Here is a 72,089-nt window from a genome sequence, read left to right on the forward strand (position 1 = left end):
TTTTCGGTGTTGTAATTTGTAGACGGTCCCTAAGCACTCGTCTCACAGCAGCAACAACAACAGCAGAGAGCAGAAGCCAGCAGGCAAGTGTTATTTACATACACTTCTGGTGTACTTACAAACTATACAATCCATCGTTTTATGAGTACATAACCTATTTGTATTAGTGTAGAAGTTTGGTATAATTTCGGGCATTATTAGTGGGGTAATGTACAAGAGACACTCTCGGATCCGTTAGCCCCTGCGCTAAACTATTCAGCTGATAACGCTAACTCGTCCAATGTTCGACCCAGGTGAAAAAAGCTTCTGGGGGGGTGTTTAGCTCGAGGTCATGGTGCAAAGGACCCTAGGGTGGAATTACTCCGAACCATCACTTTAACTCCCCTTGTGCCTGTGCCCCTCGCAGCGCTCATCCCGGGCGTTGCGTTTTAACCCAAACCTAACCATAACCATCGCCTAATCCTAGTGCTGCCTGGAAGGAGACGTTGGGGGCTTAAAACACTGATAAACAGTTTTCAATGCAGTTTATCCTCTGCTTTTGATTAAAGGGTTCAAATGCTAAATGTATTTCTTATTTAAGAAACCTGTCCTTTAAGATTACACAGAAGTTGACATTTGAGTTTATATTTAGGGATGTGCACAAATTACGAGGTGAATACAGCATTTTTAAGGAGTTTTAAAGTGATTTTTACACTCTACTGCAAGGCCTCTATGACCTCCTACAAATGACATAGTTCACACAAAATTAAAATCATAGACATCCTCTGTACTGATATGCTGCCAGTTTCGTAATATGCATGCAAAATGATAAGATTTTAACACACACAAATCTAGCTGACTAACTATCAACTCTGAGAAATTAGCTATCTGACTCATGTTTTCAAATATCAAAAAGGTTGAACTGAAACCAATCATTCTGCCTGTGGTTTAGCCTGATGCTCACCAAATATGTAATGTGATCAACAGATAAAACTAGCGGTGTTTGGATTGCTGTGATAATATCTTTAACAAGAATGTGTGATGCAATCTCTCAGTCACTGACAGGAACTAACAGAATTAATTATCTCAGCCTTTTGCATTAGTCTCTGTAATATTCCCGTAGAGGCTGATGGTGTATTTGTGGTTTTCGACAGCTCAAAGTAACCAAATTAAAGTCTACATAAGGCACTGTAACATTTCTACAAGGATTGATAGTTATTTATACCTGCTGATTATATTTGATCAAAAAATCGCAACTTCATAATGTTTTAGTGATGATTACAAGAAGACTGTATGTTGTGTTTTTTTTTGCATCCAACCTTGTCTTATTAGTGAAACGGACTCAGCAACTGATTGTTTTATTACAATGATTCTTTGATTTTTTTCTGTTTTCTGCTTACATTCGTTAAACTAGAGAAACTCCTAAAAGTTAGAATGATCTCATCCTATTGGCGTAATTAAAAATCTTTTTAAAGCTTTAAAGAAAACACAAACTCCAGCACTTACAGATATATATAATCATATTATTTAATGTGGGCAAAATACAAATGTGTTTCAGTTAAAAGCCGTCAATTCATGATTAGTTTTTTGCAAGAAGATAACTTATCTGTAAGTTTTGTGTTTTCGTTGATCCTTGTCACTGCTGTGCACCTGATACACTGTACAAGATTTGGAGCAGTGCAGGCTACTTTCTATTATTATCTCTTTAAAACTTTAAAATCTGAATGTGATACTTCATGAAAATGCACAAAATCTAAATTTTAATTTTATCGTAATGGCACTACACCTAACACAGAGGAGGGGAATAAAAAGTTAAACCACATAAGGTGTCCTCAAAATAATGCAGCAGGGCAAATCTTTGGAGAATTTGAGATACTTGGTATACATTATATACATTACAATACATTCTTTTTTTTATACCATAGTGTTTTTGTTAGAGTGTATTAACTCTTGAGAAACAGAAGTATTCAAACGTGTTTTTGTGTGTTTTAGAAATTGAAGGAGCAGGATGTCGGCCGTAATCCTCTCTTCAGTTCGGTCATCAGGAGCCTGAACACCTCCTGCCAGGTACGCAAACTCTGTCTCTACTATCTCTACTGCACTTCTACTGTATTAACATTAATATCTTCTCTCAAAATACATCAGAAAACCATGTGTTGCCAAATTTGGTGGATTTCGGATTCGGTTATTTCTCTTACTGATTTATTGTCATAATCAACCTGCCAAAAGGACTAAAGCTGTAAGTTAGCCACCGGCTACAATCTTGTATATTTACATAAATGTTCATTAATATGCACTGTCCTTTTATTAAAAATAAATAAATCTCAATTCTCAAATTGTAATTCCAGTTAACTTTGAAGAATTGCATGACACATTATTTCAATAATTAATAACAATTCAGTACATTTAAATCTATGTATATGTTACATTATGTTATAAAAAGTCGGGGCAAGCAATGTTTAAATTAAGCCTGATGTTAAAAAAATTAAAGCAGTCAATTTCACACAGTGAGGCATACAGCTCATTAATTAAACACTGTTATCACATCGCTGCTCGCTATCGGCTGATACCCAAAGCCCAGGTATCGGTATTGGAACTGAAAATATTGAATATAGATATTAACCGAGTCTCACCTGACTTTGATGTCCGAGATATCACGTTACGTGCTCATTTTAGTAATTTTCAACTAGTATTTTCTAACCCTCATTTTAAACCAATCCCTGAACCTTAACAAAGTATTTGTGTTGCCTAAACTTAACTAGTTATATTTGTTGTTTTATTTATTGTTATGCAGCTGTTATGTTCAATGGAACGGACATATGCTTTGCGGCAGTTAATATAACGGTCGTATGTGTGTCACTCTGGGAGTAATTTCATTTAGGTAGGAGGATGTGTTGATTTCTTGTTGATATATTGGCCTATACATGACAAAATGTCTGACAGTTGAGAAGAGTATTAGTATAGCGTCATCATATTGGACAAAATGAAATCAAATTTGAGACTTTTTGGACATATTTACTTTCTAGATTTGTCCAAGAATCCAGGCTAAAGCCCGGAGATGTCTGAACATTTGCTGTTAGAATAATGCCTCATGAATACATATTTGATTCATTCTTTTAATCATTATTATAATAAAAGGTCAGGAGTTGGGTTGGGAACCAGAGGGTTGCTGGTTCAAGTCCCTATACGGACCAAAGTATGGTGGTGGACTGGTAGCTGGAGAGGTGCCAGTTCACCTCCTGGGCACTGCCAAGGTGCTCTTTAGCAAGGCACCGAACCCATAACTGCCTTTCCATGGGCAGCCCACTCACTCTGACATCTCTCCATTAGTGCATGTGTAGGTACTGAGCATGTGTGTGTAATTCAGGCCTGTGTGTAATGTGTATGATAATAACAACAGAGTGAAAACATTGTAATTTCCCCTTGCTGGATTAATAATGTATAAATTATTATTATTATTATTATATATATTATTATTACTGACTTACTGAAGCTTTCCCTCCTTTCCTCCACAGACTAAAGTACATCTGATGAACGTCACGCTGAACATCTACTCTCAGATCTTCTCCAGCATCCTGCAGCAGGACGAGCGCCACGGCTCGACCCAGACCTCGGCTCTGCTGACCCAGGTGGACGGCCGTGAAAGGTCCGATGTGAAGTTGGAGCTGAGGCAGCTCCAGCACCAAATGGAGACGCTGAAGGGACACCTGAACCAAGTGTACCACGACAGAGAGGCTGTGCTCGCCAAGCTGAACAGCATAAAGGTGAGTGTGTGTTTAACAGCATGCAGGCTCGGTCAGCTGTACATTCACAGTTTACAGCAGGGCTATTCAATCAAGATTCAAGATTAACTTTATTGTCCCACAAAGGGGGAAATACGTCTTGGGCATTTAATCCTCCTGTTGTCCTCGGGTCAAGTTTGACCCATTTTCAAAAGGCTTCTATATCAGAAATTTGGGTTTTCTTTCAACCAAATTGTCAAAAAATAAATAACTTGGATGGTTCCCTACAACGCTCTGCACAAGTAAAATAAATGATCTGTTCACTACTTTCATTGAATTTTTAGTTTTTTCAATTTTATAGCATTTAAAAAAAAAAATGATAAAAGAGTTGAAAAAAGTGAAAAAAATGTCCAAAAAAGATTCAAAAACGGGTAAAAAAAAAAAAAAACTGGAAATAGTGACAAAAAATTGGGGAAAAGTGACAAAAACACAAGGGTTAACCCATGCTGCAGCCATAAAGAAAACACAGACAACATGTACAACATGATATAATACCATACAACCAGCGGGTGGAATGTAACTAAGTACATTTACTCCACTGCTGTACTTAAGTACACATGTTGAGCTACTTGTACTTTACTTCGCTAGCCTCGTTTTGTTTGAAAATACTTTGAACGTCAACAAGAAGTGACGTCACCCAACATCGCTTAGAGCACCTTTAAGTAACATATTCACTGCAGGACTTTTACTTGTACCAGAGTATTTTTACAGTGTGGTATTAGTACTTTTACTAAAGTAAAGGATCTGAATACTTCTTACACCGCTGCATACAACAAACAATAATATGTGCATATAGTTAAACATTACTCACAAAATAAATGATAAATATCAGTGCAGTGATCACAGACAAATCCCAAATCATCCACCCTGGGCCTGTTCTGGCTTTGATCTGCAGCTATTTAGAAGCTGAACAGGAAAAGATTAGTTTTAGAATCTACAAAATCTACAAATTCAATCGGGCCAGATTTTAAAACCACGCAATTTACCAGAGATTTTCAGTGGCCAGTAAATCAGCACGTAATGTAATGAAATAAAACAATGTTTATTAATTTATTTCCCCTTTTAAATTTGGTAAATGTGACCCTTTTGCAGCCCTCTCGTGTGATCCAACGGGGGAACGTTTTTCCAGTTTTTGGTTAAGCTTTAAGTGTGCTTTAAATGAAAAAAACAAAACAAAAAGCTGTCATTTGAGAAACAAGCCAACATATTTAGACAATGTTTTTCGTCAGTTCATCAATATATTTCAAAACTCGTCAATATTTACCATCAGGAATTTGGTGGACGTCACTCTCTATCAACAGCTTTGACTGTTGATTTTCATACAGACATTCGTTAACGTTATTGTTCCATTGAAGCGAAAGACTATGAAGTTGGTCTTGCTTATATTTAACGCTTGTGGTGTCTTAAATTATAGGAAAATATTCCCAATTCTTGAGTTTAAAAAGCAGGAATTCTAAATTATTTAGACTTATATTAAAGGAAGGATAATCACAGACTGGTATGTGTCAACGTTCAGTCGGGATACTGCTTCGAAACATTTTCATTCTTTTTTCAAGTGCTAAATCAATTGAAGTAAACACCTAAAATTCAATAAAAGTAGAGATCCGATCTTTTGTTGTACTTGCGAAGCGCGTTGTATGAAATCATCCGTCAATCAAAATTAGGTATAGTTAAAAAGAAACCCATATTCCTGATATAGAAATTCAGAAAACAGGTCAAATTTAACCCGAAGACAAGACGAGGGCTAAGGATAAATTATCGCCATGACAGAACCTTTTCTTAAAACCCCAGATTAATTCAAATCAAACAGTGTCATAGTGTAATTTCTTCTGCAACACGAATCTGAAGATTAAAGTCAGACGAGCGTTGGTGATGGCTGTTGAGCTGCAGGCTCCACTTTCTCTCTCCGTCACGTCTGTGACCTTTTGACTGATGAGAGCAAATGAGTTTGGTTTCTGAAGAAATGGAAGTGAGTGGGTGTTAACGTCGGAGTTGTGTTTCTCGTACCGTACATCTGTTTATCTTGCAACAATTTCAGATTCGACAGCCAATAATGTCACGTAACACTCAATCAATTCATTCACATGCTAAGTCCCCACACTGCAGGCGAGAACATTGTTTCCTTATCCACATTTGGTGCTCAGTATTAGACAGTATTTGTGGCTTCAGCTCTTCTTCCTCTAGTGTTTGTGGAGAAGGCTTTGAACCATCATATAAACCTTCATAGTTGGAGATAAAATGTACTCTCAAACACATTTGGAGACCTTCCTTTTGCTTTAATGAAATAGCGTTGGCTCCTACCTGTTTTCTATTTTCTGCCATTTTGACAGAAAATGTATTCAACTGTCACAAATTCGCTTCGCTGCCGGTGTGAAGAGTTTTGATGTGACACTCAAACATTCACAGGCGATTATTTTGCATTTTTGCTTCGCTTAGACGAGACTAATCAGGCTATATGACGGCTGTGAACCAATCAGATTGCTTGATTTGAGCTACCCGTTTTATAAATTAGCATTAATGAACTCTCTTTCTCTCTCTGCAGGTGGATGACACCTTGGTTCAGAAAAAGGCTCTGGCTCAGTACAAGGAGGTCTACCAGGCGGCCTCTGTGATTGGCTCCCGGTGTGGACCCATCCACCCGTCCTCTGCTGAATGATGCTGATGACATCATCATTATCAACAACTCTGACTAGCTGGGAATGGAATCCTCACTCATTAGCATATTCTCATGTTTTTATGTTTGTGTCCTCATTTCGAAAATGTAGCTTTTTTTTTATTTATAAGTGAATTTTTCATGACGATCAACTTGCATTCATCACAGTCACATATTTATTTTATTTAAAGGGGTTACTTTAAGTCATTTCTCAATCCATTCACTGAGCTAATATTTGTGGTAATTTAATGTATTTTTTTTACTCATGATTAATTTAATTTAATTTATGTTTCTCGTTGTCGTTTGTTCATTTAAATAAAAACTTATCAGCATTAAAAAGCTTCACTTTTGCATGTTTTCCTTTTTTTCTTTTACCCGCTTGAAACTTTTTTACACACTTTGTTCCATTCACAGAACAGAAGACGAGTTTTAAAGTGAATAGGATTTTTCAAAAAAGCTGCTTACTGCACAGTTTCTTCTCTCGTTTCACACCAAATGATCCGCAGGTTTCACACAGGCTGATGTTTCCTGGTTTCTGTGATGAAGATGGTGTTGAACATAATAGTAATGAAACAAACTTCATTTTTATTGCATCTTTCAAACAGAGAGTGTAGCTCAAAGTGTTGAAACCACAAAACAAACACGCAAATTGAAACTATTGCAGAAACTTGTGCGATAAAACCAAGTCATCAAATAAAAAAATGTAAAACGGAGGTGGCAAATATCAAAAACAGGCAGGCCGAGAACAAACAGAATGTGAAAGGTACAAATACGACAAAGTAAAACATGTTAACAAGAAAACAGGAGTGACAGTATGTTGAAAGCTGTGACGAATAAACATCTTTTTCCATTGTCTTTAAAAATGTTTATGGAGTTTGCATCTCTTTGGAGTTCCACAGTTTTGGTGCATAAAGATGTACAAAAAGAGAGAGAGAGAGAGAGAGAGAGAGAGAGGCTCTGAACTATTATGTATCAAATGTTTGAATCAGAATAATACACAACATGGCCAAAAGTATGTGGACACCTGCACACTCATTATTAATACTGACTAGTGAAGGGACCATTTGAAGCGCATGCCTGTTCAGAACGGGTAACACATTCTCACTACCAATCAAATACGGACGCTTGGTCAGGTGCCTTTGGCGTTGTTATTGACGCTAAAAGTCTCCTTTAGCGTCATATCTAAACGCTAGGAAAAGAATGGGACAGTTGGGTTTAGGTAAAGAAGGACGGGACAGTTGGGTTTAGGTAAGGAGTAACAGGACAGTTGGGTTTAGGAGAAGAAGAACGGGACAGTTGGGTTTAGGTAAAGAAGAACGGGACAGTTGGGTTTAGGTAAAGAAGAACGGGACAGTTGGGTTTAGATAAAGAAGAACGGGACAGTTGGGTTTAGGTAAAGAAGAACGGGACAGTTGGGTTTAGGTAAAGAAGAACGGGACAGTTGGGTTTAGGTAAAGAAGAACGGGACAGTTGGGTTTAGATAAAGAAGAACGGGACAGTTTGGTTTAGATAAAGAAGAACGGGACAGTTGGGTTTAGGTAAAGAAGAACGGGACAGTTGGGTTTAGATAAAGAAGAACGGGACAGTTGGGTTTAGATAAAGAAGAACGGGACAGTTTGGTTTAGATAAAGAAGAACGGGACAGTTGGGTTTAGGTAAAGAAGAACGGGACAGTTGGGTTTAGATAAAGAAGAACAGGACAGTTGAGTTTAGATAAAGAAGAACGGGACAGTTGGGTTTAGATAAAGAAGAACGGGACAGTTGGGTTTAGGTAAAGAAGAACGGGACAGTTGGGTTTAGATAAAGAAGAACGGGACAGTTGGGTTTAGGTAAAGAGTAACAGGACAGTTGGGTTTAGGAGAAGAAGAACGGATAGATTGGTTTAGGAAGAACGGGACAGTTGGGTTTAGATAAGGAGTAACAGGACAGTTGGGTTTAGATAAAGAAGAACGGGACAGTTGGGTTTAGGTAAAGAACAACGGGACAGTTGGGTTTAGGTAAAGAAGAACGGGACAGTTGGGTTTAAGTAAAGAAGAACGGGACAGTTGGGTTTAGGTAAAGAAGAACGGGACAGTTGGGTTTAAGTAAAGAAGAACGGGACAGTTGGGTTTAGGTAAGGAGTAACAGGACAGTTGGGTTTAGGTAAAGAAGAACGGGACAGTTGGGTTTAGATAAAGAAGAACGGGACAGTTGGGTTTAGGTAAAGAAGAACGGGACAGTTGGGTTTAGGTAAGGAGTAACAGGACAGTTGGGTTTAGGTAAAGAAGAATGGGACAGTTGGGTTTAGGTAAAGAAGAACGGGACAGTTGGGTTTAAGTAAAGAAGAACGGGACAGTTGGGTTTAGGTAAAGAAGAATGGGACAGTTGGGTTTAGGTAAAGAAGAACGGGACAGTTGGGTTTAAGTATTCATTCAAAATGATCATCCAAGATGGCAGCTAGTCTAAGGTCTGCTCAGTGTCTCTCTCTGGATTGATTTCATTTAAATGGATTTCATAGTATTTTACTCCTTTTAAGTTGTAGTTTTAAGTTGTACATGTAATTTATATGGAAATTTCATCTTGAACTTTTAAGAAGATTGTGGACTACTATGAGTTTAAAAATGACACTATACCTCTGCTCTGAGCTAACTTTGCTAACCTGAGCCTGATCCAACTGATCCTATTAGCCCAGGCTAAACAGAGCTAGGCAAACGGGCTTGAGCCTGCAACATTCTCCTGGAGCTTGGGCTAGCCAGCCTGAGCCTGTTACATCTCCTGGAGCTTAGGCTAACCAACCTGAGCCTGCTACATCCTCTTGGAGCTTGGGCTAACCAGCCTGAGCGTGCTACATCCTCATTGGAGCTTGGGCAAACTAGCCTGAGCCTGCTACATCCACCTGGAGTTTGGGCTAACCAGCCTGAGCCTGTTACATCTTCTGGAGCTTAGGCTAACCAGCCTGAGCCTGCTACATCCTCTTGGAGCTTGGGCAAACTAGCCTGAGCCTGTTACATCCTCCTGGAGCTTGGGCTAACCAGCCTGAGCCTGCTACATACTCCTGGAGTTTGGGCTAACCAGCCTGAGCCTGCTACATCTTCTGGAGCTTAGGCTAACCAGCCTGAGCCTGCTACATCCTCTTGGAGCTTGGGCAAACTAGCCTGAGCCCGCTACATTCTCTTGGAGCCTGGGCTAACCAGCCTGAGCCTGCTACATACTCCTGGAGCTAGGCTAGCGGGCCTGGCCTGCTTCATTCTCCTGGAGCTTGGGTTAACCAGCCTAAACCTGCAACATCATTTTGGAAGCTGGGCCATACTCTACAAGATAAACTGGTACTTTTATTAGTCAACTTTACTATTAGAAAATTAATGACGATGGCATTTTTCTTAATTTTCTTATCCCTGTTGGCCACTTGGAACTTGAAACTGGGCATTGATCCTAGGGTGAGTTGTTTTAATAAAATGGTGGGCATACAGGAAACCTACTATAGTGGCACAGAAACCAGCATTGACATGCACCAGGAACCATTAAACTTTAGTTGGAACCGGGACTTCTGGATGGATCAGTATTGGGATTTGCCTAAACTGCAGAATTTTTTTGCTTTGTATAATTTGTCGTTCTCAATTAATGACAGGCATTGCCTGGTTTCAGCATATGATAGGCCGGCTTCAAAATATACTGTGAAATGCAGATTGATTATTACACTACTCCTACTTCTATCTGGAAATGTGCAGCCCAATCCTGGCCCCTGTTTGCAATGTGTCCAGACCCCTGCTGAATTTAAATCAATGCCTGGACTTAAATTTGTTCATCTTAATGTTCGCAGTTTACTACCCAAAATGGACATGGTTAGAATTTGGATTGAATCTACAGATGCAGACATAGTGATAATTTCGGAAACATGGTTGACGAAATCAATTACTAATGAAGATATAAATGTGCATGGGTATAATGTTTTTCGCAGTGACAGGCCGAAGAAAGGTGGTGGCGTAGCTATCTATGTTAAGTCAATATTTGGTGCATCAGTTGTTCTGTCTGAGTCTTTTTGTAAGCAAATGGAGTTTTTGGCCTTAAATGTTGAGTTATTTAAGTCCCTTTCAATAACTGTTGTGGGGTGTTATAGACCTCCATCGGCCTCCAGGGAGGCTTTATCACCTTTAAAGCTTCTTTTATCCAGATTAAACTACAGGGAACTTTTATTGGCCGGGGACTTGAATTGGGACTGGCTGAGTGATGGTTCTGATGAATTTAAATCTTTCTGTGATTCTATCAGTCTTAGCCAGTTGGTAAATGTACCTACAAGGCCTAATCTCAAAAATCCAGATAAATCTACTTTAATCGACTTGATTCTAACAAATGTCCCTCATAAATTTTTATCCATGGGTGTCTTTTGTAATGATCTGAGTGATCATTGTGTTATTGCTACTTCGCGAGGCAGTAAAATATCCAAATGTAAATCGCAAATTATTAGAAAGAGGAATTTGAAAAACTTTAATGAACAAGCCTATCATCATGATTTATCTTTGATTAACTGGGGACAGTTAGGCCTGTTGCCTGACGTTGAGCTTGCCTGGACACTTTTTAAGGAGAATTTTGAGAAAATTGTAAATAAACATGCTCCTTGGACAAAATACAGAGTGAAGGGACGGGAAAACCCTTGGTTTTCTCCAGAGTTGTCAGACATTATCCATCAACGAAATGTGCCATGGGCTAAAGCTAGAAATGGTGATTCTGCCACTGACTGGTCCATTTTCAGACAACTAAGAACTAAATGTACCTCTCTTATCAAAAAGGCTAAATCAGAATATTATTTATCAGTTACAAGTGAAAACCTCAATAATCCACAGAAATTCTGGAAAGTCATCAAGTCTCTATCGGTGAATAAAAGTAATGAAGCCCTCCCAAAATTTGTCTTAAAAAACTCTCTCCCAGTCTACGACAGAGTTGATGTCTTAAATTGCTTTAATGAGCATTTTGTATCAGTTGGTTCTCTGTCCGAGTCGACAGGAGCAGTCGCTGTTACTCCATGCATAGACCCCCCAGTGTTTTCTGGAGAGCCTTTTAATTTTGTTTCTTTTATTGTGCAGCAGGTGCACGGAGCTCTTAAAGCGTTAGATCACAGAAAACCTCCTGGACCAGATTTAATAGAGCCTTACTTTTTGAAAAAGGCGGCTGATTTTGTTGCAGAGCCCAATACCATCAGTTTGGAAGTCAGCTTTTGTTACTCCCTTGTTTAAAGGAGGTGATCCAGCAGTTTTAACTAACTATCGGCCTATATCTAATTTGTGTGTTTTGTCAAAAATTTTAGAATCCCTTGTTTCAGACCAAATAAAAGAGTTTTTATACTCAAATGAACTCCTTTCTAAACTGCAATCAGGCTTCAGGAAAAAGCACAGTACCATTACTGCTGTTACAAAAGTAATTAATGACATACTTGTCGCTCTTGATAGAAAGCAATTCTGTGCATCACTTTTTCTTGATCTGTCGAAAGCTTTTGACACAGTGGACCATGCTGTTCTAAAGCATAGGCTTCTTTGTCTGGGATTGTCTGATTGTGTAGTTTTCTGGTTCATGAATTATCTGAGTGACAGGACTCAGTGCATTAAATGTGATGGTTTATGTTCTGCATTAGTGAAGGTCCACAAGGGGGTGCCACAAGGCTCAATATTAGGTCCTCTCTTGTTTATTATGTATATAAATAAGTTAGGCCACAATGTGTCGGATGCTAATATGCATTTCTATGCTGATGACACGATTATTTATTGTTTTGGATCATCCCCAGCTAAAGCGGTTGAGTATTTGCAGAAAGCTTTTGATGCGGTTCAACGCACGCTTATGCAGCTTAAGCTGGTTCTCAATGCTGATAAGACCAAACTGATGCTGTTTAGTAATACTAAGAAGGTTTCTCAAGCTCCTCCTCCTGTGTTCACTTTGTGTGAAATGTATAGAGTTGGTTCATTCTTATAAGTACCTTGGTATCTGGCTTGATGATGCTCTCACTTTTAAGCCTCATATAGACAACCTTGTGAAGAAACTCAAACTTAAACTGTCCTTTTTCTTTCGAAATAAATTTTGTTTTTCTTTTAAAGCAAAAAAGCAGCTAGTCACTGCAACATTTTTATCTGTTTTAGATTATGGAGACCTGGTGTATAGGACCGCTTCAGTACAATGTCTGCATAAGATTGACACTGTTTATCATGCGTCTCTGAGATTTATTACGAATTGTAAAAACTTGACCCATCATTGTGAATTATATTCCAGAGTGGGATGGCCATCGTTGTCCAACAGGAGATCAGGGCACGGGGCATATTTTTATCTATAAGGCCATGCTTGGTCTGTTGCCAGCGTACATCTGTAGTTTAATCACACGGAGAAATGTTGGTTCTTATTCATTGCGATCAAATGATCACTTGCTGCTCTTTGTTCCATTTGCCCGTACAGAACTGGGAAAAAGGGCTTTTGTCTACTCCGCTCCTTCTGCATGGAACTATTTGCAAAAAGACTTGAAATTATCTGAACTTATTTCCTTAAATGCTTTTAAGTCCAGATTGAGAGAACCTGAAATGATCTGTTCAAATTGTAAATGTTTCTAATTATTTGTGTTGTATAACTTTTAAATATTTGTAATTGATTGTGTTTTTGCTGCCTCTTGGCCAGGACTCCCTTGAAAAAGAGGTTTTTAACCTCAATGGGACTTTCCTGGTTAAATAAAGGTTAAATAAAAAAAATAAAAAAAGTAAAGAAGAACGGGACAGTTGGGTTTAGGTAAAGAAGAACGGGACAGTTGGGTTTAGGTAAAGAAGAACGGGACAGTTGGGTTTAGGTAAAGAAGAAGAACGGGACAGTTGGGTTTAGGTGAAGAAGAACGGGTCAGTTGGGTTTAGGTAAAGAAGAAGAACGGGACAGTTGGGTTTAGATAAAGAAGAACGGGACAGTTGGGTTTAGGTAAAGAAGAACGGGACAGTTGGGTTTAGATAAAGAAGAACGGGACAGTTGGGTTTAGGTAAAGAGTAACAGGACAGTTGGGTTTAGGAGAAGAAGAACGGGACAGTTGGGTTTAGGAGAAGAAGAACGGGACAGTTGGGTTTAGGTAAGGAGTAACGGGACAGTTGGGTTTAGGTAAAGAAGAACGGGACAGTTGGGTTTAGGTAAGGAGTAACGGGACAGTTGGGTTTAGGTAAGGAGTAACAGGACAGTTGGGTTTAGGAGAAGAAGAACGGGACAGTTGGGTTTAGATAAAGAAGAACGGGACAGTTGGGTTTAGGTAAAGAAGAACGGGACAGTTGGGTTTAAGTAAAGAAGAACGGGACAGCTGGGGTTTTAAGTAAAGAAGAACGGACAGTTGGGTTTAGGTAAAGAAGAACGGGACAGTTGGGTTTAGATAAAGAAGAACGGGACAGGGTTTTAGATAAAGAAGAACGGGACAGTTGGGTTTAGATAAAGAAGAAGAACAGGACAGTTGGGTTTAGGAGAAGAAGAACGGGACAGTTGGGTTTAGGAGAAGAAGAACGGGACAGTTGGGTTTAGGAGAAGAAGAACGGGACAGTTGGGTGGTGTTATTAAATGAATGTTTCAGTGACACGTGGGACAGGATCCCAGGTCTCCTGGGTGAAAGTCCTGTGTTTTTTGACCCATCCAGCCCCCCAACCTGCCTTCTTAAGCAGATATTTCGGTCTTTCATTGGATTGGAAGGTGCCGATTGCTCGGTTTCCAGCATTATTTTTTTTCACAGCTTTATTGCGTAAATTCTCACAAACAGCGTGTGACACAAAATGTGGTTTCAAGTGCTTGGTTCCCAGTATTCACACAGTCACACACATTCACATCTGGACAGAGGTGTGAATGTGTGTGACTGTGTGAATACTGGGACTTCTGTAGAAGTTGAAGTATCAACTCAAGCTTTTTACTTAAGTAAAAGTGTAAAAGTACTGGTTTCAAAACTACTTAAAGTATAAAAGTAAAAGTAATGTAAGGGGGAAAAAATGCCATTAAGGACAAAAGCTTAGCAAACTCCACCTCCACAAAAAAAACTGTTTTCTAAAGGCCATTATGACTATAATAATGTTATATTAAAATCATACCTGAAAACTCAGAAGGGATGAAAAAGGTCAGAATGGTATATGTTTATACTTCTCATCCAACCACAATCTAATTCACTCTCTCCTGATGGAGCGATTTATCTGGATAGGTTTCTTTTTGTGTGTGTTTTTTAATGATGACGAGCCGGAATGAAAACAAGCCGAACTGAAATAGGAGCAATGAGGCTATTTTTAAAATGTAAGGAGTAGAAAGTACAGATAATTGCGTGAAAATGTAAGGAGTAGAAGTAAAAAGTCTGCTGTAAAATAATTACTCCAGTAAAGTATAAATACCTTACTTAAGTAGAAATTTTGGGTAACAAAGTATTTGTACAGAAAAGTTTCAAAGTCAAACACTAAATTTCCTGCACTATATGAAATAAACCCGTAAAATAACAGAAAAAGCTGCAGCTTCTGACCCGGACTTTGTCCCGTAATTAAAAAACGTAAATTATGTGTGTAGCTACAGTTAAAGTACAGAACACTTTCTGTTAGGCCTATTATATAAAATTCTCTCATACAAAGCTGCTCAGTTGGTAAACTTCTGAAAGTTATCCTTATCTGGAAAAATCTAATCAAATACAATGACACCTGCCTAATGTTAATGATCCTGAATGGCAAAGCTCAATACTTTTATTAAAGGTCCCATGGCATGAAAATTTCACTTTATGAGGTTTTTTAACATTAATATGAGTCCCCCCAGCCTGCCTATGGTCCCCAAGTGGCTAGAAATGGTGATAGGTGTAAACCGAGCCCTGGGTATCCTGCTCTGCCTTTGAGAAAATGAAAGCTCAGATGGACCAATCAGGAATCTTCTCCTTATGAGGTCATAAGGAGCAAGGTTACCTCCCCTTTCTCTGCTTTGCCCACCCAGAGAATTTGACCCACCAATGAGAGAGAGAGAGAGACATCATGGCTTTCAAACGAGCAAAGTGGCAGTTGGTCAAGACCACACCCCCACCCTCCACCCCCTCCTCCTCCTCAATAGCTACAGACACAGAAATGGCACATCCTAAGGAAAGCTCATTGTGGGACTGGCTCTAGTGGCTGTAATTCTGCACCAAGGCTGAATTTCAGGAAACAGACTTCAGATACAGTATTAGGGGACCACTAAGGTCTATATAAAAGAGACTTCAGATACAGTATTAGGGGACCACTAAGGTCTATATAAAAGAGACTTCAGATACAGTATTAGGGGACCACTAAGGTCTATATAAAAGAGACTTCAGATACAGTATTAGGGGACCACTAAGGTCTATATAAAAGAGACTTCAGATACAGTATTAATAATAATAAATTGAATTTATATAGCGCTTTTCATGGACTCAAAGTCGCTTTACAGGGCAGGGTAGATTATAAAAACATAACAAAACAAAACGAGCAAACAAAACAAGTAGAACAAAACAAGATACAGATGAAAAAGGGAGGGGGGCAGGTGGACTATGGGTAGGCTGAGGTGAAGAGATGGGTCTTGAGGCGGGACTGGAAGATGGTGAGGGACTCAGAGGTGCGGATCTCTTGGGGGAGGGAGTTCCAGAGCCTGGGAGCTGCTCTGGAGAAGGCTCTGTCCCCAAAACAGCGCAGGTTGGACCTTTGGATGGAGAGGAGACCGGCTGAGGTGGATCTGAGGGACCCGTGAGGGTGGTAAGGGGAGAGGAGGTCAGTGAGGTATGAGGGGGCCAGATGGTGGAGGGCTTTATAGGTGAGGACCAGGATTTTGTAGGTGATCCGGGGAAAATGGGAAGCCAGTGGAGTTGTTTTAGGACTGGAGTGATGTGGTGCCAGGATTTGGAGCAGGTAATAGGCTGAGGAGCTGAGTCGCAGGAGATGAAGGTGGAAGAGTATCCGAGGAGTGAGGTGTGGATAGAAGGGTGGAATGACTTGACGGATGTGAGGCTCAAGGGAGAGGGTGGAATCAAAGATAACGTTTTTTTGGCAGGCCCGGGGAGATGGGGAGACAATGGTGCCGTCGATGGTGAGAGTGGTTTTTTTTTTGGTTGGAGCCGATCAGAAGGAAAAGGAATGCCAACAGACAGAGGATGTAGTGATGCAGGCAAGTGAGTATCTGGACTGGTGGATGTAGGGAGTGGGGGTTGTAAGAGATGAAATGGGATCTGTTGATAGTAGGAGTGGAGCCAGCTGAGTGAAGTACCGTCGATACCGGAGTCTGGTGAGCAGGATGTTATGCCCTCAGGTCGAGTGGAGGATGAGGATTAAGGGAAGTGGAGGGAACAGGGACAGCATGGAAGACAGAAAGGGTGACTAGAAAGGGGGGAGAAGCGAGGGATCCAGACCAGGTTTTTAAGGATTGGGGTGACAGCGAGCAGTTGAAAGCGAGGGACAGTTCCAAGGGACAGTGAGGAGTTGAAGAGGTTAGTGAGGTAGGGGCATAGGACCGGGAGGCAGGACTTCAGAAGTGGAGTAGGGGGTCAAGGGAGCAGTGTAGTGGGTTTGGAAGAGCTGATGAGTTTGGAGATTTCAGGAGGAGTGACTGGGTTAAACTGGGAGAGGAGGAAGTGTGGAGGAGGGGTCGGGAGATCTGGAGGGATGGAGAGAGGAGGGTCCAAGGTAGGTGCTGGAGTAGATCCTGGAAGGTCAGATACAGGGGATAGGGATTTGTAAATGAGATTGATTTTGTCAGTGAAAAAGTGGAGGAATGAGTTGCAGAGATCCGGAGTAGAGGTAAGGAGGCTGTTGGTCCGAGGCTTGATGAGGTTGTTCAATGTGGAGAAGAGGGTTCTGGGGTTTTGGCAGGGGTCGGTGAGGATGGTGGAGAGGTAGGCAGATTTGGCAGCAATGAGGGCATCTTTGTAGGCGATGAGATGGGATTTATAGGCCTTCATGATGGACTGTGAGGGATGATTTCTTTGTCAGACGTTCACGTTGGCGGCCAGTTTGTTTCATTTTCCGGAGTGCAGGTTGTACCAGGGTGAAGAGGTGTTAAAAGTGACGGAAGTTTTGTTTTGAGGGGGCCAGGGTGTTGAGGGAGGTAGACAAGGTGGAGTTGAGGTGGTCTGTGAGGTCATCGGGTGAGGTGAGGGTTGAGTCCAGGTGGAGAGTGGTGGAGAGCAGGTCAGAGAGATGGTGGGGATTGATAGATTTGAGGTTGCGGAAGGTGATTTCTCTGAGGAGGCGGGGCGGGGTTGGAGAAGGGATGGTGAACCGTATCAGTTTGTGATCACAGAGGGAAAAGAGGCATGGATGGAGGCGAGGACTGGTTCGGTTGGTGGAGCAGACCAGGTCGAGGATGTGACCTTTTTCATGGGTGGGGAATGTGACATGTTGGGTGAGAGAGAAGCTATCCAGTAAAAATTTTGAATTCGGATGAAGCTTGCATGTGGGGAGTCCATGTGGATGTTTAAGGCAACCGTAGCAGCAGACGGGGAGAGAGAGATGAGGCTAGTGTGAGGAGTTCAGTAAAATCAGAGAGGAAGGAGGGATTTGGTTTAGGTGGCCGGTAAATGAGGATGACTGTCATGGAGGAAAGAGTTTTGAAGGTGAGATATTCAAACGATGATACTGAGGGGAGGGGTGAGTTCTGTGATCCGGAAGTTCTGATTGAAAATGACGGCGAGGCCACCTCCAACGGTGGGAGGGGCGGGGTTTGCAGATGTAGTTGTAGCCAGGGGGATGCTTGGTTGAGGGAGAAGAAGTCGTTCGGTTGTTGCCAGGTTTCGGTGAGCAGAAGGGAAGTCAAGAGTGTTGTCGAGGATTAGTTCATGGAGGGCAGGGGCTTTATTGTTGAGCCATCGGGTGTTGAGGAGGGCAAAGTTGGCATGGTGAGAGGGTGGTGGGATGGGGGCAGGCTGAGAGATCTGAGGTTGTCCCGGTTAGCAGTGCGTGTGGTCGTTGGGGTGTGGGGGTATTGCAGTTGAGGGGGAGCAGTGAGCCGATTAGCAAATGATTGGAGAGTATGATTGAGTGTATGTGAAGTGGGGAAAGCACTGAAGTCCGGTCCGGGTTTTCTGTGTAGCCTGATGATGCGTTCAGCCCTATGTGAACCAGTGGGTGAAGCATTCAGAAGACGTGGGACAGGTGCAACAGAGCGTGCAGGTGACCAGATGGATGGAATGGATTGTCCGTGGTGGAAGAAAACAAACTTGCGGCGAGAGCTTCTGTGGATGTAACGGCGTCGACGTAGAAGTCCGAGCTGTTTGATGACTGGGATGCAGGATGGAATGGAGTAGTTGACGAATTGGACCAGTTGCAGAGTTGAATATTTGATCATGATGCCGAGCGGAGGGACGGAGAGCTCCGTGATAGTGGTTAGCCGTGGGCTAGGAGCACAGAGGTGGAGGTGGAGATGGATGAATGAGGTGAAAATGATTCCACGGCATACCGGACGGAGAGGAATGTCTAGTCTTGGTCGTCCGCTCGCATCTGGTGGAGGTTGCCTATGAGGAGGAGGTCAGCACTGGTATTAGCCGGGCAGCTAGGATTTGCCGCCACGCCGTTTGGTGAACGGGGGCAGCTAGCTAGCGGCTAACCGACGAGGCAAGAGTCCGGTCAAGGAGCCCCAGGCGGCTTCGGGAACCAGCAGAGAGACTGTCCAGAGGTACAGAGGCTGTCCAGAGGTAGGGGGTACAGCGAACACAAACACGAGAGAATAGCAGACGAATAGCAGATGAATAGCAGACGGAGAAGCGGCGAATAACCAGCGCCAGCGTCCTTTCACGTCGGTTCATTTATATGTATTAGGGGACCACTAAGGTCTATATAAAAGAGACTTCAGATACAGTATTAGGGGACCACTAAGGTCTATATAAAAGAGACTTCAGATACAGTATTAGGGGACCACAAAGGTCTATATAAAAGAGACTTCAGATACAGTATTAGGGGACCACTAAGGTCTATATAAAAGCATCCAAAGAGCACCATGTCATGGGACCTTTAAGCAAAACAATTCTAACAATAGAACCACTCGGTTTGTTCTGACTGTCTGGGGACTGTGTAACCCCTTACAGGTCCAGCTTCTTTAGTCAATCATGCTTTTCTGTTGACTAATTTGCTGTTAAAATAACAATGAAATGCTGCACAATATTGATTTTAAACCAGATTTTTATTGATCAATGGCGCGATCACTTCCGCTGCCAAGATAGCAGTACGCCCAGAATGCACCTGAACACACCTCCCTGTAAGACCAGCACGCCCATTTAAACAACGCGGGCGTTGGACGGGAAGTTGACAACTGCGTCGGTCTTAAACTAGCAAAGACGGTTGCGTCGGGCTTTGCGCTGCGCTGCGCCGGGTGCAGGATAGGGCCCGAGGTCTCAAGGCCTGGCTCTTGGAAAGTCAGACTCGTGAACATTTTGGATGTCCTGGTAATTTAATATTATTGTTGATATCACTGCTGAGCTGCTGCTAACATGTTTGATATCTTGGCCGGTGTCAAATTTAGCCCGCCCTGCCTTTCTTGGGTATGTATGAAAAATGAATTTGTATTTTAACTATTTTGCCATCTTATTAACCTGTGGGTGATGTAGCCTATTTCATCTTTTTATTACTGCTTGTTACTGCTTTGCATGGTTGAACGGTGCTAGAAGATGGCTCGGGTCTGTGTTGCTTGGCTGTGTTTTGATGCTTGGCATGGCTTCTTATACTGAATGTGGATACTCTTGATGTGTAACTGTGCTAATGTCTTGCTGCTTCCTGTAGCTCTGCATGGCTTATACTGAGAAAGCTGATTTGTTGCTCTAGCTGTCTGTGTGGTGTCTTTTTGACTACTGTCTGTGTAGTTTAACCTGTACTAATGTCTTTCTGTTTCCTGTTGCTCTGGTCTAAAATCATCTGGCCAAAGGACTACAGTGGAAAATGAACACTGGCACATTTACAGAAATGTTGATCAATGTGTGTTGTCCTTTATAAAATAAAGAATAGAATAGAAAGAATAGAATAAAGAAACTTCAAAAATGTTTAAAAAAGCGACATTGGAAAAAGGTTAAAAAAGGGACAAAGAATTAAAAAACAACAAAACGTTTATTTTTATTTTTAAATCTATCTCTTCTAAACATTGGGGTGGGGGTGGGGTGGACATATCCTATATGCTATACATATCATGCTTTTGAAGAGATAGAAAGAAAGAGAAAAAGAAAGTAGGAAAGACTTTCTGAGTTTCTGTCTGGAATTACTGTTGTGTCATTCCTGTGACATCACTCTGACATCAGCGTGTTCCCCAGCTCCTGCAGCCAATCGTACGGAGGGATTTCCCCCTTCCCTTGTGATGTAATAAAACACCAACAGGATGGATTGGTGGTAACCGCTCTGGTTATGAGTCAGAACCCCCCCACTCCCACTCATCCACACCGACCTGCTCATTAATTCATGAATTCACTTCAGATTAATCAGCAGTTAGATCCTAATGACCTCATTGTGACTGCATGTTTTTTTATTTTTATTTAATTTGTCTCTTTAATAAAAACCTTTGGAATCTAATCTGATACAAGTTCATTTAGGATAATTAAATTTCTCAAATGTTGAGTTAAGTGGTATTTTGTTTTCTGAAATATTGTTTTCTGAAATATTGTTGTGTTTATTTCTGAATTGTCAAATGTGTTGCATAAAATGTCCATCTGTCTCCAGATCTTTACCAGATAATCTAAAGGATTAAGTGTCCCATATTTAAGTTTAATAGTAGAGTTTGAAAACACATACCAAAAAAAAGTTTAAAATAAGTTTGTTTCGGCACATTTAACAATCTTTTGATAACTGCTTAAATCCCTGCGTCGTTTTAAGATGTCTGACATTAACAGTTGTACAGTTACACACACACACACACACACACACACACACACACACACACACACACACACACACACACACACACACACACACACACACACACACACACAAAATCCCATTTGTGTCCCCCTCAAAAAAAAATCCAAATTTCAAAAAACAAAGTAAGGCATCTTTTTCTTATCTGTCTCCATATATATGTGTCTGTATGTCTCTTTAGTACTATTCTTTCTGACATAATTCATTATTATGGTCAATTTAATTATTTCCTGGATTTTGTATAACCATATTCCCTAAAAATGTATATAGAAACGGAGGACCCCTAGACTCCCAGACCCCCTGTTGTGTCCCCCACTTCTCAACCCAAAGTTACACCCTTAGACAGCTTCTATACTGTATGACGTTTACATGAAATATGTAAAACTGACTGACTGAGTTTCTGACAAATCTAAAAGATTTTGTTATCTTGCGCCTCAGTTTAGACACAAATTCAGGCGGACATGTTTGTTATCTTTAAAAGGATAAATATATGATATAAATTAATGACTGTTGGTTTAAACAAACCTTGGATGCACGTGCAGCATACGGTTGAACTGACTCACTGGGGAAATTAAGGATTTAAAGGGATAGTTCAGATTTCTTTGAAGGGTGGTTGTAATGAGCTACTTTTCATACATTCTCATTTCGGCCGGATGTCCCATCCCCTTCCTCTGTCTCTGTGTTGGCGTTCTAACCTCCGGCTGATTTGTGAGGACTCTGGTTAACTGCTCCTCAGATCTCTGCAGGGTAAATCCAGCCAGCTAGCTAGACTATCTGTCCAGTCTGAGTTTTCTGTTGCATGATTAAAACTACTTTTGAACGTACACGTTCCACCAAAACAAGTTCCTTCCCAAGGCTATTTTGCAGAGGCACCGGGGCTCCGGTTGGTGCTTAGCAATGACCAAGACGATTGTGATTGGTTTAAAGAAATGCCAATAAACCAGAGCACGTTTTTATCCCATCCCAGAATGCTGTGTGGACTAGCCAGAGCTACGGTGGCCGAGACGGTTCAACACAAACACAAAAGCTACAACACAAATACATGAGCGACAAGTGTTGTAGCTTTTGTGTTTGTGTTGAACTGTCTCGGCCACCGTACAGACCCTCCTCCGCAGCGCTGTGGATGAAGGTCTGTTTGGGGACTTGTTGACGTGTTGATGCAAAAAGTCGGAACATTTCTGCTCATTTCTGTCTTTTTGTTCCCTTAAAGTCCCTAATGTGGTAAAAAAACACCAAATACGGAGATACATGACACTTTATATACTCTACCAATATGACAAATGAGAAGAATTACAATAAAATGACAAAAAGGTAAAACAAAATTTCGGAAAACACTACATATTGTGTTTTCTGTTGACTTGAATTTGTTTCCTAATATGTTTTTTGCTTTGTAATTTGTATTCTGAAATGTTGTTAGTTTGTTACCACAAGATACTGAGATAATTAAGATAGCGATCAGCAATCACAGCCTCAGAAGCTACTTTTAATCTTTACCTTAACCCTCATGTTGTCCGGGCTCAAATTTGATCCATTTCCAAGTTTTTTTTTTATATCAGAAATATGGGAGGTCGAAAAATAAGCGTTGAAAATGTCGAACAAGGCGACAAAACATAAAAGTGTAAAAAATATTGAAAAAAGGGACAAAAACTATGAAAAAAACTTCAAAAACACCCGAAGTAAGCGACAAAAACTTTGGAAAAAGCGGCTAAAACGTCACAAAAAGTGACATAACGTCAACAAAAAGGACATTGGGGGTGAAAAAAACGATAAAAATGTTGAAAAAAACAACAAAACATTGAGATAGATTTTTCAAAGTATTTTTTATATCCGAAATAAAGGAAGTTGAAATATGTTAAAATGTTGGAAAAAGCAACAAAATAGATGAAAAACTTAGGGAAAAAAGTGTCTAAAATGTCAAAAATAGCGTCAAAAATAGCGTCCAAAACGTCGACAAAATGTCAAAATAGGGACAAAGACATTGGAAAAAAGATTTTTTTTTTTTTTATTGAAAATAGTGACCAAAAACGTCTTTGTAAAGAGCAACAAAAACGTTGACATAGGGGAAAAAACATTTTTCATGGTCAAAGGGAAGACAACACAAGGGTTGAAGGGTTAAATTCACTTCTGCTACTTTTAGTTTCTGTACCTGAACTGGATGCATTTGTGTTTTTAAACCACAGTTTTTTTTTGAGTCAGGTGTGACATATGGAGGGGGGTTCCCCTCAAACCAAAATCAGAGGAAGGGGCTTTTCACCCCCCCCTGCCCCCACCAGCTGAAGGAAAAAGCTCCATGTTGCTCCTAAAGTTTAGAAAAACTGAATCATCAGCGTGAAAGATGAACGTATTCTCCCTTTTGAGTCAAGTTAAAACAAAAAGTTACCTCATGTTTAGTCCATTATGTTGACATAGCAACTCAAATTTCTGTTGATTTTGTTTGTCTAAGGAGATATCTGAGCATTTTCCATAAAGTGACCTGCGTTCATGTGTGTATCATTATATATATATATATATATATCATCATCATCATATTCTTTATTCAGGACACACACAAATGGTCCATAGCACAATACAAAACATAGCAAAATACAAACAGATACAAGATAAAACACATACAATAAGAAATGTCTACAACAGTCAAAATTCCACAATACACAAAAAAGTGTTCAGATATTAGCATATAGATTAAAACGCCAGTGGTTCCACAATCTTGAAGTGAACCTAACTGCACTCAATGCAGGGTTCACTAGTGTTGCAATGATGCTGTTGTATGACTCCGTTAGTCTACACATACATCTGAACATGAGATTCCTGAGTACATATATATATATATATATATATATATATATATTATATATATATATATATATATATATATATATATATATATATATATATTATACACACTACCGGTCAAAAGTTTGGGGTCACTTAGAAATGTCCATTCCACTCCATTATAGACAGAATAGCAGCTGAGATCAGTTGCATTGTCTTTTTAACCAGGGCAGCAGTTTTCAGATTACATTATGTGTTTACATAATTGCAAAAGGGTTCTCCGATGTTTTCTCAGTTAGCCTTTTAAAATGATATCAGATTAGTGAACAGAATGGGCCTTTGGAGCATTGGATGAATGGTTGCTGATGATGGGGGGATGTAGATATTGCATTAAAGATCAGCCACCCACTCAGATCAGCTGCTATTCTGTCTATAATGGAGTGGAATGGACATTTCTAAGTGACCCCTAAACTTTTGACCGGTAGTATATGTGTAGTTTCATTTAAATAAAGGCTCTGTGATTTTCTCAAACAACAGGTCACTGTAGTTTTCATAAACAGAAAGAAATGTAATTCAATTCAATTCAAATAACTTGACTTATCCCCTGTGGGGCAATTTAAAAGTATGAGGAGTAGGTCTGACATATAATCATCTATCTATAATTCCAGGTACGTCTTTCTGTCTGTGTGTGTCTGTCTGTCTGTGTGTGTGTTAAGCGCATATCTCTCGAACTGTTAGTCCGATGGATTTCAAACTTGACAGGTGTCTTGCTATGGGCACGAGTAAGTGGCGTTGTTTGGATAAGAAATGCAAAAGTTATCCTTAAATATACAGGTAAAAGAAGCACACATCTTTTGCCGCTCTAGCCGCTGGCCACTCCCCCTCTGCTCAATGAGTGAGCAGTGAGCAGGAGCAGAGAGAGAGAGAGAGCAGCGGAGCTTTGGCAGCTAAAATGTGTGCAAAGTTGCACTACTTTGGACTGTCTTTGACTTTTGAATAAACAAACGACAATTCCCGAATTTAACGACGTTTCAGAATCCCACACATGCAAGGCACAACCAGCTACAACAAGTGCAGACAGAGCGTGATGTCACTTATAGGCAGGCTCCGCTGTGATTGCTGGATAGGATATGGAGCAAGGGACTGACAGCGACATAACCAATCACATTATGACAGACGCTCCACTTAGCACCAATTGCAATGTTTAATTTTAAATAAATGTAGCCTACTGGCAGTCTGGCACACGTGGGTGCTCAGTGGGTGCTGGAACTCCGGAGCACCCACGGTATTGGCGCCTATGTCTTCCTCTGATGTAGACGTAGCCTACGCTAAGTCAATAGATAGTAGGATACAGTGGAGTTGCATATTAAGTGCTTCAGGGTCCTTCTGTAAGTCATTTTGGGGTACACTTTGGTTTTGATAAATTCTACAAGCAGCAACACCACAGGCCAAGTTTTCAACGGGCACAGCACTAGTAATACATAATGATAAAAGTGAAATAAGAGAGAAGAGCAGCAATAACACATGTTCAGTTTTATAATAAAAATGATTGTCTGACACACAACAGTGTGTGTTAAGAAAAGAAAAAGAAAGAAAGAAAGAGAGAGAGAGAGTAAGGGGGGAAGGTGTATACAATAGTGTATTTGTTGGGGACTATTTTCAGCGGCGGATTCATCCATCTGGTACTCTACTCCAGGGGTCTTCAGCGTTTTTTAAGCCAAGGACCCCTTAACTGAAAGAGAGACGGAGCAGGGACCCCCTACTACATATATTGTCTAAAATGAAGTTGCATATTAAACTGGGCCTACAATAATGAGTAAGGTGGCCTAAAGCCTTTACACATAGGCTTACCTTCTTTTTTTTTGCATAGAATACTAAGCTATTACAGTAAAACAGCCTAATAACTGTTGCCATTATTTTATAAATCAGGTGTTAATGTTACATGTGGCACAGAGAATCCTTAGGATGAACTTTATCTGTCGATGGCTACCTTAGTGACTACTAAGTAAGCCTGTCATTAGTGGGGATTTATATTTGCTAATAATAAGTTGGATTCATGTTAAGACTTTTTTAATTTTCGAAAAATCTTTCAAAAATTAACAATTATTTGGAGGCCCCTCTGCATTGACTCTGAGGACCCCCTAGGGGTCCCCGACCCCCTGTTGAAGATCATTGCTCTACTGAGTATTTGTGGCAATATTTAATCCATCCTCTATATGTGCGCCTTAAAAAAAAAAAAAACACCAAATATGGAAGCACAAATCAGACGAAATAAAATGACAAAACAGAAAACACCACATGTTGTGTTTTGTGCCTCCGTTACAGAGCAACACAAAAAGGTTTCCTCTACCTTCATTAGTTAATCACTGATTGGAAGCTCCACCCGGCCAGCACGCTAAGTGACACCAATCAAACACACCTACGGCGATGCAGCACCAACAGGTGCGCTGCATGCTGCTAATTGTCTCGTGGTGGATCCTCTCCCTTCAGAGAGGTGGGTTTCTGCTGTCTGCTGCAAGAATCCTGGTTTTACTGGGACCAGAGAGGCTGAGAGCACTGGTTTTACTGGGACCAGAGAGGCTGAGCGGACTGGTTATACTGGGACCAGAGAGGCTGAGAGGACTGGTTATACTGGGACCAGAGAGGCTGAGAGGACTGGTTATACTGGGACCAGAGAGGCTGAGAGGACTGGTTATACTGGGACCAGAGAGGCTGAGAGCACTGGTTTATACTGGGACCAGAGAGGCTGAGAGGACTGGTTATACTGGGACCAGAGAGGCTGAGAGGACTGGTTATACTGGGACCACAGAGGCTGAGAGCACTGGTTTATACTGGGACCAGAGAGGCTGAGAGGACTGGTTATACTGGGACCAGAGAGGCTGAGAGGACTGGTTATACTGGGACCAGAGAGGCTGAGAGGACTGGTTATACTGGGACCAGAGAGGCTGAGAGGACTGTTTATATTTTGTGTGGAGAATGAGCAGAGAAGTTGAACTTGGAGCAGATTGTGGAGAACTTTGTGGTGCACGAGACTCACAGGATGTTCAGACAGGTGAGTGCAACAACTGTGTGTGTGTGTGTGTGTGTGTGTGTGTGTGTGTGTGTGTGTGTGTGTGTGTGTGTGTGTGTGTGTGTGTGTGTGTGCACGCGAGAATCATTTATTTGTCATTGTAAAACATTGTCACAATGAAATTTAAGTGCTAGGCCTACTTCTTCTGGTGCCTAGAAGTATACATTCATACGCACACGCCTTCCACATACCCTTCCACAAACCATACCCTCACATACACAGAATGGGACAAGTACTTCTAGTGCATACTAATATACATTCATACACTTAACTCACAACGTACTTTTTTTTTTTTTTTTTTAAAGATCACAGTACTGGAAAACCGCAAATGCAGTGCAAAACAGGCCAGATAATCATTCGGCATGATGAAGTCCTATTTCTGTAACTGAATGTTTAGAGTTGTGATGGCTGTGGAGAGAAAGCAGTCTCTGAACCTGGATGTGTGGGTTCTGACAGACCTGTAACACCTTCCTGAGCGGAGTAACTGAAAGTGTTCGTGGCCTGGGTGAGAGGAGTCCTTGATTATGTTTTTTGCTCTGCTGAGGTACTGGGATGAGGCAATGCTGTGTGGCCAGTGAGCAGCCAATGAGTGTGTTTTGCATTCACCCACTTGTGCCAAAAGACAATATTTAGTGTGAGGAAAAATGCTTCAACAATTGTTCTGATTGGAATCTTTAGGTCACATGAAAACGGTCACACTTTTATCAAATAGTAAAAGTCAGGATTCTTTAAGAATTGAGGAACCTTAAAGTATCTTCCATATGAAATGTGTTTGTACACTGCAGAAGTGTGCATCTCTTCTTTGATTGTGCTCCATAGTTTCTGAGACACAGCCACTTTTCTTATCACTATATTTAGCCTTTGACGCATGGGACGACCTAACATTTTCCTAAAATATAATGAAATGTATAGAAAGCAAATAGCCCCATGTGCTCAAAGACTTAAAGTATGGTAAGAACTCACTTTACATTAGTGGTGATGTTTTATTCTGCTGTTTTAAAGTGTCAGGTTATTTATTTAACGGTGTCGGTTACTCTTTTTATTTGTTATTTTTGGTGTTTTCTGTGTGTGTAGGGTACACTGAGGAAGGAGGCTGTATATTTATTTATAATTAATTATCAGTTGTATGAACAGGCAGTAGTAAAAAGTACATACTGTGCTTTTTGAGGTACTTTACTGAGTATTTTCATGTAGAGATTTATAAATAAGTAATGGACAGCAGACATGTTGACTTGTCAGTAAAATTGATAACCTTAACGATGGTTCAAGTCCATCAAGTGACCCAGTAAGCTATTTCAGTGAGTCAGCATGCACAATACCAGGACCTCTCCTAAGTGGAATGCAGCCATCAGTAATGGTTTAATACCAGGGTCTCTCCTAAGTGGAATGCAGCCATCAGTAATGGTTTAATACCAGGACCTCTCCTAAGTGGAATGCAGCCATCAGTAATGGTTTAATACCAGGACCTCTCCTAAGTGGAATGCAGCCATCAGTAATGGTTTAATACCAGGACCTCTCCTAAGTGGAATGCAGCCATCAGTAATGGTTTAATACCAGGACCTCTCCTAAGTGGAATGCAGCCATCAGTAATGGTTTAATACCAGGACCTCTCCTAAGTGGAATGCAGCCATCAGTAATGGTTTAATACCAGGACCTTTCCTAAGTGGAATGCAGCCATCTGTAATGGTTTAATACCAGGACCTCTCCTAAGTGGAATGCAGCCATCAGTAATGGTTTTGAACACACCAAAAAGGTCTGTAAGACTTTAAAATAAATTCTATGGACAGCCAGAGTAGAGCTTTAAGAACTGGAGTGATATGGCTGCATGTCTTCATTGGTTTTGGTCAGAACTCTTGTGTCTGAATTTTGAATAAGTTGAAGGTTGCTGGTGGTCTATTTAGGCCAAAGACCTGCAGCAATTCAAACGGGACTCAATTTGATCCCAGTCTGACTTAGAGTACATCTCTTGGCCGTTATTTGATAGCCCCTCGGTCCTCTGCTGAACCAGAAGTTGTGGGTGAAGGCCGTCTCAAAGCTCTTATTTCTGCCCCGAGGAGCGAGCATCGAGGAGGGATTATCCCGGGGTGCGTCCCAAAGCCCTTAACCCTTGTGTTGTCTTCCTGTCGACATGGACTGGTTGGCCATTTTGGGTCAAAAATGATTTTTTTCAATGCTTTTGGTGCTTATTTTTATTTTGTATTCATGGTAAATAAAACTAATTTATATGAAATTATACCTCATTTTTTTTCTTTAAAAAAGGCATACATTATGAGTTATTATGCCTAATAGTTAAGATCAGAGGATGTTGAGTGGATCACAGACTGGTATATGTCAAAGTTTAATCGGGAGACTGTTTTGAAATAATTTTTAACATTTTTAAACACCCAAAAAACAATGGAAGTAATTATTCATTTTACCTGTGAAGAATCTTGTATGGGTTCCATACCATACAATGTGTATCCATGTTATTTTTGGGCCATTTGGTTGAAAGAAACCCATATTTCACATTTCAAACTTTTAAAAACTGGTCAAAGTTGACCCAAGGACAACACAAGGGTTAAATTGCATGCAATGCAGGAAATCATCAGAGGAGAGAGGCAACAAGTAAATGTGTTTTCGAGACTTCCTTTCCTCTGAATCGTCCCATGAATATGTCTCCTATAATAACTTTGGTGCACCCGACTCATGGAAAAAATTACAGCACTTCCTTTAAAATGGACTCACTTGTGCCTTTTGTACAATTTAGAAATCTGGTTTTAAACTTGCAAACTTTTACTTGCTTTACATAATTGTACTTTCTTTTGTATCCCTATAATCCTAACTTATTTATCAAATTATATTTAATTCTTCCATTCAGAAAGTTTGAGTTTTGTCTTTATCTTTTTCTTATGATGGTGTATTCTTTTCTGTGTTGTCTTTGTAATTACTGGATGCCTTTCCAAATGAGGGCCGCCCCTCAATGATATTTTTTGGGAAAATAAAGGTTGAATGAATGTACATTGCTGGGATAAAGCCTGACATCCGTAGCGTCTCTCAGGCGCGATCTTCCTCCCCGCTTGCTATCTTCGATATCGGGTCTTGGCGCCACCCAGGATGGTTGTGAAATGAGCCTTTTAATCACTGCTTTTGTGGGTATTCTAGCGAAAAAGGCAGCGCTAGAAGTCCAACAAAGCAGAAGTTAAAGAGCTCATGTTATGCTCATTTTCAGTTTCATAATTGTATTTAGAGGTTGTACCAGAATAGGTTTATGTGGTTTAATTTTCAGAAACCACCATATTTTTGTTGTACTGCACATTGCCGCAGCTCCTCTTTTCACCCTGTGTGTTGAGCTCTCTGTTACAGAGTGAGACATCTCACTTCTGTTCCATCTTTGTTGGGAGTTTCACATGCGCAGTACCTCGGTAAGGACTACTAGCCAGTCAGAAGCAGAGTATGAGGGCGTGCCCTGACAGTACCTAGGTAAGGACTACTAGCCAGTCAGAAGCAGAGTATGAGGGCGTGCCCTGACAGTACCTAGGTAAGGACTACTAGCCAGTCAGAAGCAGAGTATGAGGGCCCTGACAGTACCTAGGTAAGGACTACTAGCCAGTCAGAAGCAGAGTATGAGGACGTGCCCTGACAGTACCTAGGTAAGGACTACTAGCCAGTCAGAAGCAGAGTATGAGGGCCCTGACAGTACCTAGGTAAGGACTACTAGCCAGTCAGAAGCAGAGTATGAGGGCGTGCCATGCTAGCAGCTAGGCGAGCATTATAACGTGTGTTACAAAGTGACCATGTCTGTCTCTGAAGTAAAGGCTGGACTACAATAGAGCTGTTTGGAGCAGTTGATGAACAGTGTTTTCTGTTGGAGATGGTAAGTCCCTTTGGGGGGACTTTGGGCTTTTTCACTTTGTAAACTTATAACATGCACAGAAAAGATATATATTAGACAAAGGAAAGGGGAAAAGCCAAAAAGCATAATATGAGCACTTTAAACTCGACTTACTTCGTCTCTGAGACTAAATCCAATGTTTGCAGATTTACCACAAAGTTTTGCCATTTTAAATGCAGGTGTGACCAGCCACCACCACACCTCAACCATACTGAAGATGCCATGTGTGAATATTGTTGGAATAGTCTGGTAGCGACTGTTTAAAAAAGTGGTCATATTATGCTTTTTGGCTTTTTCCCTTTCATTTATTGTTATATCTTTTTTTGTGCATGTTATAGGTTTACAAAGTGAAAAAGCCCAAAGTCCCCCCCAAAGGGCCTTAGCATCTCCAACAGAAAACACTGTTCACCAACTGCTCCAAACAGCTCTATTGTAGTCCAGCCTTTACTCTGCTTCTGACTGGCTAGTAGTCCTTATCTAGGTACTGTGCATGTGTGACTCCCAACAAAGATGGAACAGAAGTGAGATGTCTCACTCTGTAGCTAAAATAGAGCTCAACACACAGGGTGAAAAGAGGAGCTGCAGCAATGTGCAACAAAAATGTTTTTTTTTTAAAGTTAAACCATGTAAACCTGTTCTGATACAACCTCTACATACAACCATGAACCTGAAAATGAGCATAATATGAGCACTTTAACATTTACGATAATGCAACCAGGAATATTTGCAACTATCATGAAATCATCAAAAAAGGTAATATTTTGATTAAAATAGTAATTTCGGGAAGTCCCACAGCATTCAGCAGAAATTCAGTTGAAAGATCATTAAAGTTCAGGCTGAAGTTTGAAATGAAATGGCTGTGAATTCCTCAAAACTGAGACAAACCTTTGACACCTCTTCCTGTTTGTGTGTGAGTACAGGGGATACCCATGTACTGTACTGGGTCTCAGTTAACACCTGAGCGTCGCCACCAAAATCTACCAGCCTGCTTCTCGTTTCCTGTCTACTTCGATCTCCTTCCTGCTGAGCTCGACACAAAATAATTCAGGCGTTCCAGAGTTCCAGATTGCATACCTGTTCTTTTTACTTATGTAAGGTTTACAAGTTAATTCATATATTTGAGTTAATTTGCTAAAAATATATTTACAATGTTTATCAACATATTAAGTAACTTTTTACACGTTTAATTATATACATATAATACACCTGATATGTATAATACATATATACAGTAAGGTGACCAGATTTCTGAGACAAAATCTGGGGACCTTTTCAGCTCAGAAGCGTAAATACCTCAAACGGGTAATGTTTTTATCTCTAAACTAAAATTGGGGACACCGCCCCTGTGCGCCCCAGTCACTAGACCTGGAGCTGCACTGGGGCACATGCCCCTGACCCCTCCCCCTCCATGGGCATGCTCCCCTGTAAGAAAATGTTGTCTATTTTAAAGTGCCCATATTATGAAAAAATCCCTTTTTCTGGGATTTGGGGTGTTATTTTGTGTCTCTGGTGCTTCCACACGCATACAAACCTGAAAGAAAAAAAAAATCCATCCATGGTGTTCTGAGTGAGATACGATTTCTGAATGTATCCTGCCTTCAGTCTCCGGGTGAGCTGGTCAAAATCTGCAGGATTTTCTACGTTCTCACGAGTTCACCATCTACAATCGGTAGAAATCAGTAGAAATTCATATTTGTAAGTGGGATTGTCTGGAATGTTAGTATTATATGAAAATGGCCGGTGGATTTAAGACAAAAAATAATTTATTGAATGAATCATAATTTGAACATAAGGGTCAGTGGCTTGTTGATCTTTACATTGTTAGTTAATTTCCTATCCTGGCCTGGGACACACACTCATACGGTTTGATAAAGTACTTATTGGACTTTAGCTTATCATTGCACTTATAATAAGAACATAAGATAATTTTGCAAGTGAAGACTGTGTGAATATTGTGGTAGTGAATGTTTACAAATGTGAAAAGTCCGATAAACCTCATGGACTCCCAGTGCGACTAGTAGACACAGCGAACCACAGCACAAAAACATATTGGCCTTTTGAACTTAAAATCTAATTAGATTGTACTGCGAAACGAGACGAGTCCTCTGAGAGAAGGCTGAGAAAGTGAAGAGTGTGAAGCTGTGTTGTCTTGACAATGATGCTCTCTGTTGACCTGTGGATATATATATATATATACATACATACACACACACAACACACACACACACACACACACACACACACACACACACACACACACACACACAGCTGTCTGAATCCAGCTTATGTGTCTGTGTGGTTGTGGTCTGTGGGCTTTCAGCAGCATCAACAGCAGCAGGGTGCGAACTACGGGGGAGCTCGGCTCCCCTTAATAAGACGTGGGCTCCCCTGAAAACGTGATTTGTGAAATTTTGGGGGGTCTCTAAAAATATTGACAATGTGTCATTTTGACGTGCAATTTCAGTTTTGTGTAATGTGATCATCGTGGATTATTATGTGTAAAACTGCAAAAATATAACTCATGCGTGATGGTGATTTAAACCAATTCACTTCAATAAAGATAACTATACATGTTATTCTTGTTATGAGCATCAAGGCGTGGCAGTGCTGCGGTGAAAATCCAACTCATGTTTAGTAGGCTACATGTTAACATGTTAAGATTCGTAGAAAAAATATAAACATTGGAGGCCATTAATCGGTGCGCAAAGTCCTTGAAATCCATTCTGCAGTAAGCATCATATAGCCATGGCAAAAAGAAAACAAGGCAGTATAATTAATTTTGGTTTTACTAAAACTGTGTAGCGATGACGTTAATAGCACGACTAATTCACCTGCTGCAAGCCCACTTAGCACACCTCCCACCGGGGTGACAACGCAAGAAGAAGCTGAAGAAATAATGTCCTCTCTGGCTGAAGATGATCCTAACCCCTCTCGCTCCTCTCTCCCGTTAAATTGGAACAGCCAGCAGTGGAGAGCCTGGAAGAGCCCGTATACATGGCTGTTTGTTAAGGATGGAAGCTTGGGGTGCGTCGCTATGGTCTAATTGAACGGAGGAATTCTGGTATTCTTCTTATTGTTTATATATTTGTGGCTGGCTGTTTGCCCTATCTATTCCTGTCGATAAAGTATGATAGGGTAAATCCTGTATAGTGCATACACTTGTAGCTGTTATGTATCTTTGTAAGTCATTGTAAGTTGCCGACGCCACGAACTCGGGCCGCGTGGAAAAAGTGGGCTCCCCCAAAGGCCACGGTATAGTTCGAACACTGGACAGCAGCATCAAGAGTTGTCCTCTAAAACTTACTCTCCCGCTTCTAAGCTCACACACACAGGAGACTCATTCACTTCCATCCACTGAACAGCTGCCACACGCACTGAGCGAGGAGACTACACTGTGTGTGTCTGTCCGCAGAGAGCTGACAGGATTGAAACTGCAGCAGCTTTCAGCGGGTTCAGAGTGAAAAAATCGTTACAGCGTACATTGATGTTAAAATACATACAGGTTGGCAGGACTGTCTGAAATGTTCTGCATCGCTGTACGTTTTGTTGGTAAATGTGAGCTGTTCGAGTCATACACGTCTCTTCATATCAGAAACGAGGAAATTTAATTTGGCGACGTACGTGTGCTACGTCCTCCCATTCTCACTCCTGCTTGGTCAGTGGCTCGCAGAGTCGCATACTGATACAAAGTCTGGCACCTGAGACTGCTGGGATTGGCTTTGGGATCGGATTTGCGGAAAAGTTCCGGTGATTGGTCAAAATTGCGAGTCGCACCAAAATTCCTGGTGATTGGTTGAATTTGCGTGAATTGTTGCGATCCTGGAGGGACTGGACTATCAATTTTTTCTTTCTTTCATTCCAATTTCGGGTCTGTCGGTCACAGTGTAAACCGGGGACATTTTCGGGGACAGCTCCAGCCAACCGGGGACGTCTGGTCACCCTAATATACAGTTAGGCCGGTTACACACTGGCTGCGTGGCGTGATCGTGGAGTTTCTGTTGCGTGTCAGCTGCGTCAATTTTTCTATGTCTTCACACACCAGAAACATGTCTGACGCGGCGCTGCTGCTGCTAGCCTTGTCTGGACACGTGGATGTTTTCCATTGATAGAATGAAATCCCATGTTAAACATAAATATATACTGATCTGATTACAGCGAAGACAACGTTTGCAGTATTGATGGCAAAATAGGCTCCAGAATATTTCCTTCTTTGACAGGTGCAATATTAGAAAATCGTTTGTTTTTTAAATTGCATTATATCTGCATTTATATAAATAACTAGAGACTTTAAAACATCATGTCATTAATATGTATTCGTGTCTAAATTAAATATAAACCTCTTTTCTTATTATATTTTGCCCTGAAACGCTTCCAACACGCTTGCGTGTCGCGTGAAAAATAGGCGTCTGTTCTATTTCTAGCAGGCACGCGTTTTCGGGCCGAGCCTGAGACGTGCGTGTGAGGCAGGCAGTGTGTGAGCTCTAACCTGTTACCATGGGAACCGAAATATAAACGGACACGCCACGCAGCCAGCGTGTAACCGGCCTTATGTTAATCTCCAGAATATCTACCTCTGTGTTCTCCTCTGTTACCTCAATTTAAGTTCTGCCAGTGTCTGGTTGGTTGGTTGGTTGGTTGGTTGGTTAGTTCAGCTACATGTGACTTAGACACCGACAAGTGTTGTCGTCGTTATGGGGCTGATGAAGGTTAGATTAAATTGCATCCAGCGCTGAAATAATTAGCTTTGAGACGGCCTTCACCGAGGAGGGACAGAACAACTTCTGGTTCAGCTGGAGACAGAGGAGTCGAGAAGCTGTCAAATATAAGGGGGGGGATGAGATTCAGCCCAGGTTTCCCTCACTTGCTTCCCTTCCTCCAGTCTTCTTCTCGACATTGCTCCTTGAACTTTGACCCTCTTGCTCATATATGCTGCGCAAAGGATTGTGGGTCCGAATAGCATACGGCAAAATCAGACATGCTGTTAGACATACTGGTCATTTTGACATACTTTTTATTGGGACATTTTAAATCCTTTCCTGGCATACTAAATAAGATAGTATGATAGTATAGGTATTGGAACGTAGGGTCGGTTTTCCCTTGCTGAAGCAAATAGAGGTAAAGTCCCTCCCCTTCCGGTGGACCTCATGGGACATTTATTTCGGAAAGAAAATGTCTAAAATGTCTGTTAGTGAACAGGGAGAGACTAACAATTGCTTGATCCCAATTGAATTGAGCCATGAGTTACTACACACATGAAGTTTGTCAATTTTGAAGATCATTTTGCAAGTGAAGACTGTGTGAATATTGTGGTAGTGAATGTTTACTATAAAAGTCCAATAAACCTCATGGAAATTAGACTTAAACCGGTCAGATAGTTGAATGAGGCTTGTCCCATTTACAATAAAACTCTTTCCCTGAAGCACAGACCCCGCCGTGTGGGTGTGGGTGTGTTTCACACCTTGTGTGTGTCAGACAATGGGTGTGTCTAGCTGACAAGAAAAGCTTCATATTTGGAGTTTCCTTTTAAACTACATAAAAAAAAATAAAAATAAAAAAAAAAATAGGGACTTCTGTGAGTTAGTCAGTAGAAACACCTCACGCCCAGCTGGGCTGCATTACTACATGTCATTATTTCCTGTCCTCATTTGACTTCTCAGTCTCTGCTTTTATTCATTACATCATTTACTAGGGCTGCTCGATTAGGGGAAAAAAATAATCATCATTTATTGAACTTAAACTGTTCAAATCAACAGTGAAAACCCCTTCAACTGATCCTCAGAGATCCCTCCTCCCTCCTCGCTCCTCGGGCCAGGAATGAGGGTACGAGAGGGCCTACATGAAGGAGGGCCAGAAAGACTTCTGGTTCCGAGATATCAAATTAGAGACTTGGGGATTTGGGATCCACCCATAATCTCTCCACCTAGTCCTGGGTCTTCCCCGAGGCCTCCTCCCAGCTGGAACGTGCCTGGAACACCTCCTTAGGGAGGCGCCCAGGGGGCATCCTTACCAGATGCCCAAAGCACCTCAACAGGCTCCTTTTCAACGCAAAGGTGCAGAGGCTCTACTCAGAGTTCCTCACGGATGACTGAGCCTCTCACCCAGGGGCGTAGCGCAAAATTCTGGGCCCTGTAGAAAGGCATTTTCTATGGGCCCCCCCCCCCACATCCACAGCTATTCATTCTAGCATCTTTTTGGGCCCTCCTCACATGAGGGCCCTGGGTACCCAGTCTCCCTCCTCCCCCACCAAGTCCGGTAAATCAAGGCGCTTTGCCTCCTGGCTCAGCTTGACTGGAAACTGGATATTAATGCAATTTTAATTATCAGCAGAAAGTTTTGCACATCTACAGTATTTCATGAGACGGGTGCAAAGGAATGAATTGTCATTTGTTTTTTTCAGTCTTTTTAAAGCTGCCCCATATACTTATACGTCACTGTATGGTTTGAACAGTTAACTTCATGTAATATTGTATGTGGCTTTTTCTTTTGCGCGGTGCAAATGTTCCACCAAATCAAGTTCCTTCCTGAGACTATTTAGCAGAGCCAACGTCGCTGCGTCCGGAGCTTAGCGCTGCCCAAGATGGTTGTGATCTGTTTAAAGAAATGCAAACAACTCTGAGTGTTTTTTTTTTTTTTTTCCCTCCTATCCCAGAATGCATCTGTGGTGTAGCCAGACTTTACTCCACAGCGCTGGGGAGAAAGTTCTGGCAATGTGAGACTACTACGAGTGTGACAATGCTGAAAAATGACAGAAGGTGTCATTGTGTAGGATTAATCTGAACTCCTAACCGTTTGCAGTGTATTTTTGTCTGTGTTTTAGCAGCTAAATGCTCCACTTTCCTCACCAGCTCCTCTCTAACTCTATCTGTGGGTAGTGGGTTTTTCAGAGCTTGTTTGATGAAACCGTATGCTGCATGAAACACTGAGACTGAACCTGTGGTGTAGTCTAATGTATTGTAGTGGGTATACTGCGTATACCTATAGTATCCCATAGACTACACCACTGGATTGAACCAAAACAGTGTAAGGTGTAAAATCCAAACTAGGAGCTTAACAAAAAAAACGTTTTAAAGCTTCGTAGAGTCTGATAATGTCCAGGGTCTCTAAGGCTACGTTCACACCGCGAGTCTTAATGCTGTTCACATGACCTTTGTGGCCTATATCCGATTCCAGTGTGAACTGTTTGCGGTTTCGAACTGACCCGCATGCGCAAAAAAACAATAACAATGACATCAGACGCAGTGCGCTGTTGCACTAAAGTTAGGATGGTTATGGAGGAAGTCAGCTTTTTCACTTTTATTTCAAGATGTTTGTGTAATGGCAGCTGTAACATTAATGAGCAGGTGCTGAGGAGGAGAAGAATGAGAAAGAGAGACAAATTGGCCATTTTGGCCTTTTGCTGGGTTATGGCTGCAAATTCACTCTCCCTCCATTGACTTTCTCCATCGCTGTTCTCCACGTTGTAGCCTAGACAAGTTTTAAATGTTACTGTCTGTGTCTAGGGCTAACTCCCGCCGGCGCCTAATTGTGACAAATGTCGATGTAGATTGACGTAAAAGTCGCATCAAATCCTCCTCGGTTGTTCACACTGCGGCCGCTTTGAAAAAAAATCAGACCTGGGTCTGATTCGGGACCACATATGGAAGTTGTCTAAATCTGATTTGGAAAAATCTGATCTGGGCAAGATTTGAGTGTTCACACTTCTGAAGAAGTCACTTGACCCCCAAAGATAAAATCAGATTTGGGCCACTTTTGCCTGCAGACTGAACGTAGCTAGCTTCACCACAAGTGCAAACCACAATTTGAAACAAAGTTCCCAGGAAAGCCACAGGTGCAATTCAGAGCGCATTGCTCAGGTTATCTGATATCTGATCCCCGATCAGTTCAGCCCATATCGGATCCGATACTTAGGATCGAGATCGGGACATCCCTAGATGAAACGTTATATTTACTTCAACTAGGAACCAATGGGCTGGTGGTTAGGTGGTCTCTACTGGTTTTATATTTAGATGCTCCAGTGTGCACCGTCAGAAATAAAGTTCCCAATAAAACCACAGGTGCAATGAATTGCTCAGGGTTTGTAATGGTTTCCATTGCGATTTTTCTACCGGATCGAATGATTTCTGACGCATGCTATTGCATCACAGCACGCGCTTTCCAGTCGCTTCTGATCTGAACACGCAAACTCCATTTTGTTGCATGAAAATACAGGCCTCTACCCCAGTACCCATTAGTTCCCTGTATGCAGTGAAAGCATTAACTGCATAAAAACCATCAAGGGGGATGTAAATTTCAAGCAATGGGCGGATGATTTGTGTCTGACATGTATGTGAGGGAGTTGGAAACCCCTCACCCACTTCTATGAAGTTTGGTGATTTAAAGGAAACTGCACGACCACAGTTTTCACACCTAGATCATCTCTCGCTCTCTCTCCCTCGAGTTATAAATAAAAGCTTTCATGACAAGTCAAACAGTTTGAGAGAACTTCAGGGCAAGACACACACGACCGTCAGGCAGTCAGACAGGTCTTTTTATTCGGCCTGTATCCGTCCTTGGCATCGCTCCATCAGGGATTGAAACCGCCAATCTCTCACTCACACACAGGGCCTCGACAGGCTTGGGATTCGAACCAGCGGCGATAGCGAGCGGGGCTATAATGTTTGCCACAGCGAGGGCAGTGGTCTGCCTGTCTCTCTGGTTGTCGGTGTGTCAGGTCCGGGGCGCCTACATCCCTGCAGAGATGAACGAAACCATCCAGGGCCTCTTGCAGCACTATGTAAGTATAAAGTACCACGACTGTTTGCTGTTACCTTGTACTTATGACTGACAACTGACATAGTATCTGCTGCTGTCACACTCACCACACACTCATATATATATATATATATATATATATTTATATATTTTTATAATAACATATATATATATATATATATATATATATATATATATATATATATATATATATATATATATATATATATATATATATATATATATATATACACACGTACACAAGCATGTATGCATGCATGCATTTATTTTTTCATGTTTTTAGTTTGCTGCAAACATTGTTTATCACAATCATTCATGTTATTTTTTATTATTACACAATATTTTCTAAGTTAGCAATTTATGAATGATATCACAGTCATGTGTAGGCGACTGCAGGGCGATATCCTTGATGGTGCATTCAAGGACACTCCCATCTTCTAAGTTTTAAGAGACAGAGTTAAAAGCATTCTTTTTTTAAATGAAAGAAACAAGCGCTTCATGTTTTTATTTTAGGGTTAATTTCTCCTTTTTTCTTTTTTTTTTTCTTTTTTCTTTTTTTTACTTTACAACTGAGCATTTCAATGAAGTGCTTTGCAGCAGTTGAGACAAAAAGCTTAGATGTTGGAGTGTCCTTGAACGCACCATTGAGACAGTTTTTATGCAAAAGTCTTAGATAGTATAAATGCGACTTAATAAATTAACTGAATTTACAAAATTTTATAAACAACTTGTGTGATTATCTGATATTGGAGCTTATCAACGGCACGTCTCTGAAATGTCAGATTGTCCTTGAATGCACCAAGAGTTACTAAAAGTAGCAATGCAATTAATGACCAAATTCACAATATCTTTTTCACAATGTGTTTGATTATTACAAGTCTTTTGTTTGATTATCTGATCTGACAGTTGGTCAGCAATGTCTCTAATAGTTCAGATGTCGGACTGTCCTTAAACACATCAGTAGGGACAGTTTTCAAAAGTCACTGAAAGTTCAAATGCAAGAAACGATCTAATTCATATTAATCTTTTTCACGTATTTGTCATTTGCTTTTCATTATTATAAAAACAAAACTCATTAACGGTCACCAATCATTTTTATTTATTTTGCTAATATGTGAAAAAACACTGACATGGTGCCTTTTGATTTACATCAAGCGTGACCTGAAGTTTGTCTTTTTTGCAGACTATCCCAATTAAAGAGAGATTTAACCAGAAGCCGGTCTTCTCTCACGAGGCGCTGAATGGACAAATGGAGGTAAATAAGTCAACTTGATCATTGGAACAGTTTAGCTTCTATACATCTACAAATAGAAACCTGAAGTTAGGGTTTTATGCATGTCCACTGTCTTTAATCTCAGTCTCCTCTCTTTAAACATCAGAAGACGTGTCTTGTCTCAGGCACAAATGCAAACACTGTCTCAACCATAACATTAATGGAACCTTTCTGTCTTTCGGAGAGAGAGATCAGAAGATTAATACCACACTCTTGTCTAAAGTACAAGCTGGGGGTTGGTTAGCCTAGCTTAGCATAAAGACTGGATGGAGGGGGAAACTGCTAGCCTGGCTCAGTCCAAAGTGGGGGAAAAATGCACCTACAGCTGACTAATTAACACACATTTGTGCACAAACGGAAATGCAGACATCCAGCTGTTTCCCCTTGCTTCCAGTCTTTATGCTCAGGGGCGCAGCACAAAATTCTGGACCCTGTGGAAACCCATTCTCTATGGGTCCCTAACCCACATCCACAACTATTCAGTCTAGCATCTTTTTGGGCCCTCCTCACATGAGGGCCCTGGGTACACAGTCCCCTTTCCACCCCCAGTCCAACACCCCTGTTGGTGCTAAGCTAGGCTAATTGCCTCTTGAGTCCAGCTTCGTACTTCACGAACAGACATGAGATTGGTACTGATGTTTTCATCTAAATCTCAAAAAGATAGCAAATAAGCTTACTTCCCGACACCATTCATTTAGGATCAGGTGGCCCCCAGCCTGGCACATTAAACAGAGAGCAGTGAGCTTCACAGTTGGGGAGTGTTAGCGTACTTCTAAGGGAGTGTTGGCGTACTTCTAAGTGCACTAGAAAGTATCTAAGCTGCTTTCCATGTTCTCCTGTTGAGCTCTGCCATCTCTATCTACCTTTTCCTCACCGAGTCAGCAGCCGGCTGGTGTTTCCCTCGGGTCACAGTCTGAAACTGTGAGCAGAGTTTGCGTTGCGGTTCCTGTGGTTTTTATTTCCCTGCTGGCAATGCAAACATTGTGCAACCTTGTTAGTGCAACTATTCTCAGGCTCCGAATTAAACTTTCACTCTTCACCAACAATGATGAAAAAGACACTTCACGGGTTGGTTTCGAGTACCGAGCGAGTTGAATCACCAAACACCAGCCCAGGAGTCTTTACATGTTACAGTCTGCAGAGCTTCAGGGGGTTGTTTGCAGCTTGTTGTGAAATCTTGTGTGGTTACTTAAGATTGAGGCATTGCAGACTAGCTTTAAAGCTGTGGTAGTGCTTCATGCTGTATACTTTACAAATAGACTTTACTCAAAAGGAAGAAATAAGATAGAAAAAGCCTGAACCCTTTCCTCCTCAGCCAAACAAATTATTAGATAACAATATAAAAATAATCAATTGACTCACTGTGTGTGTGTGGATTTTTTGCGTGGAAAATAAACCTTTTTGTAGTAATAGTTTGCAATAATATTATCATTCATAATCGAAGATTCTCTTTAAGCTCTTAAAAAGTGTCCGCTGTCCCGTTGAGCCGTTGTGGCGGCGAGAGTCTCGTCACTGTCGGAAGTGTTCTGGCATCAGAGAACCGAACGTGAGCCGGCTCTGGCCCAACAACATTGGACCAGTTTTCGGCCCCGTTGTTGGATCCTGTATGAACAACGTGACGTTGTCTTGGCCCAACTGGTTGTTGGAAGAGACGATGAATGGAGCATATTCTTTGTTTAACAAGCTGATCATGATTGTTTTGTGGTTCGTATCCTATCCTCTACCGGCTCGACCCTCTGGGATTTGATTCTGAAAGCAGTTAGGTTTGAGACACACGAATACTGTATGTACATTCCTGCCAGCCTAGAAACCTAGACTCACCCTAGCGGCAGCAAATGTAAATGCACCGAAGTCATTCTTAAAAAAGGAAGATTCTGAGTTTTGCCGACCGGACACAGTAAAAGTTGAATCGGTCAACTAGCGTTGCTCTGGTTGGTTGTAGCACTAACCTATTGCATGCAGAGGGAATTTGAAAGACAACCGTTTATCCTGCCCCTCGGATTGAGCCCTGACCAATGGGGAGCTCCCAGTCTGGCTTGTCAGGCTCCATTCTTGCTCCATTCACTTAAATTATGTGAGAGTAGAAAGATAAGAGAGGCACCAGAGGAAAGGATTGGTTCAACGTAGGTTCACGCCGATAAATCTTCAGGGAGGAAAACGATGAAATTTATGGTGCAAATTTATGACCCCAATTAAAACAAAATGGGAGGCTTTGCTCAGTTATTTACACAGAATGGAATGTAAGATATTCACAACAAGTATTGAGGAACATTTTGAAATTAGGTTGTAAAGAAATGTCATAAAAGTCAAAAATATGTTAATGTCAGGATGATTTAAAAAAAATAAATAAATAAAAATAAAAAAAAAGAATCATATTCAGGTATTCATGGTGGTACACAGATATCAATATAGAAAGTGGTATTTAAAAGCCACCCACCCCACACACCCCATTTGGGTTTTCCCATTTAGTTTCTTCCTCACCACAGCAACATAGGTGTTACATGTCATCCCCTAAATTTGTTCCAGCGACTCATGACTTTCAAACCTGTTGGCGATGTTGGAGTATGACATTCATGTTTCACAGTTAATAGTGTCATTTCCCTTTAAGGCCTACTCTGTGCTTAATTTAACTCCTGTGTGGGGAAACCACAGTTTTTTTCCACTGTGTAAAAACGTTTTCAGCACCCTGAGTGGTACAAGATTGTCAAGCCAGAGAAGACCAGCTCTTTTTTTTATTGAAAGGACTAGACCACTGATATTATATGGTTTAGGAAAATATATATATATATTTTTTTACACCATCAGTTTTGAGTTCCTACTTTCTGCATTTTCAAGATGCCTAAATCATCGGTATTCTTTAATTGAAAGCGGCTGAAATTTAAATATCAACCACCAGAAACTAAATATCACCTTTTTGTTTCTCTCTCAGGGAAAGCGGGTGTTCATTGGAGGCGTTCTGGAGACGTACGAGAAGCTGATCGGCCAGATGTTGAAGCAGCAGCCCACCCCGACTCCCCAGACAGCCGGGAGCACCGAGCGTCCCGCCTCTGCCGGCGATGCAAATGTCAGAAAGGGGCTGAACTACATCTTGAAGAAGGTCAAGGAGCTGAAGAAACACCATTACAAGGAGCAAGAGAAGCTTCTGCAGGAGCTGAAGGCTCTCGAACACATCAAGGTAGAGAGACGTAGACTCCCACTGGGAGTAGGGCTTATAAAGGGTTTGTAGAGGTCTTGAGTAGGGGCTACCGTTGAGGCTTATGTAAAGGTTGTGAAGGGCTTGTTGCTGCCTGATTCATACCGGAAACCTGATTTTGTTTTATGCATGTGCGAAGATGGTTGAGTTTAGGCGTTGATCTCGAATGGTTAGGGTCAGGATAGCCCATTGGTCAGGGGATGGGACCTGAACAAATGGGGTTTCCGGTACAGATTGGGTAGTGACAGGTTAGGTTTACAGTTAAAACACAGCGCCTGGGATAGGGGCACGGCCACAAGGGGACCACTGATGTAGGAAAAGACTTTAAAAACTCCCTAAAAACCAGGTTCATATATCTAAAAAGCCATATAAAGAGACCCCAATATTAAAAGGGTTAGGATTAGGTTAGGGGTTTACAGATGTCTGGGCTTTAAAGCATTGTTTAGGGGAGGTTGATGTAGGCCTTAGGCTTTTGGATGGTCATGGAGGGCTTTTGTGGGGCCTATGTAGGGCTTATACCAAGACACATCAAATGTTTTATTGGGCCTATAGGCAGCATATGTAGGGGCTTAAAATAAGGCTCAAGGAAGGATTGTGTGGGACATGAAGTAAAGCTTCTGGGAGGTTTATTTAGAGGTCTATGAAGGGCTTAAAATAAGACTTAAAGTGTTCATATTATGCTTTTTGGCGTTTCCCCTTTCCTTTAGTGTGTTATACATCTTTTTTTGTGCATGTTATAGGTTTACAAAGTGAAAAAGCCCAAAGGAAACACTGTTCACCAACTGCTCTAAACAGCTCTATTGTAGTCCAGCCTTTACTTGTCTCAACGATAACATTAATGGAACCTTTCTGCATTTCGGAGAGAGAGATCAGAAGATTAATACCACGCTCTTGTCTGCTTCTAAAGTACAAGCTGGGGGTTGGTTAGCCTAGCTTAGCATAAAGACTGGATGGAGGTGGAAACAGCTAGCCTGGCTCAGTCCAAAGGGGAAAAAATTAACCTACAGCTGACTAATTAACACACATTTGTGCACAAACGGAAATGCAGACATCCAGCTGTTTCCCCTTGCTTCCAGTCTTTATGCTCAGGGGCGCAGCACAAAATTCTGGACCCTGTAGAAACCCATTCTCTATGGGTCCCTAACCCACATCCACAACTATTCAGTCTAGCATTTTTATAATGCTCGCCTAGCTGCTAGCATGGCACGCCCTCATACTCTGCTTCTGACTGGCTAGTAGTCCTTACCTAGGTACTGTCAGGGCACGCCCTCATACTCTGCTTCTGACTGGCTAGTAGTCCTTACCTAGGTACTGTCAGGGCACGCCCTCATACTCTGCTCCTGACTGGCTAGTAGTCCTTACCTAGCTACTGCACATGTGTGACTCCCAACAAAGATGTAACAGAAGTGAGATGCCTCACTCTGAAGCTAAAACAGAGCTCAACACACAGGGTGAAAAGAGGAGCTGCAGCAATGTGCAGTACAACAAAAATATGGTATTTTCTGAAAATTAAACCATTTAAACATATTCTGATATAACCTCTAAATACAATTATGAACCTTAAAATTAGCATAATATGAGCACTTTAATGAAAAGTTTATTTAGGTTTACAGAGGGCTTATGTAGGGTTTCGCCATACATTACTAATGTAGGTCTATTCCACCATAATACTGTGGTCTTAGGAATTTGTGTAACATGTGTCCTCCTGTCTCTGTCCCTCCTAGCTGGATAACCGTGTGGTCCAGAGCAAAGCTTTGAGGGAGCTGCTGTGGCTGTACGAGGAGGCGAGCTCATTGAATGACGAAATCGAGCTGAGGAGGAGGAGGAGGAGGCGCCGCCGCCAAGCTCGGAGGGTCAAGACTCATCCGAGAGCCTGAAACACCAACAATATGTCAACAATGACAGCAACAGGGATGATTAATGACAACAAATTTTAATTTATTAAAAGAAATTTTAATTTTATAATACCAAAGAATATCCAAATTTAAACCAGCGTGCCAAGTTTTTATTTTATTTTCTAAGAGGTTATTAAAGAGGTTATTTATAAATAAATGTATATTTATTACACCAGCAGCCTAAGCCTAGAAGATATTGTAAATTTTTTTAATTCCTGTATCTTTTAAAGGATGTTTGGAGCTCAATACTTGAAAGAAGCGTGACGGTTTGATCCTGTGAAATGTTTAACTAAAAGTCAGTCAACTCACTTTATCAATCACAATATTGATCAATTGCCACCTGGAAATACTTGATTTCTACTTATTTAAAAATGCTTATTTAATGCTCAGAAAATCAGCCAGATAGAATTATAATATATTTAACTGTCAGCAGCTCAGGTTTTAAACATTACTCATATAGTACAAAGTACACAAGAGTTGAATACTGACATAAACTTAAATGCACTCTGAACATTTGGGTCCAGCACTGAAGTAGAAGTACTATACTCTTTAGGAATTTTTGTATTTTACTGACATGTAATATTCTATTTATGTTTGTATTTAAAGTGTATTTAATAATCGTAATTCTGTGACTGATGCTAATTTATTGTATTTATTGATTGGTACATGCAGAGCAATGCAACTGAATAAAGCACAATGAACTTCATTTTCTAATTGTTGTAAATGTTTTTTTGCGGATAAGATGCACTTTGTTATTGATTTGACGTCGCGATTTAAGTTGTGCTCGGAGTCTGAGTTCATGGTTTTCTGAGACGGAGAATGGAGATTAGTTGACTCTTTAGCCATCCTTCTTGCAGCCAAGACAAATTTTCTGCTGCATTTGTGCTTAGCTGAAGAAGGTTCAGGCACAGCCAATCATAGACTATGTTTACATCCACACCAATATTCCACTATTATTCCAAATCTGACAATATTCCGAATGTGATACAGGTCATGTAAACGGCATATTCCGGTTGGATATACCGAATAAGGCCTTTTTCCGAATATTGCATTTTCCAATTAAGACGTGGGATATTCCTGTAATATTTGGGTTTTAGAAGCATTCTTTGGACATATTTACAGCGACCTACAGTATATACAGAGCATTCAGAATATGCGTCTCGATCAGTTTACGGCTTATGGTCATCTCTGTGCGTTGCTATGGTTGCTTTACACAAACCAACCAGCCGACAGTTTGCAAGGCTGCAGGCTGCAAGGAGAAACCCAGCTACTTTTAAAACATTATCAAAGACTTGGATATCAACAGGTTTTTGGATATAAACAAACATCGCTACGCCATACCTGTCAAGTTTTGGATTTGAAAATAAGGGACATTTTCCAGTGCCCACCTCGAGCAGTCCCACCACCCCAACCAAGCTCCAGTATCCCTTACATTTTAACACAGGTGTACAAGAAAGCTAAAATCACCACTTGATGCAGAATGCTGAAAACATTTACACTTTATAACACTGCTTGTCTTTACATTTACATTTTATTTTCATTCCACACATTCTTTTCATTTCATATTGCTTTTCTTTTACAGTTTTTCTTTTCATTTCACATAACTTTTCTTTAGTGAGTTATTGTACAAATTTGTTGCAGACTTTGCATTCTTTAAGACTGTTTTGGAAGGAGTGTATTAGTGGGCTGGGCCAGAGTGGTTTACATGAGAGTAGAGCGCAGACAGTTCTGTTGTCTAACGTCTTCCTATTCTCTGTGACAATCTTTTGTACCGTGCTAAACACCCTTTCTGAACTTGCATTGCTGTGGGGAATACATAGTAAAGCCTTCAGAAGTTTTGGCAGCGCACCGTCTCTGTCGTAGCGTCACTCATCCGTCTCTGTTTTTTTTTCCCGCGTTGTCACTCATCATCTGACCTCACACACTAACATCGCGACAACTGCCACCAACTGGCCGTTGCTCCCAGGCTGTGGAATAGCTTACCTCCTTATATTAGGGAATGTTCCTCTCTTATAGAGTTTAAACGACATTTGAAAGCTTACTTTTTCACTCTGGCTTTTGATCATCTATGAGTGCTGTGTTAATGATGTGATAGGATTTTAGTAGTGTTTACTAGTGGCAAGGTCCGGAATTTAAATGTCTTGAATATTGTTTTATTTTATTTTTTGTACAGCACTGTGGTCAACTTTTGTTGTATTAATATGTGCTTTATAAATAAATTGAACATTGAACATTGAACCTACAGTACCTGTAGTAGGCTGCTGCAGGTGGCAGTTATCGCGAGGCTAGTGACAGAGCTCAGATTGGGAATGTTTTTTTTTTTTTTTTTTACTCCGCTCGGGTCTGGAGTATTATTATTTTTTAATAACGCAGTTTAAAATACGGGAGATTTACGGGAAAATACTAATACGGGAGGACGGCGGGAAAGAAGAGTAAAATTCGGGACTTTCCCGGCCAAAACGGGATACTTGACAGGTATGCGCTACGCCGATCTTTTCAAGAAGCTGGTTGAAGGAATGAAAGCGGGAACAATAACAGTAAATGTTGTGTATTTTGGGCTACTGTCATATCCGAAGTTGAGATACAACTGATGGCTTGTGGGTAACTTTAGCTTCCGTTGTTGGTGTTAGCCATGCTGTTGTAAACACATGCTGTTGGCCTCATAAACGGTTAATATTCTGTCATAGTTGGGGTTATCATTGTTACATCTAGTAACGTGAAACAGTGAAGAATATAACCTGTGTTCGCACGGTCCAACAAGTCTGCCACCGCTGGAAAACTTTGAAAAAAATCCTATTTTGCACGGTTGCATGTAAACAGGAATAGTGGAAAATTCACTTTCATTAGCCATGTAAACAGCTTAGTCGGCTATGTGTCAGCTATGTGTCTATTTTGCTGCTGTAGCATTGTAATTTCCCAGTTTGGGATGAATAAAAGTATCTATCATCCTGTCTGTTGTAGATCCTTGAATTTGTCAGATTATTCCAGCGTTAGTCCTTCCTGACAGAAGTTCCTGAATCTCGTTCTCTCTCGAGTTAGACTGAGATTTTCTTTGGGGTAAATCACACATCTTCTTCCCTCTTGGATGTTTGTTTTCTTCCGTTTTGGCGCCAGCCACACGATAGAAACATCATCAATATGCCCACTCGCTCGCTGTGAATCCAGACAATGAGTTTCTCTATTCACACACTCCATCAGACATTGCATAGACTTTGCTCTCGGGAGCTGGCAGGGTAAAATCAGTTTGATGTCTAATCCAAATGATTCGGACATTTGCGTTGTCCCATTCAGCTCCTCTGGGTAATGCCTATTAGTTCACGTTTGCAGTTCATGTGTGAAAGAGGCCATGGACATCTAAAATGTGATGAGGCCCAAAATAGGCCCAAACCAAAAAGATTGTAAACCCCAGGTTTATTTTGCAACGTGTTGTAATTTACAATCTTGTCTTTTAAGGTCCCATGGCATGAAAATTTCACTTTATGAGGTTTTTTAACATTAATATGAGTTCCCCCAGCCTGCCTATGGTCCTCCAGTGGCTAGAAATGGTGATAGGTGTAAACCGAGCCCTGGGTATCCTGCTCTGCCTTTGAGAAAATGAAAGCTCAGATGGACCAATCAGGAATCTTCTCCTTATGAGGTCATAAGGAGCAAGGTTACCTCCCCTTTCTCTGCTTTGCCCGCCCAGAGAATTTGGCCCACCCATGAGAGAGAGACATCATGGCTTTCAAACGAGCAAAGTGGCAGTTGGTCAAGACCACACCCCCACCCTCCATCTTGCCCCCCCCCCCTCTCTCCTCCTCAACAGCTACAGACACAGAAATGGCACATCCTAAGGAAAGCTCATTGTGGGACTGGCTCTAGTGGCTGTAATTCTGCACCAAGGCTGAATTTCAGGAAACAGTATCAATACAGATACAGTATTAGGGGACCACTAAGGTCTATATAAAAGAGACTTCAGATACAGTATTAGAGGACCACTAAGGCCTATATAAAAGAGACTTCAGATACAGTATTAGGGGACCACTAAGGTCTATATAAAAGAGACTTCAGATACAGTATTAGGGGACCACTAAGGCCTATATAAAAGCATCCAAAGAGCACCATTTCATGGGACCTTTAATATAAAATGATCTGTAACATAACTAATGTAGTAACTAAATCTGTCAGATAAATGTAGTGCAATATATAGCAGAAGTAAATGTGCTGGGTTACGTTCCAGCTGTTAAAGGGTCACAGATATTCAGATCCAACATGGAGAACAAACTGTTGTGTGGAAGCTCAGAGATCGTATGCAGGCAGGACCCCCACCCCCCTCCAATGCACAGCCGTGATGTCACTTCCTGTGACATCACTTCTGGTAAACAGCAGGTAGTCTTCTTTTACTGTAACTGCAGCCCTTTAACCTCAATGCACCCTGGTCGCCCTGTGTGTTTGTGAGGTTGTGACTTCTAAGAATTGGAGCTGTGCTTCCCCCGCAGGCAGCAGCTGTGTCTTTGTGCGGGGTCAGTAAACTTCACCACTGTTAGACGCATTGTAGAAAAAACAAAGAGACTTAAAGATGTATTATTTTCTATCAGTTTCCTTTTGTTAGTTTAATTTCTGTTGGGTGGTGACGAGACTTCCTCAGTGTTGAGACCTTTTTCAGCCAGCCAGCGACAGTCAGACCAAAGGAAAGTGTTGTTTGTGCAAGTGTTGTTCTAAATTTGTCTTACTGTACATGAATCCCATGAAAAAGTTCAACTGGTCACCTGACTTCCTGTTTGTGGCTCTCATCTCCAAACCCCATTGGTTCCTACTGAGGATGTAAATCTTTAAAAACACAAATATGTAAACCTTGTGATTTCCTAAAACAGTTGGTCACTGTAGTTTTAATCAAACAAACGGGAAGACCTACTGAATTTGCACTCTTTGAATTTTATCAGTCAAGAAGTTGAGGTCTATTTTAATGTCTACAGTGTTTTAATGGTTAGCATTGCTAAGCCTCTGTCCTGATTGACAGGTCCTAAAGCATCACCTGCTTTATCGTCTGTTTTAAAAAATAAATGGGACCATCATTTACAAAATGAACATCATGGTGTGTTGAAGAAGACTTGAAACTAGCGATCGAGACCATAAACTTGTTAGGGAAATGTTTAGTGAGGTAATAAATCAAGTGAGAAGTAGGCTCATTTTCTCAGACTATGGGAACAGACTTTTTTTGGAGCCAGTGGAGTCGCCCCCTGCTGGACGTTAGAGAGAATGCAGCTTTAAGGAGCTTCAGCTTTGGCTTCACTTCTCAGACCCTTGAAGTTTCCACTTGGTTCTGACCATGCTAACAGCGACTGTTACCATGTGACTTGATGATAATGGCCTTCTGAACCTTCTAACTCGTATCTATGAGGCTGATGACTTCCATTCAACAGAGTGATAACATTTGAAAAGGGTGGCATTTGTTGGGGACTATTTTCGGCAGCCGATTAATCCACATTTGGTGCTCTAGTGAGTGTTTGTGTCAGTAGGAGTGTGTGTGTGTGTGTGTGTGTGTGTGTGTGTGTGTGTGTGTGTGTGTGTGTGTGTGTGTGTGTGTGTGTGTGTGTGTGTGTGTATGTGTGTGTGTGGGATTAAGTCGAAACAGACTGCATGGTGATGAAGGAACATGTCAGCCGTATCCCTTTTCCACCAAAAAGGGAACGTGTCCCCTGCACCGAATTATGAAACATTTTGGCTAAATGTTGTATGTTTTGTATTTTGTTAAAAAATTAAAAGTATAAAAATGTTAATCGCCAAAAAACAGACATCTATAAAACATTGTTTTGAAGCGCCCACGCGTCAGACGTCCTTAGATACACTGATTGAAGTTATCAGGCTTTAATAAACACATAGTTGTTATTAAGGATGTTGGCATGAGTCGGTCTGGAGGAGCTAGATGACAGTTACAGAGAAGTGAGATGAGTAGTAGCACAGAGGAGGCGGACTGCTGCGGTGGGGCACTAAAGGGCACTTCAGCAGGACAGCGACGGAAACCATGAAAACACTGGGAGTCACCCCCCCTAGCCACTGTGTGTGTGTGTGTGTGTGTGTGTGTGTGTGTGTGTGTGTGTGTGTGTGTGTAGGTAGGTTTCAGTGTGAGTCAGCATGTTGCAGATTCTGTTGCAGGTCTTTGCATGTCTATAAATGAACTCGCAGATCTGCATTGCTGCAAACCGTGTGCAGAGAGGCACGATGGAGCGACTTCACCGTTCAAAAGTTAGGAATCAGCTGTTATATCGACAAAGTTTTTTCTTCTTTCCTTCGATTATAACTACTGTATTTAAACCGAGACAAAAAAACGGAATAATTCAGACACCAAATATGGTATTTACATTTCAAAAGAAGCAGAGTGAAATTATTTAAACAACCAACTAGTGGGTGTTCCCACAGTGTTGCATGATGGGAGAATCCTGTTGGAACTTGGACGTTGAATTACCGTGCGTTCATGGACATCGGAAAAACGTTTTTTTCCGAGTGAAAACGTCACCATTCACGTCACTTCCTGTGGGAATCAGAGGTGGGAAACTGGGGCTGGATTTTGCTAACCGAGTTTCCCAGTTGGTGACGCGTTGTTGACAGCTGACGTTTGATGAACTTTGGGTCACTGAACATATTTCAATGACAATAAACTGTTTATTGTGGACAAATGCCTCTGCCCAGAAACATGCACAGACATAACATGTTTCAGATTATTCATAAATAGGCCTATGTATAAAAAAACAACAGCTTATCCGTGTCCTTTCCCGTTGGTTGTCCTGCAGATAACACAAACACACACCTGGTGATGTGCTGTTTGGATGCTCGCATAAGAAAACAGCAGAGAATCTTTTGTTATTGTGGCCTCCATGTTTTCACACACCTGATGCTCTCGGCTACGGCCAACCGTTGGTGGCAGTCATGCAACAAGTTGTTATGCCAAACGCCAATATAACAGAAGAAGAAGAACACGCATGGCGACCGTGTAAACGCTGCCAGTCGGAAAAACAACGTAACCACGGGGGCGGTCCCTGTTATTCCCAGGTGGGATGAACGCAGCATTAGTTTAGACAAGCGGAAGTGACTGAAGTCAAGGAGCGTTTCTCAGTCTGTGTTCTTCTATTGACTTGTGTTCTTGCGTGTTGCCAAAGTACTGTCCCAATACGCAAGTTCGGATGAAGTGATTCTTTTCTAAACAGTATTCTCTACTATACAGATTATGCTGAGTCATTAATAAGAAAGCTTAGTGCCGCACAAGACGACTGTGATTGGTTCAAAGAAATGCAAACAACCCAGAGCCGTGTTTTTTTCTCCTATCCCAGAATGCATCTGTGGTGTTGCTGCCAGACCTTACCCCCACAGCGCTGTGGCGATAGATCTAGCAATGCTTCTGTTTTTAATGTGAAGTTTGAAGAAGAGTTTTGCCAAGTGTTGATTCCAGCTTGTTATAGGCCGCATTATTGTGCACTTGACAGTGAAAGAGGAACCCGTTCTTATTTAAATCTGCTTGTGCTTCTGAATAACTGGTATCTAACCACAAGAAGATAAAATAAGTCTAGTTATAAGCGGGAACTGTGTGTGTGTGTGTATGTGTGTCTCACACGCACAGATCGCAATCTAACCACTGAAACAAGATATTAGATAGAAAGTGACGAGGAGGAGATAAGTACATGAGAAATTAGACTGAAGTTGCACAGAATGAATACTTGTCTATAGTTTAACTTGACGTTTCTGTGCTCCGTCTGGGACCTTTGACGTCTTCAGAGCGAGCTGATTGTAATTATAAATACAAAACTAAAGTGGAAAGTGTGTAAAATAAGACCCATTAAAGGCCCGGTTTTCCTCCCCTTTCCTGTCCAGTGAAAGCCACGTATCTCCAGATGTGTTGATGTTGAATGTTTGCGACAAACTGATAAAGTCTTGTCAAATTCTCATACTTCTTACGCTAAATAAAGTCTTTAAAAAGCCTCTTGGATCAGCTGGAAAATGCATCATCACAAAGCTGAAAACAGGGCTGTTTTTCTGACACCATGAAAAGTTTAAAACTTGTTAGATATACGTGGTTCTCACAGGACAGCGACACAAACAAATGAATATCTTATAGAATGTGATGCATTGCTGTAGATTAGATTACCCAACTATGTAATGGTGTTAAAATGAGCACAACCGTAAACATCTACAGCAGTAAAATGCAACATACACGTGAATGCAGCAGGAATATGAATCCACAAACATGAGAGAGAAGAGGAACACACTCACAGGGAACATTTTACTGTAACATACAGACTTTAAGAAGCAGGAAAGAAAGAAAGGTCACAGTGTGTATTAGTACTTTTACTGCAGTAAAGGATCTGAATACTTCTTCCACCGCTGGATTTGTGAATGTGAAGAGGGGACCGGGATCGGTGGGAGAGTCCGAGGGCAGATTATATATGCAAACTGTTTTCTACTGAAGAAATAGTCTCAGTGACCTCTGTTCACGGTGAGATCTGTGCGTGATCCAGAATAAAGGCTGATTTATAGTCGAACGTAGACGCAGAGCAGACGCCGCAGTCTCCGCAAGTGGCCTACGGCGTTGTGAGGGTTTCTACTTGTTTGCTGGTGTGTCTGCGTCATTGTAGTAGCCTGACAAGCCAGACCCACATCCAGATGTTGAGGTCTGGGAACTCCCCATTGGCAGGGCTCAATCCAAGGGGCGGAACAAACGGTTGTTTTTCAAATTCCCTCTGCACGCAATAGGATAGCGCTCCAACCAATCAGAGCAACGCTAGTTAATAGATTAAACTTTAAACTCCGAACACATCTTCCTTTTTTTAAGAATGACTTCAGTGCCGTTCTTTGTTCTTTTCTCAAAGAAAAGCTGAACTCCAAGTCTTCCAAAGACCGCTGTTCGCCAGCAGCAACTCTGCCGTCATTATGTTAAGCCCCGCCCACCGACTCTATACACGATGTGATTGGCCAGACTTGAGTTTGGTTTTTCCATCTTGCAAGCCAACGGAGAGTTGCTAGACTGACCCTGGCTGCAAATTACATTTGGGTCTAGATTTCTAGGCTATCAGAATAGCATGCTGGTGCGTGTGTGTGTGTGTGTGTGTGTGTGTGTGTGTGTGTGTGTGTGTGTGTGTGTGTGTGTGTGTGTGTGTGTGTGTGTGTGTGTGTGTGTGTGTGTGTGTGTGTGTGTGTGTGTGCGTGCGTGCGTGCGCAGCAAGGGGACTGTGGTAGAGCAAGAGAGAGAGTGACGGGGATTAGCTTTGGAGCGAGTAACGACTCCTGCGGTGGAAACGGAGAAACAAAGAGGGTTGATAACTCTGCAAACCCTTGGTGTTCTCTCAATGAGCTTCATGAGGTAGTCACCTGAAATGGTTTTACCTTCACAGGTGTGCTTTGTCAGGGTTCATTAGTGGAATTATTTCCCTTATTAATAAAAAAGCAAAGGGTGGCTACTTTGAAGAATCTAAAATATAAAACATGTTTTCAGTTATTTCACACTTTTTTATTAAGTACATAATTCCATATGTGTTCATTCATAGTTTTGATGCCTTCAGTGAGAATCTACAATGTAAATAGTCATGAAAATAAAAAGGAAACTCATTGAATGAGAAAGTGTGTCCAAACTTTTGGCCTGTACTGTACATACAAAATACAACCCTTCTTTCATATTATAAATTTTAAAAAATGTGTGTGCAAGCTGTCGTGCAATTGTTTTCAGATGAGAATTGAAAGCAGCTCTTGCTAAGACTTGTTAGTGCCTCTATGATGCTATGACTCATCTAAATGACACATACATGCATACATTAACTACCTCAATAGTGCCTTTACATGTGAAACCCCCAAGTTATGTACCTACGACGTAGATTTAACGCAGAACCATAAATCAAGCTTAAGGGCACCTCAGCACGTAAAAGTACAATGATGTGCATGGTTAAATACAGCCAGGTTTAAATAGGATAATGGTACAATTTGGTTGAACTGGCCCTTTAAGGGAACCTGAGTTTATGTGAATAAAAAGATGATTCAGTCAGTTGTTTTTTTTTTTTTGCGGTTTGGCCCTCGGAGTTTCATAGTTTCAATGCTGACTGTAGCTGTAGTGTCATAAACACACACACACACAGACACACACACACACACACACAGCTCATTAACATATCAGACAGAGGCACTGCGGCATTTCCATGAAACAACGCATTGTTTCCTGTTGCAAAGGAAGCTCTGAGTGAGTTCACAGCAGCAACCTCACACACACACAGTTATATACATATATATATATATATATGTGTGTGTGTGTGTGTGTGTGTGTGTGTGTGTGTGTGTGTGTGTGTGTATATATATATATATATATATATATATATATATATATATATATATATATATATAAACACATATATGTTGTGTGTGTGTGTGTGTGTGTGTGTGTGTGTGTGTGTGTGTGTGTGTTATAGGCCTATTAATGTATGAGAAATCATTCATAAAAATACTATTTATTGATTTACTATCTTTCTAACAAGTCTATTTCTTTCAGATCAATAAGAGAGACATGCAGAGGCTACTCACAAAAAAACCATTACATTCATCAGTTAAGTTTATTTCTAAGTTGAATCCCTGTAAACTGACTGACTAAAACCCTGTCACTGTGGATTAACTTCACTTCCACTCTGCTTTTAATTTGAAAAGCCAGCACAGGAAAAAACCCGTCAAATAAATAGTTAAAGCCAGCTACGCTGCAGGTCCTCTAATGGCCACTAGATGTCGCTCCAAGAAAACTCTCTGACTGGATTAAAGAGAATGGTGGGGGGAAAATACATATTTTAGCTGACTTTTTTGCACTTTTTCTAATGTATTGTGTTGAGATTTTCACAATAAAATGTTGCATTATAGCATATTGAAGCTTAGACAGAGAAAACTCCTTATAATAAAACACCTCACAGACTTTCAAATGATCATGTCTACGATGGAAAACTAGTCTAGAGAAGCCCAAGGGTTTTAAAATGGCGTAATGAGATATTATTAGATATATATTAGATGAGTAACAGTCATAAAAACTTAACATATTAACAATAACTTCTCTGCATGGTGGGAAAACTAATTTCATAAGAATCCAAAGCCTCTGCTGATATCTGGTGGACAAAGTGTGCAACTACAACCAGAACACAGAGGCAGATAAATCCATCTTTACAGTTCCCATATTGTGCTTTTTGGCTTTTAACCTTTATTTTATTATGTTTTATATCTTTTTTGTGCATGTTATAGGTTTACAAAGTCAAAAAGCCCAAAGTCCCCCCCAAAGGGACTTACCATCTCCAACAGAAAACACTGTTCACCAACTGCTCCGAACAGCTCTATTGTAGTCCAGCCTTTACTCTGCTTCTGACTGGCTAGTAGTCCTTACCTAGGTACTGTCAGGGCACGCCCTCATACTCTGCTTCTGACTGGCTAGTAGTCCTTACCTAGGTACTGTCAGGGCACGCCCTCATACTCTGCTTCTGACTGGCTAGTAGTCCTTACCTAGGTACTGTCAGGGCACACCCTCATACTCTGCTTCTGACTGGCTAGTAGTCCTTACTGTCAGGGCACGCCCTCATACTCTGCTTCTGACTGGCTAGTAGTCCTTACCTAGGTACTGTCAGGGCACGCCCTCATACTCTGCTTCTGACTGGCTAGTCCGTACTGTCAGGGCACACCCTCATACTCTGCTTCTGACTGGCTAGTCCTTACCTAGGTACTGTCAGGGCACACCCTCATACTCTGCTTCTGACTGGCTAGTAGTCCTTACCTAGGTACTGTCAGGGCACGCCCTCATACTCTGCTTCTGACTGGCTAGTAGTCCTTACCTAGGTACTGTCAGGGCACACCCTCATACTCTGCTTCTGACTGGCTAGTAGTCCTTACCTAGCTACTGAGCATGTGCGACTCCCAACAACAATAGAACGGAAGTGTGATGTCTCACTCTGTAGCTAAAACAGAGAGCTCAACACACAGGGTGAAAATTATTCAATGCATAATCAGCCAAAGTCTGCATATCAATGCGGGGGCCGCATTTTTTCAAATATGCCGCACTTTCGCCGCATAAATTACCGATTTCCGCGCAAAATATGCGGGGCTTGCATGATTTCATAATCCCCACATTTTCGTTGCAAAAAAATCCCATATATCTTAGCAGAATGTTGAAAAATGTTGCGTTTACTTCACACAAGAGCAGCCATTTTCCCCTGTTGCCATAGGAACGTTATGAAGTGACGTAATTACACGACGTGAACATCATCTAAAAGCAGGTGTTGGGGGGGGGGGGGATCACTTTTTTTTTCTCCTTTTCATCAAACCGCAATTTTTGCAAGTTCCCGCAATTTCATCGCATAAAATTGCATAAATATCATATATAGCATATTCCATCGCATTTTTTAAGAAAACGTGCCGAATAATCAAGGATTTTTGCCCGCAATAATTTCTGGAAGGACTGCTTAGTGCTGCGTTTCCAGTAAATGTTTTGGAGCGGTTCAAGTGGAACCCCGATGATTTTAGATGCAGTTTTGTACCACCAAGATTAAGGTCATATGAAGTAGCCCAATTGTGTCTTTCAATTTAGATTGAATTTAAAAGAATACAGGGAATGAAGTGTATGATGCTCCAAATTTTCTCAACGAAACCTTCGCCCTTGCTCCCGTCATGACTACTAAGGCCACTATAAACGCAAATATGAAGAAACAAAACTTGATTGCTGCTTGAACAAACATTATAAAGTTGTGTGCACATCCCACCTTCTGGCAGGTGCAGGACAAATGAAAGTGCTAAAATGAAAAAAATGTAATGTCCGCAACACTGCTTAAACTCCCATATTTAATATAAATACAACGTTTTGAGGTCGAAACAACCTACAACCAACAACCTATTGGAGCGTGTTTTTTTTGGGGGGGGGAGGACAGTTTTGTGTAAACTGTTGGGGAGTTTAATATCTAACAACACATCAGATTTTATAAACTTGTCATTACATTACGTGTCATTTAGCTTGACGCTTTTATCCAAAGCGACTTACAATTGCTATACATGTCAGAGGTCACACGCCTCTGGAGGAGCTAGGGGTTAAGTGCCATGCTCAGGGACACATTGGGTGATGTATCGCAGTGGGAATGGAACCAGGGTCTCCCACACCAAAGGCATGTGTCATATCCACTGAGCCATCACCAGCCATCAGATGTTATGTGCAAAAATCTTAATTTGTAAAGTAACTAAAGTTATCAAATACTTATACAGTATTTCTCTACAGTATTTCTCTCTGTGATGGAAGTATCTCAAGTTTGTACTTAAACACAGTACTTGAGTTCATGTACTTAAAGTTACATTCCACCTCTGGCTCCCTTTGATCCTTCATGTGTCAAAAAGAGTATCTGAAAAGTGATTATAATGTCATGATAATGCTTACATTGGGTGTAGGGACATATTCTGACCACCAGGTGACAGCAGAGTATGAATCTGAAAATCTTAAAATTGAACTTTTACACTTTTATAACTCAATGCAGTACAATAAAACATACTTTTCTACTACTGATATTTGTATCTATGAATGGATCGAAGGGACAGCGTCAGTAAAAGAAAAATCTATTTCCTGCAGAAAGGTGACAAACTGAATCGAACAGTTATTCAGTTATTATACACTTATATCTCCGACATTATAATTAATTATTAATGCTTACTGCGTATCATAATTAGGCATATTGTTCACTCCATAATGTTCACGTAAAGCAGCGAATGAGTGTGTGAGAGAGACAGTTGTATAATGAAGAGAGACGCTGGAAATAAACTGACCTCTGGTCTGACAAATCTGACACCATGTGAACACACACACACACACACACACGCAGGACAAACACACACAGACACACACACACACGCAGGACAAACACACACACACACACACACACACACACACAGACAGACACACACACACGCAGGACAAACACACACACACACACAGACACACACGCAGGACAAACACACACACACACACACACGCAGGACAAACACACACACACACACACACAGACAGACACACACACACACGCAGGACAAACACACACACACACACACGCAGGACAAACACACACACACACACACACAGACAGACACACACACACACGCAGGACAAAACACACACACACACACACACACACACAGACAGACACACACACACGCAGGACAAACAGACACACGCAGGACACACACACGCAGGACACACACACGCAGGCATACACACATGCAGGACACACACGCACACAAGCAGGACACACACACACACGCAGGACACACACGCACACACACACACGCAGGCATACACACATGCAGGACACACGCACACAAGCAGGACACACACACACACGCAGGACACACACGCACACACACACATGCAGGACACACACACACATACACACATACACACACACACAGGACACACATGCAGGACACACACACACACACACACACACACACACAGGACACACATGCAGGACACACACACACACACACACACACGCAGGAGACACAAGCAGGACACACACACATACACACAGGACACACTGTTTTCCATTTGTCCTGAACTCAGAGACCCACAGGACACACACACACACGCAGGACACACATGCAGGACACACACACACACGCAGGACACACACACGCAGGGCACACACACACACACACACACACACACACACAAGACACACACGCAGGACACACAGTTTTCCATTTGTCCTGAACTCAGAGACCCTCTGAGCAGATGAGCGAGCGCCTGCTGGAGTCTATATTCAATTATACAGGCAGGTAGACAGACAGACAGACAGTTTCCATGACTGGTTTTATATTTAGGGGTTCAGACTGTCTGGAGAAGGTGAAACGTTTGACTGGGACAAAGAGCCAACTCTGGTCTTCCAAACTGGTCCCACTATCAGACTGACTGAACTGGTTCAGAGTGCGCTCTCTCTGATTCAGGAGGAGGCTGACGAGTTAGATGAGATTTAAAGTGAATTCACCGTAAACAGCTACATGCTGTAAAGCTCACAGAGGTGGAGGAAGTGGTGGAAGAATGTTCTTTTGTGTCTCTGGTGCTTCCACACACATACAAACTTTGAAAAAACTCCATCCATGGTGTTCTGAGTGAGATCCGGTTTCTGAATGTGTCCTGCCTTCAGTCTCCTGGTGAGCTGGTCAAAATCGGCACGGCTTTCTAAGTCACAAGCCGAATGAGTTGGCTAACCGCAACCGTTAGCTCGTAGCGTTAGCATGCTACCTTGTTCTCAATAGCAAAGCACTGCTGCAACACACACAAGTTCACCATAATCTCCAAAAGAACTACTTCCATGTGTGCTCTGGTTTAGAAGAAGTCTCCCAGCTGATCCTGCCTTGGAACTGACTGAAGTTGGAGAAACAGCCTTTCTTTTACTGTCTATGGAGCTAGCTGACATGATCTACGATCTGAGCTACTGAGCATGTGCGAGTGTAATCAAAGATAGTACGGAAGAAGAAGAAGAAGAAAAGAGGTCTCACTCTGTAGCTAAAACAGAGACCAGGTGAAAAGAGGATTTGCTGCAGTGAGAGAGAGTTGTGCAGAACAACAAAAATATGGTGTTTTTTGAAAATGAAAGTAAACCTATTCTGGTACAACCTTAAAATACAATTATGAACCTGAAAATGAGCAGAATATGGGCACTTTAAGTAAAAGTACTAATACTAGAGCTGCACAATGTGAGGAAAATATGTAATTGCGATTATTTTGACTGATATTGCGGTTGCGATGTGATCCTCGATATTGTAGGGAATGTTTATTATTCTCATTTTCATTGAAAAATATTAAAATATAAAGAGACAGTAAGACTAAAGAGGTTTTCTTGATTTGTAGGCCGGGACGTCTCTGCAGCACCACAATACTTCATTGAGAATAATGGTCTGACAAATATTTTGCCTTTTAACAAATATTGTATATATAAATACGAGTATTTGTACTTCATCACATTACAACACTGATTATAAAGCAGGTCAAGGTGATGTATAAATACTGCGAAATTATCAAAACTCTCAATTCACAGATAAATGCACACAGCCCGTATTCAGAAACTGTGCCTTTAAATGAGCCGTCAGGACTTCCTGTAATGTTGTGATGTCACAACTACATTATGTGTAGGTAGAAAGTGTCGCTACAGTGTCATTACAGTCATTCCCCGGCTGCAATTACAGTGCAGAGACTGGAAGATGTGGAAGATTCTTAAAACGCTGACCAATCAGAGCAGACTGGGCTTTTTCAGGAGAGGGGGAAGGGGGAGGGGGCTTAAAGAGACAGACAGGTGCTAAAATGGAGCATTTCAGACAGAGGGTGAACACAAGTATATTCAGACAGACAGAATGAGAAAAATAAAGTGGTTTGAACATTAAAGCATGTCAACATGTTCTAGTAGAAGTATGAACCTGTAATGAGTACAATATGGAATCTTTAATGTTGCCGCAGAGTTATTTACTTTATGTACTGCTAGGTAGTTTAATCTATGAAAAATACATGGTTTATAAATTGATTTATATTTAGTATTATTAATCTGAATCTCGAGTAAAGTGAAAAGCACAATATCTGTCTCCAAAATGTAAAGTAATACAAGTATAAAGTAGCAGAAAATGGAAATACTGAAGTACAAAATACCTTAAAATTGCATTTGACGGTGCAGTACTTGAGTAAATGCACTTTGTTACTTTTGCAACATCGTCAGAATGTGTTAAAATGTGTATTATTTTAGACCGGTTTAGACGTTGGGATCTGAATTTTTGGGTCAAGAATGGGCTCGATGGTGTTTTAAGCCCCCAACGTCTCCTTCCAGGCAGCGCTGCGACCGCTGACTTCAAGGCATCTAACCCTAACCATAACCATAACCATAACGGTAACCATTGCCTAATCGGCTTCAAGGCAGCGCTGCAACCGTTGACTTTAAGGCATCTAACCCTAACCATAACCATAACCATAACGGTAACCATTGCCTAATCGGCTTCAAGGCAGCGCTGCAACCGTTGACTTCAAGGCATCTAACCCTAACCATAACCATAACCGTAACCATTGCCTAATCGACTTCAAGGCAGCGCTGCAACCGTTGACTTCAAGGCATCTAACCCTAACCATAACCATTGCCTAATCCTAGTGCCTTCAATGCAGCGTTGCCTGGAAGACGACGTTGGGGGCTCAAAACACCGGTAAACCAAGAATGGGTTTAGAGTGGGTCTAAAATGGGTTGTGGAAGAGTTATAATGGGATTGAAATGGATTAGGGGGGCTGCAGGTCGAGACTGGGTTTAGGATGGGTTAGAATCGGGTAGAGAGGATGGGTAATGTCGGAGTAAATATGAGAGATGGAAGAGGTAGATTGGATTACGTTGGGTTTCGGCTGTTTATAGAATTGTAACCCGGATTAAAAGGGTTTAAAAGTGGGGTTTAACTGGGGTCACACTGTGTTTAGCATGGTTTGTAATGGGATTAAATGGGTTTAGATTTGGTTATCCACTCTGAAGACTTACTGGATGCTCAAATTTGAATTTTTGGTTAAGTGTGGTAGAATGGAGTGGATATAAAATGGGTTGTAGAAGAGTTATATTGGGATTACCGTGGATTTGGAATTGTTTTGGGTTTATATTTGGTTTAGAAATATTTGAGAATGTGTTTAAAAAGATGTGTGAATGTTTTTGGCCTGGGTTAGAATGGGTTATAACATATTTAGACCACGTCCAAACGTACCAAAATGATCTTTTTCATTTGTAAATGACTCAACATGCTACTAAATATTCCAGGCCTGTAGGTGGCGCTGTTTCTGCTACAGAAATTCACCAAAAATGGAGAAGAAGAGGCGGAGCATGCGCATAAAGCTTGCGCGCTGTATACAAACAGACCATAGAAGAAGAAACAGCCCTAGTAACCCTAATAGGCTCAATATCTTCTCCAGCAGGAACACAAGCATGTAGTCCGCCATTGTTGTTGTTATGAGACGTCGTCGCGGGATAAGAGGTCGAAGGCTAGAGGTCGAGGGGTGTGGCGATGACATCATCGTATCGATGATGTCATCGCCACATTCGACCTCAAGCCTCTAGCAAGTATGCGGACGATCGGCCAAAATGATGTTTCCGCCAAAAAGCGTTTCTGTGTGGATGGCCCCTTAGAATGGGTATAAAATAGGATTGCATGTGTTTAGATTGCTTTATCCACTTTCAGAATAGTTAACTGGACATTTTGGGTTAGATTTGTGTGCGTGTGTGTGTTTTTGTGTGTGTGTGTGTGTGTGTGTGTGTGTGTGTGTGTGTGTGTGTGTGTGTGTGTGTGTGTGGATTCAAAATGGGAATAGAATGGGGTGATGGGCAAAGAAATGTGTTTTGGTAGAGCATAAATACAAAAAAAAAAATGACTTTAGGATGTTTGTGAAAGGTTATAAAGAGTTATAATGGGTTATAATGTGACCAGCTGGGTTTTGATTGGGTTTGGGGATAGATGGATTGGGTTTAGAATGGTTTATCCTACTTTCAGACTGGTTTCAAATGGATATTCTGGGTTACAGTGTGGATTTAGAAGGGTTTGCGGATTTATAATACGATTTATAATGGGCTGTTGTGGGATTAGGAGGGTTTTTAGAACGGGTTAGAATTAGTCTGTAGTGGAAGTTTCCTTTGCAGCAGGGGGGAAGTTTTCAGAGTTTAGTAAAATGAAACAAATAAGACAGTCTGAGACTAGAACCAAGTTGGGTTTTTGTATTTTATTAAAGATATATTTGCAAATAGTAGCAACATGATTTCACAAAAGGCCACAGCCCAGCGTGGAGTCAGTTTCTCAAATGAGTGAACAGAACACCAGGTTTATATGCATCTTCAGAGTGACAGCAAACACGCACTTGGATTATTATGACGCTAAATTTTCTTACAGGCAATCTGATACACATGAAGACAATCAGAAAAAACACAAGAGACATCTCGGAGCCATTTCGCCTCCTCCTCCCTGTACGACTTTCACCCCCCCAGTTACATCTTAACTGGCATGGGAAAACTAGTTTTAGGGTGACCTTGTAGCCCCTATCTGTTCAGACAAACAGTGCTCACATCATGTTCCAGACTGGACGTCTCAGCAGTTAAGCAGAAACTGAGATAAACTGTCTTTCAATAATGTGAGAGAATTAAAGTAGAAATAAAACATAAAAATATAAGGAATTATGCTTAAATGTAATTTTTCCCATTACAAGTCTCAGGTTAAAACTGTTGGGTTAGTCTGGATTTAGAAGGTTTTTGAAGGGGGACAATGGTAGAGAAGATGTTTTGGAAGAGTTCAAATGGTTTTAGGATGTTTGAAAAAGGGTTTGGACTAGGTTTAGGATGGGTTAGAGAGGTTTTAGAATGGGTTATAACAGCATTAGACACCTGCTGCTAATGTATCTCTGCTCTCATCACGCTCTCCTTTTTTCTCTTCATTACCTGGGGTGCAGAGTCAGCTCTCTGTCCTCGATGTCTGTGAAGGTTCTGAGTCATCCAGGTCATAGTTATCCAGGGAAGGGTTGCAGGAAAGGGCAACTCAGTCTCGCGTTGCCAGACCTTCCTCCACAGTGCTGCGGAGGAGGGTCTGGGCCTTCTGGGATGGGAGAAAAACATAGTTTGTCACTTTTTTTAAGTTTTTGTCGCTTTTTGTCACTATTTTCGACCTGTTCTTGCCTTCCTTCCCTTCCTTCCTTCCTTCCTTCCTTCCTTCCTTCCTTCCTTCCTTCCTTCCTTCCTTCCTTCCTTCCTTTTTTCTACTGTCTTCTTTTTTTCTGCAAGTTTGTCAAAGTTTTTGTCGCTTTTTTCAAAAAACAATTCCGCCTTTTTCAAGGTTTTTGTCTTTTTTTTAAGTTTGTCTCCCTTCTTTCTACTGTGTTTTTTTTACAAGTCTGTCAGTACAAGTTTTTGTCGCTGTTTTCCAAGTTTTTGATACTATATTCCACCTATTCTTGCCTTCCTTCCTTCTTTCTACGGAGTTTTTCAATTTTTTTTTTGCCTTTTTTCATCAGCATTTAAATGTTCAGTTCCATGGCTGTTGTTTGGTAAATCTATCGCTGGTCAGGGGGTACATGGCTTAAAAACACAATTCAAATTGGGTACATTATTGAAAAAAGTTTGAGAACCACTGATATACAGTATATTATTCTGCATAATGAGTACTTTGACTTTTTGTACTTTAAGTATATGTTGATGCTCATACCTTTGTAATTTTGCTACAGTACAATTTTGAATGCAATGCAGGATTTCTACACTGTGGTGCTGCTGCTTTTAATTTAATAAGTAAAATATCTGAGTACTTTAACTTTCTTTTTTTAAAGTGTTAGTTTATTGTTGGAGCAGCTGACAGCACAGCCCAGAAAAGACCATCTAGCTGTTACAACTGGACTAAATTTAGTTGAAAAGTTTAAGTTGTATAGATTAAAACCTTTAAGGTCCCAGTCTGATTGGTTCTTTTAGGAAATAAAGTCATGTAGAGGTTGTTATCTGAGCAGCTGCTCCATTATAACGTCTACAGTGTGCACACGCAGCCTGAGCGAAGGTGGTTTAACATTTGTACAGTAAGTGGATATTAATTTGGACCCATAATCCCTTGCAGCAAGTCACACTCTATCAGGTTACCAGTGTGTGTGTGTGCATCCGTTGTGATCTCCTGCTGAGCTCTGAGCTTCATCCAGATTTAAATAGAGAGACACACACACACACACACACACATAAATATACACACAACGTCACCGTTCACCAGCTCAGTGACGTTCACTGACTCAGCAGCAAATCAGGAGAAAGTGTCACTCATCATTCATGCATCCAGACTGCTGATATATAAAAGACTGACAACATCATGTGAACATTTTAAATGTCTAAGCCGCTGGTTCTCAAACGTATCGCTCAAAGGGGCAGCATCTGAATTTTCAGGGGTCAAAAAGTCAGGGGTCCGTAACGATTGGCAATAACAAAAACAGTCAACAATCAGCTGATCTTCATCTTTAATGCAATATCTACATCCCCCCCATCATCAGCAACCATTCATCCAATGCTCCAAAGGCCCATTCTGTTCACTAATCTGATATCATTTTAAAAGGCTAACTGAGAAAACATCGGAGAACCCTTTTGCAATTATGTAAACACATAATGTAATCTGAAAACTTTTGCCCTGGTTAAAAAGACAATGCAACTGATCTCAGCTGCTATTCTGTCTGTAATGGAGTGGAATGGACATTTCTAAGTGACCCCAAACTTTTGACCGGTAGTGTACATTTAAGTTGAGTTCTCTGTTTTTCCTGGTCAACCTTTGTACCGATAGCACTACCTGGAATTCGGTACCAGTACCTTTTTCGGTAGCCTACTTTCTCTCTAATATTTTTTTTTTTTTTATTTCAGTTGTAAAAATAAGTCCAAACCTATTTATGTTTTTAGGGAGAGGGAGATCAGCTAGGCTCTGTTACACCACTTTTGTTTATTCAACGTCACTTACAATGTATTGATCAGAATAAAATGTATTTGAAAATAGAAAATGTTAAACTTCATAAGGTTTTGTATTCATAACACAAGGTATGGGTCGGGTCTGGATTGACTTGTCATTCGGTCCGGATGTGGACCTTGGTCCAGACTTTGAGAATCCCTGGTCTATTCTAGCCTCGTGAGAGCGTCCTGATCTGGCGAGCTCCAGTTTTCCACTCGCAGATCAGTCTGGCATCTTGAGATAGAGAAAATTTGGAGCCGTTCGCCAAACGACCGACCAATCAGCGTTGGTTTTGAGGCGGGTTTAGGTGTGACGCAACGAGAAGCGACTGTTCGGTCTAAACAACGTGGCGGCTTCCACGGATGAGAGGAGCGGTTCTATCGCAGCAAGTTTTATCCGAATTAGAAAGTATTCCTTCATTGAAAGAAGAGCAACAAAAACGGCACTGGAGGCTTTTCTCGGAGGAAAAGAAGTTTTTGCTCTTCTCCCGACTGGTTTCGGCAAGAGTTTGATGTGATTGGTTGATTTGGCCCGTCTATCACCAACTATAGGTGGTAGATAGACAGATGGTTTATCCAATCAGCTAACCAGGATTTTCGCCCCTTCCCAAGAGTTCTCCAACGGAAAGTTCCCAGATGGATATACAAAGCAATCCATCTGGCGGAGTCAGGTTAGGTCTATTCTGCATAACGTACAGATAATAAAAAATTCACTAGCCTAATATTTTCTTCTGTATAAAGAGGCGTAGTCCCTCCACTTCTGGTGGACCCCATTAGGACCTTATTTCTGAGAAACTGTGTATTGTAGTGAACGCCGAGAGACGAATAGCCTAATTATTTGATCCTGTTTGAATCGAGCCATGGATTACACATATGATGAATAGAGCATCTCATCGTCGGGAGAACTGACAGCGAGCGAGTGGGCGTTGATGGGGTTTCTATCATGGGGCTGGTGCAAAACTGGAAGAAAAACATACAAGGGTGCAGAAGAAGACGGGGGATTTACACGAAGACGGCAAAGAAAATGTCTAACTGGCGAAGCGACTTGAATCAGGAACTTCTGTGGCATTTCTTTAGACCAATCACAATTGTCTTGGGTGGCGCTAACACGGTGCCTCTGCAAAATAGCCTCGGTAAGGAACTTGTTTTGGTGGAACGTGTGTACTTTTAAAAGTGCAACAGAAAGCTCAGATTGGACAGATAGTCTAGCTAGCTGTCTGGATTTACCCTGCAGAGATCTGAGGAGCAGTTAACCATAGTCCTCACAAATCCACCGGATTTTTAAATATCTACTACATGTACTTGCAATGGAGTCTGGGTGTTTTCACACCGACAGCCTTTAGTTTGGTTGAATCGAACTAGAGTTCGTGTGCCCCGCTGGTGCGGTTCGTTTGGGCAGGTGAGAACTCGGCAATCGAACTCGGGTGCGCACCGAAAGCGGACCAAACAAGCGTACCGAGACCTGCTTGATGAAGTGGTCTCGGTACGCTTTCAGTCAAACTCTGGAGCCGTTCGTTTGTGGTGAGAACGTGATCCGTACTCAAACCGCACCGACTATACGTACTCCTTCAGTCTGATGTCTCCTGTAGTCAGGTGTGTTCAGCAGTCTGAGCTGATGTCTCCTGTAGTCAGGTGTGTTCAGCAGTCTGAGCTAGTGTCTCCTGTAGTCAGGTGTGTCCAGCAGTCTGAGCTAGTGTCTCCTGTAGTCAGGTGTGTCCAGCAGTCTGAGCTAGTGTCTCCTGTAGTCAGGTGTGTTCAGCAGTCTGAGCTAGTGTCTCCTGTAGTCAGGTGTGTTCAGCAGTCTGAGCTAGTGTCTCCTGTAGTCAGGTGTGTCCAGCAGTCTGAGCTAGTGTCTCCTGTAGTCAGGTGTGTTCAGCAGTCTGAGCTAGTGTCTCCTGTAGTCAGGTGTGTTCAGCAGTCTGAGATAGTGTCTCCTGTAGTCAGGTGTGTTTAGCAATCTGGTTGAGCTGGTTTGACCACTAGACCAGAACACAGGACCTTCATCCTGTATTTACTTTCCTGCTCCCGCCCCCCAGACACATCCGACCAATAAGAGAGCTGGATGTTCTTGCCTGATTTTGTAATGACGCATTTTGGTACGCTTGGATTTTTCCAGGTGTGAAACCAAACCAAACCGACCGAGGCCAAATCGCTCCAAGTTTACAAACTGACCAACAGATTCGGACCAAAGCAAACGAACTACAGGTGTGAAAACACCCTTTCTATGGGCTACTGTGGTACTGCTATTTGTACTTCAGTAAATCATTTGAATACTTCTTCCACAACTGCCCATGATGAGTAAACTATGTGCAAAATCAATGGACTGGAGTGTCCGTTAAATAATTAGTTTTTAGTTCATGCTTTATCTGAAGGAAGACCTGTCAATCACCCCCCCCACACACACACACACACACACACAGACTGCTGCATCATGGGTAGAATCCTCCGACCACCCGCCCTCGAGCCAGGCAGCAGCTGCTCTGAGCCGTTAGCCTGTTAGCTTAATGCTAGCTTCTATAATTAGCAGCCGAGTCCTTCCTGTTAATCTCGCCCGCTGCCTGATATGGAGCCCAGCTGCTCCAATCACATGGCTGCTCCTTGTTACCATGGGAAACTAATTATCAATTATCTCATCAGTGACAGGAGAGAAAGACGGAAAGAGTGTGTGGAAGAGAACATGTGCACGTGTAATAAACTGTGTGACATGCTTTAATCATAACAAGAGATGGACTAACTAACAAACCGTTAATTATTATTATTATTAAAGCTGTTGATTAGTCAGTTCTTTAGTTTATCAACTGAAAATTAACCTGCAGCTGTTTTGATAATCGATTAATCGTTTGAATTGTTTTACATCATCACATTTGTTGCTTTTTCGCTGTTTTATATCCTTATGAAAGAATTATCTTTGGGGTTTTTTGGACTTTTGCCCTTAGAAAACAACTTGAAGACATCACTTTGGGCTCTGGGAAAAAGGGCATTTTTTTTAAATTAATTATTATTTTTGGGGTTTTTCCGCCTTTAATTTGAAGGGGAAGACATGCAGGAAATCGTCTCAGGTCGGATTCGAACCCTGGACCTCTGCGTCGAGGCATACACCTCTCAGTATATGTGCGCCTGCTCTACCCACTGACCCAATTTTCTGACATTATATACTATAAAACTAAACTGGTATTGAAATTCATTATTTGTTGCAGCCTTAGTTCAACTACACCCACATGATTTTTATGTTTAAATCACAAGAAGACTCCTAAAAATAGAAATAAATGAGGTTCAAGTGCAAAAAAGTGACACTTTTACACCCTGTGTGTGTGTGTGTGTGTGTGTGTGTGTGTGTTTTTGTGTGTGTGTGTGTGTGTGTGTGTGTGTGTGTGTGTGTGTGTGTGTGTGTGTGTGTGTGTGTGTGTGTGTGTGTGTGTGTGTGTGTGTGTTGGATTCATTCATCTGTAGTGTGCGTACTAATCTAAACTAATCTCTGGTTGCCATGACTATATGTTTCCTGGCTCCTCGTCACTGAGCCGTGATGTCACATCCTCCTCGGCGCCGCTGCTTTCATCCGCACCTGTGAGTGAGCATGTGTGTTGTCATGGTGACCTCGGTCTAATCCAGGATCAATTAATTAACAAGGTCTCGACAGAAACTGCGTTTTATAAATACTTGAACTACAAGTAATGTCAGTTGGAGATGTGTAAGCTAACGCAACATGTTTTAGATAATGTGGTAAAAGCTAACATCGTGTAGTTACGTTAGCTTGGTAGCTAAACACTTGGTAACCTAATAAAATTCAGAATATAGAATTAAAATGACCCTTTGTGGTAGCTGTAACACAACCATACCAGGATCGAAAGCCAGACTGTGCCCCGGACACGATACCGTTCACATTACGATGTTTGGTTAGTTGTTAGTTGACAAGTTTTTTCCAGAATCTTAGACACACAGGGCAAGATGGAAACTGGCCTGTAATCGTTTAGGTCAGCCTGATCACCGCCCTTAAACAGAGGAAGCACAACTGCTTCTTTCCAAGCAGGTGGGATTTCGACTGTATGGAGGGAGAGATAAATGAGGGCTGTTTTGTCCATCACACCCCCCCAACCGGCCCCGTCAGACACCGCCTACCAAGAGCCTGGGTCTGTCCCAGGTTTCTGCCTAAAAGGGAGTTTTTCCTCGCCACTAAATGCTTGCTCATTGGGGGAATTACTGGAATTGTTGGGTCTTTGTAAATTATAGTGTGGTCTGTAAAATGTCCTGAGATAACTCTTGTTATGATTTGATACTATAAATGAAATTGAATTGAATCGTTAGGGGAGCCGCAATGACATGGGCCGCAATTTTAACGAAGAAAGCGGCAAGATCATCTGACCCAGCTGTTTTATTGGGGTCCAGAGCCATCAATTCCTTCAGGACCTCCCCCACTAAAACAGGCCGGATGGAAAAACTGTGAGGAGGTGTTGAAGGGCTGCAGGGACTCGGGGCTGCAGGGGCTCTAACAATAGAGATTAAAGACTCGATTGAATGCTTCAGCCATAGAGTTGTTATTA

At 41.4% G+C, this 72,089-nt stretch overlaps 1 protein-coding gene across 1 annotated transcript; it reads left to right on the plus strand.

The window, feature by feature from the left end:
- Window positions 1–26,462: 26,462 nt before the first annotated feature.
- LOC120553047 (interferon gamma-like) lies at window positions 26,463–46,771 on the plus strand. Its single transcript, XM_039791103.1, has 5 exons — window positions 26,463–27,062; window positions 39,553–39,724; window positions 40,907–40,978; window positions 43,926–44,171; window positions 45,914–46,771. Exons 2-5 carry the CDS (start codon window positions 39,605–39,607, stop codon window positions 46,064–46,066), a joined length of 591 nt encoding a protein of 196 aa, XP_039647037.1. The 5' UTR covers window positions 26,463–27,062; window positions 39,553–39,604; the 3' UTR covers window positions 46,067–46,771.
- Window positions 46,772–72,089: the final 25,318 nt, after the last annotated feature.

The sequence above is a fragment of the Perca fluviatilis genome, chromosome 23 (genome assembly GCF_010015445.1).
Source record: "Perca fluviatilis chromosome 23, GENO_Pfluv_1.0, whole genome shotgun sequence".
Classification (NCBI taxonomy): Eukaryota; Metazoa; Chordata; class Actinopteri; order Perciformes; family Percidae; genus Perca; species Perca fluviatilis.

Coding starts and splice junctions, on each gene's coding strand:
- LOC120553047 (XM_039791103.1), top strand. CDS start 39,605: ATGTTTGCCACAGCGAGGGCAGTGGTCTGCCTGTCTCTCTGGTTGTCG. Junction 39,725..40,906: donor AGGGCCTCTTGCAGCACTAT/GTAAGTATAAAG, acceptor TCTTTTTTGCAG/ACTATCCCAATTAAAGAGAG. Junction 40,979..43,925: donor CGCTGAATGGACAAATGGAG/GTAAATAAGTCA, acceptor TTTCTCTCTCAG/GGAAAGCGGGTGTTCATTGG.